This window comes from Dreissena polymorpha, chromosome 3 (genome assembly GCF_020536995.1).
Source record: "Dreissena polymorpha isolate Duluth1 chromosome 3, UMN_Dpol_1.0, whole genome shotgun sequence".
NCBI classification, from domain to species: domain Eukaryota; kingdom Metazoa; phylum Mollusca; class Bivalvia; order Myida; family Dreissenidae; genus Dreissena; species Dreissena polymorpha.
In genome coordinates this window covers 6,254,355-6,326,443 of record NC_068357.1, presented here as the reverse complement: position 1 = coordinate 6,326,443, position 72,089 = coordinate 6,254,355, and the positions used below count along the sequence as shown (strand labels likewise).

The window sequence follows — 72,089 nt, the reverse complement described above, 5'->3', positions numbered from 1 at the left end:
ATAACCGGGACCAACACTAGGACCATCCAAAGACGGCTGTCGGAATACAGTATTTTTCTTCACCAACGATAAGTAACATCTCTGCAGGGCTCGAATTTAACTTTTCTTTCTACTAGCAAAACATTGCGAGCAGCTTAAATACCAGCTTGCAAAATTAAAAACATTCTCGCAAATTTTGCTGGAAACATAAATAAAAGCAAGTTTGGACATTAGATTAGTACTATTAAAACTAAATAAAATATGACATCAACCGCAAGTTTTGGTGTTATATATGAAGTTCTTTTTCCCACTTTTTCACTGTTTTCGTGGAAGAATTTGATTTCCGTTTTTTTTCTCTCAACTCAACGGTTAACTTTGCTTTATATTTCGTATTGTTATTTCAATCTGTGGGCAAAGAAACTAGTTATTTTTCGCATCGACGACATGACTGTTCAGGTTTTTTTGTCTTTTATAGTGAACACGTTTGGATAATCGACTGTTTCATGTTCTTTGTACCAATACCATCCGCATATATGTAATATAAGTATACCAGTCTACATACAAGGTGCGAGCTTCCGCATATGGGTATTCAGACATTCTATTAATTGACCTGCGGTTTAGCGTTCACAACGTCGAGCGCATTTAGCAATATAACTTTTTTTTACTATTTCTTCACTCGCAAAAAAATTCTAGTGGCCTAAAACTTAACTCGCAATCGGTCTTTTTCACTCGCATTTTGCGAGTGTGCGAGTGTTAATTTCGAACCCTGTCTCTGATGAGGAACTTGATGGCCATGTGATGAATATTGTAAACAATATTCCAAACATTGGGAATCGTAGTGTTAGATCCCAACATTCAAGTTCTGGCCTTGTAGTATCAAGCCAATCGGTCAATCTAATTGATTCATCTGTTCACACGTAATTGATCTGTAACAATTTTCACTCTTAGTGTGACAGTGACCTTGACCTTTGACCTAGTGACCCCCATTTAATAGGGTTCATCTACTGGCAAAGGCCAATGCACATGGGAAGTATCAAGCAAATTGGTCCATCCATTCACAAGTTATTGATCAGAAACAATCTGGTCTACAGACAGACATCCAGCAAAACAATATACCTCGTCTTCTTTGAAGGTGGGCATATAAACGGGTGCTTGTTATGCTCTAGTAAAAATGACTTGGTGCTTTTTTGTTGTGAAGATGTGAATATAGGAAAAAAACACAGACAAGTGTGGTGTGATTGGTCACAGTGTTGATGTATCTAGTCTAGATAGTGTCAGACTTAAAGAAGAGGGAGTTTATTGAAGGATTCAGAAATTGTCAAAAAGGGCTTTTTTATGACTGGGAATGAAGAGGAAGTGTATGTTGCAAACACCCAGGACTGCATGGCCACTGTGCTTAGAATGTGTCTTAATACAAAAGAATGAATCTTCTTGTAAATGAATCTGTCAATATTTTGTTTATTCAGAATTTGAGTGAATCAAACATTTGGCCTTGATCATTTTGTAAAAATGTTATGACTGAATGTGCTGTTTTAAAGTTTTTGAGTTGTCAGGGCTTTTTTTTCCTTATTTTGTGAAGCGGCCCTTGCCCCCTCACCTTGTGAAACAAGGAACCATCGGAGACGGGTGATGCTCCCCAAAGTGTTTTTTTGTCACAATATTGCACTATATATTCAGATAAAAGGAAACGTCTTGAGGGGCATAACTTTGGACAAAAATAATACGATGGATGGTTTAGCAACTTAAAAATTTCAAAGGGCCATAACTCTCTAAATAAATCATCTAACCAGAACCCACAAATAACATGCGCATCTCCTCAAGGTAGTTAAGCTTCCCATAAAGCTTCATTGAATTCCAGTCAGTAGTTGGGGGGACAAGAATTGCACTATATGTACAGTTTATAGAAAATTTCAAAGGGCCATAACTCTGTGAAAAATCATCCGACCATAACCAGCTGATAATATGCACATCTACAGGCTTGTGGTTATCTATTAATTCACAACAAAATGCATTGGTTAATATGTACAAGGTTTAAAGGCCTCCATCAGTTGATAATTTCATGAAAATTATTCCTAAATTCTGCAAAAGATATCACTTACTAGAAGAAACCATATGGGAGTCCAGTTAGTGTGCATTTGATGGTAATGGTTATTTATCAAGGCAACACATAACGGTCTCTCCTGTTTATATTTTGGCTCTATTCCTATAAAAACGAAAACTTAGCTAGGCCATAAAAGATTATATAAAAAATACAACTGCCAAATTTCAAGAACTAGTGTTTCATTGCTATGTTATGGACATGATTTACCCAAACCTTTGGATTACAACATGGCCCACACACTTTCTGTAATAAGATAAACTATATAATTGAACAAAAGTGACTTTCAACATATTTATTTAAATAGCATAGTTTGCAACCTCCACATTTTTTAAAAATACCGTTACACAAAAATGTTATGCACATATTATTATTTTTTGTGTGTGGTTTGCGCTATCAGCTGTGTCCTTGAGAAGAAAAACAAGGCATAAATGCTTTACCCAATTCTGATTGGTCAAAACACACTGCCAATCACAGGTTTGATTTGTAGACAGGCCACACCCAATCTCTCTTGGTCATAGACTGGCCACCTTGGCAACAAAGATCGGGTTACATTATGAGGCGATAAAAAGAGAACATGCTGAAGAGTTTATAAAAGTTGGCAAGAAGCCTGGTTAACTAACTTATGAATCCCCATTAGGGATACACATAAAATCATAAGTTGTACTTCCGGAGATACATAAATTGATAGGAAAACTGTCAAAATGGAGCCTAAAGAGCTGAGTTTTTTTATTTTTCACATATATGCTCTTTTGGAGGCCTTTTCTCCCAAAAAGCTGATGTACACAAGTGCAACAAGCTAGTTTCTGACTTAATTTTACAATACCGTAATCTATGATTTCGAAGCAATGTATCATATTTTGATGTTTTGTTTGGCAATTTTCATGCATTCTTTTATTGATACATTGTGAGCTTGCAGTCACATGATCACAAGTTAAATTTCAAAAAATCAAAACTCTAAAGTGATGTATTTTTTTTTTCATGCGTCTGTATGTATCAATATTGGGCCACAATTAAAATATTGTTGGTTTGCCCTTTACGGACCCTAAATTTTACAGGTGGGTAGGTAGGTAGGAAAGTTATTTTATTTTATTTGAAAAATTATATTTTTAATACACTTATAGTCTATGAATATTTAAAACACTGTTATTAAAGCACTGTTGCAGTGTTCAAAGCCCTATGTAGCTTAACATTATCTTGTTTGCTGTTTCTTGCATATATTAATATCAGATGCATGCTTGTGTGTTATGACATCAAATATTATATGATGTTAATTGCTCAAATGCATTTGTCATTATTTAACTGCCAGACAGCTTTTATTTTTAACTTAAACCTTTCCCTTAAATTGGGCTTAATTAGCATGCGACAAGCATTGAAGGAGTGTAGAAAGACAGCCCAAAGCCTTTAATGGAAAAATTCAGACATGGCGAAAGACCGTCACATTTTACAGGCCAGACTTGTCTACCAGGAGAAACAATTCACAGGCCAGTTGAAATTTTTACAGGCCTCAATTTCAAGTGTTTGACCGGTTAGTGCATAGTCTCTACATGGCAAAGTAAATTCACAAAAGGGCAAACTGAACATAAGCATTAGTTCTTCTTGAATGCTCTGAGCTTTTATGAGTACATACGTACAGCTCAGAGGGTCAATAGCTGGGAGTTGTATTATTGCAACTAACATAAGCATGAAAACTTGATTTGGGGAAATAAATTAAGCGTGTTAGTTTCAGTTTGTGGATATATTAACGCTTTAAACATATAAACTTGAGTGTTGTCGATGTATTTAGCTAAGAGACATTAAAATATTAAATAAGTTTACCTTTAAATATCCATTTCACTAACATGTCATAACAGTAAACTGTTTAGAGTGGCAAATATAATAAAGCAGAATATGCACATGAATCAGATTAAACACAGATCCACTTGCATATAAATCAAATCATGCTTGTCTTTTATTTTACATTTTCGAACAATAATCCTGTTACTGTTAGATGTATTTTTCTTTGCGAGTAGACTGCATTTCAATTTCAACACTTGTTCTGTGACATTCAGTTTATACATTTCTAAAAAGAGTTTTATTTGTATCTAAAACATATGCTCCATCGTAGAATGACACGCTCTTTTCATTAATCCATACTAATTATATGATGTCCGTTGTAAATTCGATAGTTATTTGTCCTCGCTGAGCATCGTTATTTCTTTTTATTGTCAGCCATCTTGGATCACGTTAACAACATGTGTGCAACGAACGTAAACTCGTATATGTCCGACTACTTTCGCGAACCAATAGTTATCCCCACGCTTTTTGAAAAAAAGGTGGGGATATTGTGGTTATCTCCGCCGTCCGTCCGTCCGTCTGTCCGTCCGTCTGTCTGTCCGTCCGTCCTGGCCACTATCTCCTCCTACACTAAAAGCACTAGAACCTTGAAACTTACACACATGGTAGCTATGAGCATATGTGCGACCCTGCACTATTTGGAATTTTGATCTGACCCCTGGGTCAAAAGTTATAGCGGTTGGGGTGGGGCCGCGTCAGAAATTATCACTCATTTTTTTAGGTTATTTTACATTTACTTCTTTATTTCTACACCGATTTACTTCAAATTGATACTGGACCTCTCTTATGACAATACGGTTAATCTCAACCATGCATGGCCCCATTCCCAACCCTGGGGCGCCCCGCCCACATAGGCCACACCCACCAAAAATTTCCATTTACTATAATTTTTTCATTTCTACACGGATTCACTTCAAATTGATACTGAACTTTTGTTATGACATTAGGGTCAATCTCAACTATGCATGGCCCCAATCCCAACCCTGGGGCGCCCGCCCACATAGGCCACACCCACCAAAAAATTCCATTTACTATAAAAAATTTTTAGGTTATTTTACATTTACTTCTTCATTTCTACACTGATTCACTTCAAATTGATACTGAACCTCTCTTATGACAAAACGGTCAAACTCAACTATGCATGGCCCCGTTGCCAACCCTGGGGCGCCACGCCCACATAGACCACACCCGCCCAAAATTGCCTTTTACTATAATTTCTTCATTAATACACTGATTCACTTCAAATTGATACTGAACCTCTCTTATGACAATACGGTCAATCTCAACTATGCATGGCCCTATTACCAACCCTGGGGCACCCCGCCCACATAGGCCACACCCTCCCAAAATTGCCTTTTACTATAACTTCTTTATTTTTACACCCATTCACTTCTAATTGATACTGAACTTCTCTTATGACAATACAGTCAATCTCAACTATGCATGGCCCCATGATCAACCCTGGGGCACCCTTGGGTCAAACATGCGGCGTGGGGATACGCGTCGGCCTCTGCCGCGCCATTTCTAGTTAAGTATGATGTCGTTCGGCCATTTTCATGGAGCACCGCCGATCGCGATGCTGGTTATAGACGCTTGCATTACTGTCTATTCTGGGGCATATGAAATTCCAACCATTGGAGCGACCTAGATCGGTCAGGGGCGATAAGAATGGACAGGGATATAAATATGCGCATGAATAAATATTGCAGTCGGCTCTTTTATGATCGGCGGAAAAACGAAAAAAAAAAAAATACGTTTTCAGAAATCGCAATAAAAATTTTTGGGTCGGGGGGTAAAAAGTGAGTCGGTCGGTAAAGGGCAAACAAACTTAATTTTAAATTAGGCCTTGTAAATGTAATGAGGGTGTAAAGTAAATGATCTTGTGAACATTATGTTTATGGTAATTTAATCTGTCACATTGTAAGTATATTCAGCTTTGATTTTCATTGATATTGTGTTTGTTTGTAATAAATCGTTGACAAAATGGTAAGGTTAGAAAAATATGATATACATATTCTTGCTTGATTAAGAAAAAATTGGGTTTCTTGTTGATCCTATGTTCATTGAGAGTGTTGTGCCAGGCACCAGTCATCTGTGTGCAGGGAACCAACTTCTATTGAACTTCTCTTCGATGTCAGTGGATGTTCGCTGAGCTCCTCGAGATTCGGGTCCGTGATTCTCGTGTATGTGAACATGCAGACAGACAGCCCTTTCTTGACGAGACGTTGATGCGAGCAGACATGAGGAACTGTTGGATTACTAAAGAAGCTGAGAAACGTATTATTGTAAGTCACCCTTTATTATATATTTCGGTGTAGAATACCAGTACCGTCCCAGAAACGAAAGCTAACCGGATTAAAAACCCAACAAGACAATTAACCGGGGACAGAGTGCATGAAAACAGCAGAATGCGGAGGGTAAAGGAAGGAATGAATTTCAAGCGAGCAAGGATGAAAAAAAGTGAGCAAAACTGCAGATCACATTGATGTGAGTACATTGGACCAAGGACTAGATGATCGCAAAGATGAAGAAATATACCCTAGCGATATAGAGGAGAAAACTGTCAATAAGGAGAATGGAAGATAAATTAAACAATCTGAGATTAAGATTTGGATTATGTGAAAGACAATGGAAGTGATGGCAAGGAAATGGAAGAGCAGAGAGAAAAGGACTCTGAAAAAACAATTGTTTAAACCGACGTTTGGTGTTCCCCTGGGGCAAATCAAATTCAACGGGTACCAAGGAGGAGCAAAGGTTACCGGATGTTCGACGTGTAAAACAATTGCTTATGTCACGTAATTATGTATCGTTCGTGGAAAAGACACAGTAACCAACAAAGTTCATTTCTGATTTCTTTGCGTTTTATTTCTGCTTATTAACACAACACAACGTTTCCAAAATGTTTGTCAAATACAAGATACATGCGAAGCCCGCAACGGGCCCATCCCGCGAAAGCCAGCAATAATGCGACTTGTATGTTCGGCCGTTTAAGTAAGACTGTCCTTCATACAACGCAGATGCCAATTTATACAATAATGGACAAATAAATTGGGTGACGGCTGTCTGGATGATTGACTTTAACATGAGTTGAATTACCTGATACGGGATGGCTTTATGTGTGACTTACATATCTTGTGCATATATATGCCAATAATTAAGCGAGACCACGTTTGTTTAACTGTCACCTGTCATTTAACATGAAAATATACACAAATTAACAGTGTTGCATGTGCTTACAAAAGACATAACAAATTAGTGAACCCAGCCATGGGCCATAACTTGGTGCATTTTTTTCGTCTAATTTGACGACGACATATGATGCCCATTTATGCATTTCTTCATGAAGACAGATATTATGTATTCAGTTACACCGAACAAGGAATATACATGAAATACACCAATTATGCCACATGAAATACATCAATTATGCGACACACCTCATTTTCATTAAAGAAAGATTTTATATTTTATGATTTAAAATCTTTAGAAAGATCAAATCCTGAATGACAAGTGTCTTACAATATCATGTATCAATATTAAATGACGTTGATCGATTGTCCACGTAACACTACAGGTGTTGTTTGACTAGTGACCTCCTGTGCTGTCCATTCGAAGAAGGTATTGCCCGGGTTGAATATGTACCTGTTGCTGTCAAGTAGATGTCTTGGTTTGTTGTTTTCTGTCTATGTTGATTCATGGGTGATGTTATCTACCATTGCTGTCGTGAAGAAGCTCTATCTATCGCCAAGCTGTGTAGGCAAATCGCACGTGGTCGGTTGCACTCATCTGCGTATCAAGGTTCACATCGAGGCTGGATATGTCATCGTGGTTTCTGTTGTTTTTGTCGCTGAACCAGCCGTCATCACGTCGTTGTTTCTGTTGTTAAATCCATCGTGATGTTGTCTCTGGATATGGTGTTGATGCGTACCACGTTGCTAATCAATTGTGACGTCTGTTAAAACCTTTGTGATCGCATTGTTGTTTCTGTTGTTGTTAATTGTACTTTTGTTCTTACTTCCAGCGTCTTCATTTCTCTTGGGACATTAAGATCTTCTATTGGCCATAATGCTCACGAGGTATTAACTATAGCAGTGTTCTCCTTGATGTCTTAGGCCTAGGAAGTATCATTCCAAATGCGTTATCTACGCACGTCAAACAGTTGAACGGCTGCATCTACTCTATAGTGTTTAACGTCACAAGTATTGTGTCCAGTGTTGCGTCACTTGTTGTCCTTCGAAATCTTCTGGCGTTGGTCTTCTTTTAGCGATAGAACCAGGTATTCACTTTGAGAGTAAACGCCGTGATGTTCCATTCTAATTATGTTGTTTGTTTCTTCTATTCGTTGTGGAAGGCGTTGTCTCGCGAAGTCGCTCTTCTTCGGCGTTGTCTTCAAATCTCGATATTTTTATCTGCGTCGTGGTGATACAAGTATCAGTTGTTCAAAAACATGGCAAACATTTATAAATATCCCCTTAGTTATTGTTAAATATCGTCATGACAACTTACTGTGATATCTTATTCAAAAAAATAAATTCTTTACAACGAAAAAATATTAGTCAATTCCTCAAAACAAACTTCGGATAAGTACATGACAGTTTGACATCTGAAAAGCCATTTACTTAATATGACTTGTGTACCGCCTTAGGCATAATCATTTTACACACGTGCAGCCAGTAAATTTTTGACAGGCGCGCGCCACTTTATTGACCTAGAGTAATGGGTTATGATAGACGTACCTGTTCATATCATGGTTTCATAAACCTCATCTTTATCACTAGTTTTGCCGTTGGGCATAGATTTATTGACATGTTTGACCTGTGCACTTGTAAAAATGCGCAAATATGACAAGGCAGACTTTTATATATATGCATTCATAATATAAGAACACGTATCGGTATACTTCAAAATTCAGGTCTTTGCTCCTAATCGAACTACTCAAATAATTCTTATGCGACATCGCATCTTCTGTCCATAGCGTAATTTGCTTCGATGGCACAGGGATAAATTCTCTTACTCATGAGGACGCTAAGGTTATCAGAACCTCGGGCTCGGTATGTCCGAACGCTGATCAGTCAGCCGTGCTCATAAAATATAATTGTAACCCTTAAACAATTATATTAGAAATTTAATGCGTACATATCGTTATATTTTCACTGCGCTATACGCGTCAGATCGCATTAAATTCTTACTTAAAATTTCTCAAGACCTTCAATATTTACCGATATCCTACATATATTTGCATCAACACAATGACGTATATACATATTTACATAATATTTTTTGTGTGTCTGCCATATTCATATTCGCAATCAACATTATTTTTCTTATTTCATATTTTCTTTCTTTTACAATTCGGAAAACTATTTTTAAATTTTCCAATAATTTTATTTATTCGTTCTCTTTAATTTTCTTTATCATTCTAATAAACAAAACCTGCCTTATTTTCTTTATTAAAATAATAAACGAAACTGTCTTAAATAATCTAAGTTCCTGAATTCTTAATTCCGTAAATGTAAAATTCTAGGTAAATTCTTTGAATATGTGTATCATCTCCGAGTTTTTTCTATTATATTAACAAATAAAACCACCGCCAAAGTTTCTTTATTAAAATAATAAACAAAACTATATAAGATATTATTATTTCATTGTACGTTTTAATTAAATGGAACTTTACACAAAATACCAACAATTTAAAATGGATTTGTGCGCAAAAAACGCACGTTCGTATACAATCTTTATTATAATCATACACAATTTATATAAAATTCTTTAAATATTCTCAATGATTTGTTCGCCTCTAATTTCATTATCTCTATAACTCATAAAAATAATGTAAAACTCAAATATCTCTTTTTATTCTCAATTCACCGTTATTTATAAAAATGTACCGATAAATGCAAAATTGGCATGATTTTGATATTTGTAAAATTTGTTCGTACATAATTTATTATCAACACTATTATTTTTAACATCTAACTACATTAAATTCTTTAAAACAATTCTTAAAAATTTCGTTGTCATGACGCCTTTTACTTTAATTTTCTACTTTATAAATTTTGAAATTCCCTCTCCAAGTTTGCCATAATTTTTTAAACAACTGACCTGAATTCATGTCGCGTTGTGGTTGTGATGTTTTCATTTTTTCGGCACGTGATCGCACTTGTGATCGTACTTCGGTCGTATCCATGGTACACGGCTCCATAAAATGTACTGTGTCACGTAATTATGTATCGTTCGTGGAAAAGACACAGTAACCAACAAAGTTCATTTCTGATTTCTTTGCGTTTTATTTCTGCTTATTAACACAACACAACGTTTCCAAAATGTTTGTCAAATACAAGATACATGCGAAGCCCGCAACGGGCCCATCCCGCGAAAGCCAGCAATAATGCGACTTGTATGTTCGGCCGTTTAAGTAAGACTGTCCTTCATACAACGCAGATGCCAATTTATACAATAATGGACAAATAAATTGGGTGACGGCTGTCTGGATGATTGACTTTAACATGAGTTGAATTACCTGATACGGGATGGCTTTATGTGTGACTTACATATCTTGTGCATATATATGCCAATAATTAAGCGAGACCACGTTTGTTTAACTGTCACCTGTCATTTAACATGAAAATATACACAAATTAACAGTGTTGCATGTGCTTACAAAAGACATAACAAATTAGTGAACCCAGCCATGGGCCATAACTTGGTGCATTTTTTTAATTTGACGACGACATATGATGCCCATTTATGCATTTCTTCATGAAGACAGATATTATGTATTCAGTTACACCGAACAAGGAATATACATGAAATACACCAATTATGCCACATGAAATACATCAATTATGCGACACTTACAAAAGAGGTCATGTTGATGTTCATATTTTGAAGGTGATATTGAGATTTTTATAAAAAACAAGAAACCATCGGAGACACGTGATGCTCCCAAAAGGTATTTTTTGTCACAATATTGCACTATATATTCAGATAAAAGGAAATGTCTTGAGGGCACAGTAGTTGGAGGGACAAGAATTTTTTTATAGAAAATTTCAAAGGTCCATAACTCTGTGAAAAATCATTAGACCAGAACCCGCTGATAATATGCACATCTCCTCTTGGTAGTGAAGCTTCCCATAAAGTTTCATTGAATTCCGGTCATTAGTTGCTGAGAAATAGCCAGGACAAAAATTGTGCACGGATGGACGGACAAACAGACACACACAAGCACGGACAGACGAAGTGGCGACTATATGCTCAAATTAAATGCTCAACTCTTTGAGCATTCATCGAGTCACTTAGCTGTGGAATCTGTTGACAAGGAACGCTATGTCGAAATAAAAAATTGGATAAGCAGCCTAAATAAAGAGATAAATGGCTTATGTGTGCTTTTGGTTAACGAGGCAACAGATACAACATACATTGCACCAGAATATAGGGCGTCTTTCAAAGCATGACAACAATATCAGACACATTTGTAAATGTAGATGATCTTCTAGAAAGAGCCATATTTGCAGTTTTAAAGGGGCCTTTTCACAGATTTTGGCATTTTTTAACTTATTCATTAAATGCTTTATATTGATAAATGTAAACATTGGATCGTAAAAGCTTCAGTAAAAAATCAAGAATAAAATTTAAAAAAGGAAAAGAACATTGCCCGGAGCAGGTTTCGAACCAGTGACCCCTGGAGTCCTGCCAGAGTCCTGAAGTAAAAACGCTTTAGCCTACTGAGCTATTCCGCCGAGTACACATACTTGACGTATTTTATACCTTATATAAACAATCTTCGAAGTTTCACACAAATTAACGACAAAAACAGAACTCTCCAAATTATTCAATCGTTTCGCGTTGCAACGCTTTATAATTTTTAGGTTTTCAAATCGTCAAAAGATGCATATAATGGCTATATTAGACCATGGTAAATGTTCAGTATTACTGTTTCCTCACAAATATCATAACTAAAACGAAAATTTGCGAATCTGAAACAACTTTTTTCAATTTTGTCAATTTACCAAAGCGTGAAAAGATCCCTTTAAAGAACCTGGTGGAAAAATGTATTAAAAAATATGGTTCATCAACTGATTTGTCAGGTGAGCTTGCCGACAAACCTTTGCTTTTAAAATATATGTGAATACATTTCACAGTCATAATCACGTACAGCGATCTTAATCATCGAATAATATAATTGCACTTAAATCCAAATATGTTTATTTCTAATGTCAGTACACTTTTAATCTTGAATAGAACTTATTTTGCTCACTGAAAATTTAGTTTAATGTGGCAAATATGTTCCAGTTTTTACACAGTTTATCGAATAACCATTGAAGGTCCTTAGGTTCAAGGTAAAATGTAAGGATGAGTTATCATGGAAGATAAATTAAACAATTTGTGAGATTAAGATTTGGATTACGTGAAAGACAATGGAAGTGATGGCAAGGAAATGGAAGAGCAGAGAGAAAAGGACTCTGAAAGAACAATTGTTTAAACCGACGTTTGGTGTTCCCCTGGGGCAAATCAAATTTAACGGGTACCAAGGAGAAGCAAAGGTTACCGGATGTTCGACGCATAAAACGAATATCAGGATAGGGAACAACAATATTTATATGATCTAAAATATACGTGATCACAGAATGCAATACGGTAGTAATATCAAAATATGAGATCACAGCCTTTAAGTACAAAAGCTATGGCGCTGACAATCTTCTAAATGTAAAGGGTCACACACACACTGTATTGATGTCGTGAATTGAGTGTGAAACTGTTCTATCCCTCAAGCCTTTTTATAAGAGATAAAGTAGATTCATGCTGAACAAGGCTATTGGCAAGCAATATATGTCCCCTTACGGCTCCACCATTGTCAGAAAATCCACCATTGTCAGATTTTGTTATATATTTGTTGCCATAGCAACCAAAATTTTTGACGTAGGAACAAAATGAAATGACGTGCATTATGTCCATATTACCATCTATCCATGTTTCAAGTTTCATGAAAAAATATGAAGAACTTTTAAAGTTATCACAGGATCCAGAAAACCACCATTTTCAGCAGTATTTCTAGTATATTTGTTGCCATAGCAACCAGAATTTTTTATGTAAGAACAATATAAAATGACGAGCATAATGTCCATATTGCCATCTATCCATGTTTGAAGTTTCATGAAAAAATATTAAGAACTTTTAAAGTTATCGCAGGATCCAAAAAAGAGTGACAGACAGACATACAGACAGACAGACGCACAGAGCGAAAACCACAACAAGCATTTAACATCGTTACAAAGACGCGGTCGTGTTGCTGATGTTCTGGGGAATTATGCACAAATCAGCCAATGGAACTAGAAATGGCGCGGCAGAGGCCGACGCGTATCCCCACGCCGCATGTTTGACCCAGAGGCGCCCCAGGGTTGGTAATGGGACCATGCATAATTGAGATTGACCGTATTGTCATAAGAGAAGTTCAGTATCAATTAAAAGTGAATCGGTGTAGAAATGAAGAAATTATAGTACAAAAGACAATTTTGGGTGGGTGTGGCCTATTATGGGCGGGGCGCCCCAGGGTTGGTAATGGGGCCATACATAGTTGAGATTGACCGTATTCTCATAAGAGATGTTCAGTATCAATTGGAAGTAAAGCGGTGTAGAAATGAAGAAATTATAGTAAAAGGCAATTTTTGGTGGGCGTGGCCTATGTGGGCGGGGAGCCCCAGGGTTGGTAATGGCGCCATGCATAGTTGAGATTGACTGTATTGTCATAAAAGAGGTTCAGTATCAATCTGAAGTGAATCATTTCTAGTAAAAGGCAATTTTGGGTGGGCGCCCCGTGGCCTATGTGGGCGGGGAGCCCTAGGGTTGGTAATGAGGGCATGCACAGTTGAGATTAACTGTATTGTCATAAGAGAGGTTCAGTATCAATTTGAAGTGAATCTGTGTAGAAATTAAGAAATAATAGTAAAAGGCAATTTTGGAAGGGCGTGGCCTATGTTGGCGTGGCCTATGTGGGCAGGGCGCCCCGGGGTTGGTAATCGGGCCATGCATAGCTGAAATTGACCGTATTGTCATAAGAGAGGTTCAGTATCAATTTGAAGTGAATCTGTGTAGAAATGAAGAAATTATAGTAAAAGGCAATTTTGGGTGGGCCAAGGTGCCCCAGGGTTGGTTATGGGGCCATGCATAGTTGAGATTGACCGTTTTTTCATAAAAGAGGCTCAGTATCAATTTGAAGTAAATCGGTGCAGAAATTAAGAAGTTAATGTAAAATAACATAAAAAAATGAGTGAAAATCTCTGACCTGGCCCCGCCCCAACCCCCATTACTTTTGACCCAGGGGTCAGATCAAAATTCCGTCACTGTCACCGTCGCACATATGCTCATAGCTACCATGTATGTAAGTTTCAAGGTTCTAGTGCTAATAGTGTAGGAGGAGCAGGTGGCCAGGACGGACGGACAGATGCACATCACCACAATATCCCCACTTTTTCTCCGAAAAACATGGGGATAATAAATGAAGTGTACTCATACTGATCTAGCCGCGGGAAATTTTATTTGAATTTTATTGGACACTTATAAAGGTCAGTTAAGGTGAAAAGCTGGCTTAGACATGAATGATACTCCTCCAAGATAATCCAATGTTGTCACCAGCTTTCTAAAACATAATCCATTTCCGTAGTCTTTTCTCCAATGTCAATTAATAATAATGATTCATTGTAATTTTTCTATTCTATTTATATTCATGCAATAAAATACATCTTTTGTTGTGTTTAATATGTAATGATTTTTCAGGCACTTTGAACAAAAACAACAACTGGAATTGGATTGCTTAATCTTAAAATAAATGAACGATTTATAATGTCATGCTAAATTTGTATTATATAATTTAAAATAAAAATAGTTTTCTATTAAATTTGGTGACTGAAATTTGATATTCTTGTTCAGGAAAATAAACAGCTATAAATGAACAAGAGATGTGTTTGTCAGAAACACAATGCCCCCTAATGTGCCGCTTTGAAGCCATATATTTGACCTTTGACCTTGAAGGATGACCTTGACTTTTCACCACTCAAAATGTGCAGCTCCATGAGATACATATGCATGCCAAATATCAAGTTGCTATCTTCAATAATGAAAAAGGTATGACCAAGGTTAAAGTTTTGGGACAGACTCACAGACAGACAGACAGGCCAAAAACAATTTACCCCCGATCATTCGATCGGGGGGCATAAAAAAACACGAGATAAATTCCTGTAAAAATGGTTTGTACTATGGTGATGGCGGTTCAGTTGACTGGGTCGACTGGGGAAACTGAGTCGATAAAGAAAATTGGGCTTGTGCACGAAGTGGTTAAGGTGACTGAGTGGACTCAGGAAACCGAGTTGGCGCAGAGACCTGGACCAGATTGCAGTGGCGGTAGTGGCCCGGCTGACTGGTTCGAATTAGGAAGATGAATTGGTAGATGAACCCGGGCCAGTCGATAAGTGTTGGTTGAAGCTAGGGCAACTGAGTCGAGTAAAGATGTTGAATCGACTCTGGGCCCGGGCTAGGGAGCTGTGTTATGGAGGGGCCCGAGCTGTGGTGGTGTCTCAAGTGGCAGGGTCATTGCTGGAGCCTGGATTCCTGGTACAAGATGGTGAGGTTAGCGATGAGATGTAGGACGCACCTGTGGTCAGTGAGTTGGTGTTGGCCAAGAATGCGTAACTTACCGCATTCGACAGCCACTTTCACCTTGACCGCAGTAGCAGGATGATCCGGTCTGGTTCCCTTGAGGCGCTGGTGGGGCATTCCATGGGGCCTATAACTTTCTGGTGCAGGTTAATGGGGGTTGTATGTAGTTTTCTGTAATCCACCCAATCATCCTACAGAATATCCCTGTGTCACTGGTTTTGGGTCAGCTGTTGGGATGCATCCAAAAGCATCTCTTGGGGACGTTGAAGGGGTGGTTAAGCTTGTTGGGAGCAAGTTAAGAAAGGGGTGATCGCGTTAGAAGAGATTGGTTTAGACCAGAAGCGACCGGAGCGAGAGTGGAGCAAGCAGGGGGTGATCAATCCGGGCCGGAAATGGCTGCATGATTATAGGACCTATAGGATTATAGCAGGAGCTGATGCTTGTGGGGCTGTTGAAGCTGGCTTGCCCTAGGCAACCAGTTATCCTGCATATTCGAGGGCAGGACACTTACTCTTGCAGGGTGAGTGCTCTTGCTCTCTGTCTTATGAGGGAAAATGTTAGCCCCAAACAGAAAATACATCTGCACTGCTTCGCGGGAACTCTTGACCAGGTTCTAGGTTGTCCCGCCGCATTCCCTTGGTGCTACTTTAGCATTTCTGGTCTTGATGCATGCTTCGATGAAGTGCAGAAGTCTGCTGTCCGAGGGATTCCGGCGGATAGGCTGCTGGTGGAGACTGACTCCCTACTTGCAGGTCCGTGTTCAGGATACTAACACTCCGGCATACGTGGGATGAGGTGGCAATAGTTGTGTCTTGGATATGGCGTTGATAATTATGGAAGTAATTTAACTAAGAGAAGATATTTGTCGTCTGTTGACATCATTGTTGTAGTATATCAAAACCAGGGATCATATTTTTTTCGGTTTTGTCGGTCCTAGACCGATTGAGGTCTTGAATGACCGATTGAAAATCCCAAACAGTCGGTCTGATTCTGTTTGCTAAAATTCCCATGTCATGAAATCGATTACACAGTGCACACCCTTATTACGTTCTTATTTCGGTTAGGTGTGATAAACCATACCCTGCAGTCTCTAAACCGGCCAGGACCAGATTATCGCACGTCAGCCGACTAGTATCAGAGTATGGCCCCAAGCAGCGAAGATTCGCGGGGCTGTGTATTAGTCACGCGTGAATAACCCCGTGTCAATATCAATTTAGATAATTTCACTGGCTTATACCTAGCACAATCGGTTCGTAATGTGTACTCGTCAATCGTTGACAGTTACTTCGGAGATACAAACCTCGATGTTATCCTCGTGGAAAATGTGCATTTCATGCATGATACAGTAAACTGTCATATAAACAAAGAAGAAAATCGGATATTCTGCAATAATTGTGGGCGGACCTTATACACTGAAAGCACGCGCTGTAATTAAACAAAATATGCCGATACATTTTCCACCAGCGTAATAATTCGGCCATAAATAAATAAAAGTCGCGGATCTGATCGACAGAACAGCCGAAAGTTATTTTTATGGGCGGAACTTCACATAAAATAGTACACAAGAAAAATAATATACATTGCATAAATCATTAGTAAAAATTGTGTTAGAATCGAAATAATTCGTGTTTTTTATTATTTTGTTGAATAACCCACGACCGAAAGTTTAGATGCGTGGTTTCAAATCATTTAATCCCTACGCATCTTAACTATCGGCCGTGGGTTATTCGACTACAAACTATAACGTACATGAATTATTTCTTAACTATTTGGTTTTGTTATTGTCAGTAACAAACCTACGCACAGGTTGTTGGGTTCAATGCATGTTTGTAAGCTATTATCGAGTTGATAACGATTTAAAACATCGGTATAGATTTACACAGACTAATAACAGTCAGATAAAACAACACACGAAACAACAAATGTCAATGAAATAGCAAATGATAAAACAAATTGAGAAAACTCGTATGTTCCGTTTAAAAATAATGCCTAAGGGAACTTTTACATTTATTATACTATCTTCATGAATAGCATGAATAGCAAAATCAATGGTATATATTTTAACATAATTTGTCATGATTTCCGATATAAATTTTCGGACACTTTTTCTCCATTAAAATACGGACCGATTGATGTTGCGGGAAAATATGATCCCTGATCAAAACCATATATTGTCATGTCCATTGACATTTTCTAAAAGTAAATATAGAAATATTATAATAAAAAAAGGGACAAAATTGTCACAAAACCAGGTTTTCATTGTGAAAAAAAATCTGATAAAGGGAGACAACTCAAACTGAACTTTTGAAATGAACAAACAAAAGTAACCCCCTTTGTAAGTTTGTTTTAAAATAAATCTATTTTTAGTCGTGGCGACCTTGACATTGGATATATTGACGTGATTCTTTCGTGCGACTTACCGTCCCATGATGGTGAACAAATGTGCCAAATGATTTTAAAATCTCATAATGAATGACATAGTTATAGCCCAGACAAGCTCATTTTTGGCTATTTTTTACCTTTGAACTCAAAGTGTGACCTTGACCTTGGAGATATTGACGTAATTTTTTCGCGCGACACACCGTCTAATGATGGTTAACAAATGTGCCAAATGATTTTAAAATCTCACAATGAACGACAAAGTTATGGCCCGGACAAGCTTGTTCCGCCCGCCCGCCAGCCAGCCCGCCAGCATTCGCCAATCTAATAACCATTTTTTTCCTTCGGAAAACCTGGTTAATAAAGACATTAAACCCCAAACATTTTTGGAAACTGAAATGTTAAACAAGGACTGATTATTTAGACTTTTTCCAAGAACATTTTGGCGACAAAGACTCGGAGTTTAATTTCAGACTCAGATGTTGAAGGGTTTCAGGAAGAGGATATTGTGGAAATGGTGAGTTGTCATGTTATAAACAGTACTCATATGGGTCATGAACAATAATTTGTACATAAGCACTTAATTTTTTAGTTAAGTTATCTATATTTTTGTTTTTGTCATGCATAACATTTCAAACATGAAAATATTAAATGCATGCCTTTTTCTTCTTATTTTACATCACAATATTTAACACCTGTTTTTTAAATCTGTGCAAAAAAAATGTTACTAATGGTATGTTTTTTTTATGAATATTTAGGAGAAGAAGTAGGACGAAAATCCATTTGAAAAATGGGTTGATGGCGACAGCCAAAAAGAAGTCCTGATTTTTTCCAGAGGAAAAGGCTTGTTGTTGGACATGGACTTTGATTCAACACCTATGTTTAGTAAATATTGACCGAGAATAAAATGCCTTGGGCCATATTTATGTATTAATAGTTTATTTTTTAGTTTTATCCCATTTATTTTAGCTGGATTGCTGGGCCTAGAACCAGTACTTAGTGTCTCTGGTGGAGATCTAAAGAACGCTCCCTCAGTGGGGATCGAACCTGTGACCTCTTGGTCGCTCTTTATGTTGTGTTTTTTAGTTTTATCCCATTTATTTTAGCTGGATTGCTGGGCCTTGAACCAGTAATGGGGTGTCTTTGGTGGAGATCTAAAGAAGAATGTGAGGAGATTGCTGTGGAGACAAACCGCTACACCAATCAGCAAACTGCAGAAAAACAGCCATTGCCACCTAATTCAAGGTAAGCTTACCAAATGTTGATGTCTATACTCATTACGATTGTGGATTGAAAATATGATTTTAATCAAAAAGGACAATTGAAATAGCTGATCATCATATATATTTTTAGTATATTATCATTCATATTATTTTGACTTTTACAAGAACAATAAATAATGCACAAGTTGAATTATGTTCTAAATAAAAATTGAAATTTTTATTTAGGTTTAAAAAATGGAAACCTACCACAGGTTGTGAGATAATGTGATTGATAGCCATAGTCATAGCCATGGGCATTGTCAACCAAACCAACGTCACAGATTATTGGTCAAGGTATCCAGTGTGCGAAACACCCTTCTTCCCATCAGTCATGAATAGGGAAAGATTTTTACATTGAACCGGCTGCAAACATTTGGAAAAAAATGAATTGTATGTGTCTCGGGGGCAGCCTGGATATAATCCAATGTTTAAATTAGGTACTGTCTATTCAACTGTCTTTGCCAGGTATCCTTTGCTATTTGGTGTCATGAAGAACACGAGCATTATGACTGTATTGTGGTTTTGTTTATTTTTTTAACGTTTCTTTGTGTCATTATTATCATGTTATTGGAGTTGTACGGAAGAAGGCTGTTTGTCAAAATTTATTAGGAGGAGTTACCTTTCTAAACATCTTCATAAAATATCCAAATTCCAAGCAACCAAAAAGGCAATACAAACTTCAAGCAAATCACAATACAACGAGAACAAAAAGAGAGACGATGGATAATAGTGATGTATCTAGTGATGATAGCGTGTTTGACTTACTGGATCAATTAAACGAATTGGATTCTATTGAGCTTGATGTAAGTGCAAATAATGAATAATGTGTTACAGAAGATTTGCAGTCATCAAACCAAGTCCTGTCGTTTGATAGTAATTGTATGGACATTATACTGCAGTATGTGTCCAGTGATTATGATACAGAGCCTTGGGATAGTCTCTCACAAATTGATAACGTCATCATCAACCATGACGTCGACTGGTTGTCTCCGGTAACAGTCTTCAGATAATCTCTAACATATTGATGACATCATCATCAACCATGACATCAACAAGCTGTCTCAAATTACGCTCTCTGACGCCAGCAGTGCAACAATGAATGATGTCATCACAGATGAGGAGGTTATGCCAGAATCACCATGTATTTTAGATGCCAGTATAACGACGCGAGCCATCGCCGTTGCTACGGACAACGTAACAAAAGTAAAACATTTTTATCCGGTCATTTTCAAACAGACAGAGTACCATGTGAGAGATACAACTCATGAATATTTTGAAGTTTAATATGATTGTTGGCAAAAATGTTGTATAATATTGACATTTTGGCTGGGAGTGTCGTGAAGAACAAGAGCATTGGGACTGTAGTGCCGTTTTGTTTATTTTGTTAACGTTTATTTGTGTCATTTATTTGTAAGAACAAACTTTTTCACGATTTTTGTTATCCATATATGCTTTCAACGTGCATTTGTCTTTTGTTATGGCAGAGTATATAATTTTTCGCAAATAGTAATTATTTAGTCCTGGAAGAGTATGTTATTTCCCGCCTATTTTATTCTTTAATTTAGCGGAGTATATTCCATGTCACTGTTTTGTTACACCCATTGTGGCGGAGACAGTGATGGTATATAAATGCTAGGAATGGGTCATTTTTTCTATCAAATTCAAATCAGCACAATTGGATAAATGTTTCCGTAAATATGTGAAACATTTGGAAACAAAAAATAAATTTAATCAAACAAAAAGTGTTATTGTGATTGAAACAAGAAAACAACAACGATGTGTCAGGTTCAAATATAAATCCAGTAATTCAGTCTTGGATAAAAAAAGGAAATAATCTGCCACATCCTGGACAGTTAGTTGGCAGCATTCAATGAGGAGACCAAGAAAAAACAACTGTTTCCACTAAGATTGACAGAGCGGCAGATTTCTCCAAGAACATAATGGAAAAGGTCAAGGACATTAGAGAGGATATTCCAACAGGACTGAACACATTAAGGAGAAATTACAGTCTGACCCAGGACCATGAGAATGGGGACAAAGCATTTGATTGGAGTGAGCCAATGACTGCAAAGGAGCAAGGCGACACTCGGAGCAGACCAGTCGCCAGTGGAGACATCATAGAATCTTTCAGGAAGCCCACTACAAATAGCATCCAGCATATCTTAAGTGTTCGGGACGTGCCTAACAGTATGGCCTCCAGAATTCCCAGGCCAACGAAAATGAGGGTCTTAGGTGCTAACTTAACTAGGAAGGGAACAGTTCCATTGTCCACACCCCCAGCGTTTGTCTTCATGGGAAACCGAGGCCATCCCAAAACATCAACACCTATAGAACAAGGGCTGTTTGTAAAACATGCATGCCCCCCATATGGGCTGTCTGTTGTATTGGCAGCCATTGTGTGAATACGATTTTTGTCACTGTGACCTTGACCTTTGACCTAGTGACCTGAAAATCAATAGGGGTCATCTGCGGGTCACGATCAATGTACCTATGAAGTGTCATGATCCTAGGCAAAAGCGTTCTTGAGTTATCATCCGAAAATCATTTTACTATTTCGGGTCACCGTGACCTTGACCTTTGACCTTGTGACCTCAAAATCAATAGGGGTAATCTGCAAGTCATGATCAATCTACCTGTGAAGTTTCATGATCCTAGGCGTATGCGTTCTTGAGTTATCATCCGAAAACCATTTTACTATTTCGGATCACCGTGACCTTGACCTTTGGCCTAGTGACCTCAAAATCAATAGGGGTCATCTGCGAGTCATGATCAATCTACCCATGAAGTTTCATGATCCTAGGCGTATGCGTTCTTGACTTATCATTCAAAAACCATTTTACTATTTCTGGTCACCGTGACCTTGACCTTTGACCTAGTGACCTCAAAATCAATAGGGGTCATCTGCAAGTCATGATCAATGTACCTATAAAGTTTCATGATCCTAGGCCCAAGCGTTCTTGAGTTATCGTCTGACAACCACCTGGTGGACGGACGGACCGACAGACCGACATGAGCAAAGCAATATACCCCCTCTTCTTCAAAGGGGGGCATAAAAAGGTGCTTGTGTTAATATGATTATAAATAACAGTTAATTAATTGTTTATATGTGCATGTTTAACAGCATTCTTAAATTGTATATTATAAAATGCTTGATAATTTATTTGCTGTATAATAAACTCAATTCACCAATATTGAGTTTATTGGAAAAGTTTGGCATACTTTTTGGGAAATTTTGTTAAGATTTGGGGAAAAAAATGTTACTTTTTGGGGAAACAGCCTGCAGGAGTACTTATGCTGTACTTTTGAGCCCCAAAAATCACTGCCTAATTAATTTCTTGGAAATGAAATACATACAAAAAGTTTGTTTAATCTTAATTTAAATATACCACCAATTGGTCCCTCTATCTGTGTGTTTTATTTTTTGTTGTGTTGTTTCCAGTTATTATAGTTCAAGCCTTGCACTGTGATAGAAAAAAATATGTGGGCGTTCCTGATAGTGAAAAAAAACCCATCTCAGATTAAATAAGAGTTCCGCATTCAGAGACATATGCCCCCCAAAACAGGTCTTTAAACTTGTGACCCAAATTTCAATAGGATTCATCTACTGTCTTCTGATGAGTTATTGATCAGAAACGATTTTCACACTTATCATGATAGTGACCTTGACCTTTGACCTAGTCGCCCCATTTCCAATCACCTATTCATCTACTGTTCAAGGCCAATGCACATGTGAAGTATCAAGCCAATAGGTAAATTCCTTGACGAATTATTGATCAGAAACTAACTGGTCTACTGACAGACTGACAGACAGACAGACAGACGGACCAACATCCAGCAAAACAATATACCCCCTCTTCGTCAAACAACACAACCTTAATGATTATTATTTAATTATTAACCTATACCAAAAAGTCTATTGTTTTCATTCCAAGTTTAACTACCATCAAAGAAGGCAAAGGCTACAGATGAAGATGAGTGGCTTGAAGATGTCTTGTGTGTTGGAGAATTAAAGCCAATGTGAGAAGAAAATATACTTAGTTGGACAAAGCGGGGCCCAGTTGTTACAGGAGATATCCCTACCCCTTTCGATAGCCTGACATCACGCCTCCCCATCCCGCCCCAGTCATTAGCTTTTCCCCGGATGAGGGCGGATAGGGCAAGCGAGCGACCTGGGCGAAGTAGCCCTTGTCGTTCGGTTGTTTCAGAGGCCCCTTCCATGGCCCTTCCAGTGCATAATCCCTGGCGCACGGCAGATCACGACATGCCAACATTACTCAGAGAGATGTCCGCAGAATATTTGGGACACTTTCGGGCCCCAAGAAGCCCCCCTGCTCCTACATCGCATCTCTGTCCAACCCATTACACCATGCCTAGCAACCAACCTGTTAGTGGCGTCCCATTGTATAACAGCCAACCTGTTGCAAGTGGCGTCTCACTGCCTAGCAACCAACCTGTTAGTGGTGTCCCATTGTATAACAGCCAACCTGTTGCTAGTGGCGTCTCACCGCCTAGCAACCAACCTGTTGTTAGTGGCGTCCCATTGTATAACAACCAACCTGTTGCAAGTGGCGTCTCACTGCCTAGCAACCAACCTGTTGTAAGTGGCGTCCCATTGTATGGCAACCAACCTGTTGTGAGTGGCTTCTCAATGCCTAATAACCCAACCGTTGTGAGTAGTGTTCCCATGCAAATCACCCTACCAGTGGTAGGTAATCTTACAGCAGCCAGCAATTCACCCATATTAGGTAATACAATTGCACCAAACGACCCAACCGTGGCCCTACTCAGCAGTATGCCCATTCCGATAGGCCATCCAGTCGCAAGTAACCCCCCAACCCAGAGGGATCGGGACGTCTTGACTAGGCTGCCCAAGAGCTTGCAGTACGACGGGCGAAGCAACTGGTCCGTATTTCGCACCAAATTTGAGCGATACGTGAAGATGAACAACTGGACGGAAGCGGAGAGTGCTGACTGTCTTGTTTGGTGCCTGACAGGGAAGGCTGTAGATTTCTATGCTGTTCTGGCTGAAGGGGGTGGTACAGTGCCCTATACTGACCTAATGCAGCGGCTGCAGGAGCGCTTTGGCGCTGAGGAGCTCCCTGCTACGGCTCAGGGCCGTTTCCAAGTAGCCCATCAGGAAATGGGCGAGTCCCTCGATGATTGGTCGGACCGGGTGCTAACACTGGCAACCAAGGCCATAAAGAGATCTGCCCTAAACTTATGCCAATCAGCAGGCAGTGGCACGGTTTTGTCAGGGTTTGAGCGACAAGGAGACCAGTAAGCATGTGAGCCTGCAAGTGCTTACATTGATGGGGGATGCTATGAACCGCATCAAAATGCACAGTCATATCCTGGCTGCGTGCGCCTCTGTTCCTTTGGGTGGTCCAAAGGGTAAATCAGAGGACCCCCGGCGGGTTCACGCCGTGAATATCGAGTCTTCTCAGGGGACGCTAAGCGGGTCAGCTGTCGACAGACTGGTCCAGATGATGGAGAGGCTTGAGGGCACCGTGGGGAATTTTGTCCCAATCCGGAGGGAACTCTGCAGGGAACGTCCAGACGCATGGGTACGATAACCAGCGCCAGGGAAGGTATCCTGAGGGTGCAATTGGCGGATACCGGACCCAGAACACCGACGGGAGGGGTCCTGGCCCCAATGCAAATAACCCTTATAACCAGGGTTATAACAATCGTAATGGCAACCCAGCGGGCGCACCTCGAGGGAATTATGCCAATAGAGGAGGGTTTTCAAACCGGCCTTCAGCGATTCAGGGCGGTCGCCCTGATAACGCGCCTCCCCCAGATCCGGGAAGGCGTGGAGGTAAGCAGGATATGGTCTGTTTCAAGTGTGGGGGGTTAGGGCACTTCCAGACGGAATTTCCTGAACCCGCGCAACCCCCCGCGCGCCCTTTAAAAAACTAGCCGGGGTCGGGTGCAGCGGCCCATGCCCGACCTTGACGTCAGTGGCCACAAAAAGGGAGACACCCGTGAAGGCTTCCGTGGCGGCGGAGCCGCAGAAGAAACCGGAAGTAGTTCATGTTAACCAGCTGGGGTCAGCGTCGCAGTTCTGCATGAAGGTGCAGGTTGGCGATGTGGTGGTCAATGCGGTGGTTGATTCAGCAGCAGAGGTGAGCATTATCTCCGATCGGGTATACCAGGCTATAAAGCGCCCCCCTCCCAAGCTACGCGATGTCAAGCTGTTGACGGCCGGCCGGAAGTTGTCCATGCAGGGGTCTGTCGTAGGTCCGGTTAAGTTATAGATTGTCAATTATTGGTATAAAGAACAGTTGTATGTAGCCCCAATTAATACAGATATGCTATAAGGATTTGATATCTTGGTGAACAGAGGTAGATCTATCCTTAATATGGCGGACGCTACTCTTATTTTTGATGGACAGACTATTAATCTTGACATTGGGTCAACAGACGGGCAAACACGGGTCGCTGAAGTGAGGGTTGGCAAGAGGCGAGTTATTCCACCAAACTCAGTGGTACAGCTGAAGTGTACCATGCCTAGGTACGATGTGGACTACATTGTGGAGTCGTTTAGTAACTCTAAGCTGTTGATCCCTAGGGTGGTGCGGTCGGCGGGTTCTGATCCCGTACTGTGCCTGGTCAACCCTACGGATCGCTTTAGGTTGCTGAAGAAGAATACGCTCATTGCAAGGGCGTTTCCTGTTGCTGAGTACCCCCCTGGGGAGTCTTTAGCCCCAGACTTGAGAGGTGTCCGGGTGCAATCATTTTCCCTTGGTGACGCAGCGCCGTCGGAGGCGGTTCCGGCGCACGTTCGAGACCTGTACGAGCGGTCAGGAGAACACCTGCAAGACTCTGGGTAGACAATATGCTGCTCTGCTAAATGAGTATCATGATGTGTTTGCACAGGACGAGTTTGACTTGGGTTCATTCACCGCTATCACACACACCATTGATACCAGCGACGCATTTCCGGTCAAAGAGCGTATGCGACGGACACCTGCTTGTTTTGTTGGAGAAGAAGAGTCTCATCTCGAGAAAATGTTGAGGGCCGGTGTGATCCAGGAATCCACGTCGAAGTGGTCTTCAGCCCCGGTTTTGATCCGGAAGCGGGACAGGATTGTCAGGTGGTGCATAGATTACCGGAAGTTGAACGATGTCACGGTCAAGGACGTGTTTCCGTTACCCCTGATTGATGACTGTCTTGATACTCTAGCTGGCAGTGTCTGGTTCTCCAAGCTGGATGCGAACTCAGCTTACTGGCAAGTGAACATCGCGGAGCAGGACCGGAAGAAGACGGCGTTTGTCACCAAGTACGGTCTTTTCGAACATGTCAAGATGGGTTTTGGGTTATGCAATGCACACGCCACCTATTCCCGGGTTATGAACCTGGTACTTCGAGGTCTCAATTGGGAGACCATGCTGGCTTTTCTCGATGATGTTGTCGTCCTAGGTAGCTCCTTTGCCAACCATCTGGCCAATATATGGGAAGCCCTGGAAAGGTTCTGGCGGCACGGGTTGAAGCTAAAGGCCAAGAAGTGCGTCCTTTTCCAGCAGCAGGTGGAGTTCTTGAGCCGCCTGGTGAGCAGCAACGAGATCGCCATGACTGATACCGATATCAAAGTAGTTGTAGACTGGCCTGTGCCCAGGAGCTCCAAAGATGTTGAGCGGTTCACTGGCCTGGCAAATTATCATAGTGTTCATTAAGAACTACTCGGACATAGCGGCACCATTGTATCGAGTCACGGGCAAGAACAACTTCAGATGGGAAGGTGAACAGCAGGAAGCGTTTGACGCATTAAAGGCGGCGTTAACGTCTCCCCCGGTGCTGGGCCTTCAGGGCCCTCACACTACTTTGGGGGAAGGGGTCCGCAGCCCTTAGGAGGGGGAATTTTTGCGGCGTATCCCTTTTTGGGGGATTTTTTTTACTTACTCTCTCATTATTTCATTTGTACATGTTTGCACTATATTCATTGCATTTTTCATAATTTAATATGTTTGAAAAGATTAAATTGTAATAGAATTGAGATATAATAATCATGAGACACATCTTTCTATTAAAAAAAAAAAAAAAAAAAAAAAAAAAAATTTTTTTTTTAGGGGGATTTTTTCTCCCCAAAAGGGGAAAAAAGTATACTTTTCAGTAGAGCTGCAACGATTCACCAACAGTTCGATTCGATTCGATTTCGATTTAAGACACTCCGATACCGATTTTTTCGATTCGATTCATCTTCAAACCTAGTTTTATCATATATTCACTCGTATGCCTCAAAATTAACATTTCTGTTCAAATGTGATTTCAATAAAACACATATAAAAGAATAGCAAATTAGGACTCAATTTTAATTTTAAAACTTCTGACTAGATTACACAATAATATAAAAAATAAATAAATAATCATAAAAACGTATCTGGAATCAGTTGAATGGTAGTACTATCACTATTACACCTTTACCCAAAACCGCTATAAGCATGTCTACCACTGTGCCATGACAGCATAACCTGTTGCCTGTATGACAAATCATATTTTCTAATAAACTTAACAAAACTCCAACAGAAAAAGAACTACTTTTCTGGCTGGCGACTTGAGTAGTTGCACTTGTGCGACCTCTTTGTCTTGCTAAATTAACGCTATGTTTGCGTTTGACATATTGCATTAAATTAGATTAGTGGTTGAGCCGGACTTAGCGTACGCCACATCCGTGAAGCACAGTTTACAATTAGCTTTATTGGTAGGGCTACCATCCCGAAACCCAAAATACTGCCACACTTTTGATTTTAGCTTCCTAGCCTCATCTGATAATTTCAATTTGTCGGCAACAACTTGTTCAGCCATTTTGACGCTTTTTACGAAAGTAGACCGTAACGGGCTTATTGATTGGATGACTAAAGTAATAAGCAACCAATCGCGCGCGTCGTAATTACAGGTAAATATAAAACCTACACCTCCCTGTATCAATAGTCAGAATACAGCGCGCTTTACGTATCTATGTATATATATGTATATATTTTAAAGAATCGAATCGAATTTGGTAGGTTTGGTATCGTAATCGAATCGAAGCATTTCGAATCGATTTTCGATGAATCGGATCAAATCGTTGCAGCTCTACTTTTCAGGTGGGGGACTGCTGCCGAAATTCGGCGGCAGATTTTATAGATTGAGGGCCCTGGGCCTTCCAAACCAGATTGATGACTTTATCCTAGATACAGACGCGTTGGACGTCGCAATAGGCGCAGAGTTGATACAGCTTCAGCACGGTGAAGAACGGGTGATAGCCTACGGTAGCTACGCCCTTACCAAAGAGCAGAGGCGGTATTGTACCACCAGAAAAGAGCTTCTGGCAGTAGTACGGTTCACGCGTCAATTCCGACATTACTTGTTAGGCAGACCTTTCGTTATCAGGACTGACCACTCAAGTTTAACATGGCTGTTGCGTTTTAAGGAGCCTCAGGGGCAGCTGGCGAGATGGATGGAAGAACTGTCTCAGTTTAACATGGTGCTGCAACACAGGGCAGGCCGGAAGCATGCGAATGCGGATGCTCTCTCTCGTATACCGGAAGGGGAATGGTTCGATGCGGGATCATGCGAGATCCTGTCCAGAGATTTGCCATGTGGGGAATGCAAGCACTGCCAGCGAGCAGATCAGTGGAGCGCGTTCACTGAAGACGTCGACGATGCGGTTCTGTTGGGCTACCTACAGTTTGCGAAGTTGTCTGTCACATTGGGGTGTGTACCGACATGAGCACTGTAAGGGGCAACGGTGAGACTGGCCGTGTCGGCGATGATGAAGACGTGTTAACCAAAGGCGTTGAATATGCGGTTCCGTTAGCGCTACCTACAGTTCGCGAAGATGTCCATCACATTGGGGTGTGCACCGACATGAGCACTGCAAGGGGCAACGGTGAGACCGGCGGCTTCGATAATGCCGTTCCGTTGGCGCTACCTACAGAAGATGTCCGTCACATTGGGGTGTGCACCGACATGAGCACTGTAAAGGGCAACGGTGAGACTGGCGGCGTCGGTAATGCAGTTCCGTTGGCACCGCCAACAGTGCGCGAAGTCGTCCGTGACATTGGGGTGTGCACCGATGTAAGCACTGGAGGGGGCAATGGTGAGACTGAGGACGTCAGTGACGAAGCAGCAGCAGCCAAGGGAGACAACAGTGGCAAGCCGGATCCTGAGTCACAGGGGTATTGTCCGACTTTAGAAAACTTGTTTCTAAATTGGTGTCAGGTTGATGTGTTAACGGTTGATGGTGTTTTCCGGATATGTGCATGTGGTCCAGAACCAGAAGTGGAGGTGCCGGCTGGGCCAAAGGAGTTTGAACCCAGCAGTTGGGGTTTCACGTGTGCCGACATAATAGAGGCACAACTGCAGGATCCAGATCTTGGTTTCATTCTGCAGTGGTTCAACAAGGGGGTGGAACCCAGAGAAGCAGAACTGTTTGCGGCAAGCCCTGCAGCCAAGTTTTAGTGGTTAAACAAGGAGCAATTAGCAGTGATAGACGGGGTGTTGTATCAAGGTACCCTCGCATCAGAGGGAAAGCTGTTGGTAATGCCAAGGTCGCTGAGAGGAGGCCATCCGGTTGCATCATGACATACCTTCAGCGGGTCACCAGGGTGTCAAGAGAACGAAGAAGAAGGTGAAGGATAAATTTGCCTGGTATGGTTTGAGCAAGGATGGTGCTGGGTATGTGGCTACCTGTGAGACCTGCAACCGGAACAAGAAGTCGGAGCGGAAGGGGAAAGGTCCTATGACTGAGTACCAGGCTGGAGCCCCAATGGAGAGGGTCCATTTAGATTTTTTAGGTCCATTGCCAAAGACGCGCCGAGGCAATGAGTATATACTCATGATGGTGGACCAGTTCACCAAGTGGGTCGAGTGTGTCCCGTTACCAACGCAGACGGCGGAGGAGACGGCTCATGCCGCGGTTGACCATTTCTTCTTGAGATTCGGTTTCCACCTTCAGGTCTTTTCTGATCAGGGGCGTAATTTTGAGTCCAAGTTGTTTACAGAGTTGTGCAGGGTTCTTGAAATTCATAAGGCCCGTACCACACCGTACCGTCCGTCCGCCAACGGTCAGGTAGAGCGTTACAATCGAACGCTGATGGACGCTGTCCGGTGTTATATAGGTAAACACCAGAACCAGTGGGACCAGAACCTGCAGCAGATAGCGGGTGCATTGCGCGCATCCGTCAACCGTAGTACGGGTTTCACGGCAAACAGGCTGATGTTGGGTAGAGAGGTCAACACCCCTGCAAGTCTGATGTTTCCCCAAAAGGGGGAGCATTTCGAAGAGGACAATTATGCGCATCAGTTGGCACAAGACCTACAATTGGCCCATGAGTGTGCTAGGGGCAAACTCAAGGTAGCTACAAAACGCATGAAGCGAAATTATGATCTCCGATTGCTCGAGCGCAACTACGAGGTGGGCGATGCCGTGTATGTTTTGGATACCGCCACCTTAAAAGGTAAATGCAAGAAGCTGTGCCTACCCTGGAAGGGCCCAGGACTAGTGGTAAAAAAACTATCTAGTCTCATCTTCCAGGTAAAGCTCCGAAACGCGATATTTGTGAAGAACCGCGATCGTTTGAAACCATGTTGCGACCGATTGCTACCCGCGTGGCTGCTAAAGGAAAGGGATTCGCCAGATGCGGATTCTGGCGAGGAAGCCCCCGATGGGCAATTGTATTGCCTGTGCCAGAAACCCTGGCAAGGACGATTCATGGTCCAATGTGATCACTGTGACGAGTGGTACCATGGATCATGCGTAAATGTGACTGCAACAGAGGCTTTGGACATTCAAAAATACCGCTGTCCGAGGTGCTTATTTTTCAATCATAAACTGTTTTTATTTGTTTATTTTTATTTAATAATAATTTTTTAATGAATGAAGACAACAAATGTGTCTGCTCCACTTACAGTGAATGTATAAACCAGCTTTTAAGAGGATATTGGCCAGTCTAGTGTTTATCATTGAGATCTGTATATATTGGCACTTAAAATGGAAAGTATATATTAAGAAATTAACGGCTATTTCTGACAAAGTCAACTTGTGTTGGCAATATCACTAAGTCGCCGAATGATCAAAAGCAGAAGGACATTGCAATGCACTATTAGAAATCTATACACATTAAGCCTCATTCTGGAATTCTGTGAGTCATTTGACTACGCGCTATTGGTTTATTGTGAAAAGGGTCTTTTCATTTATAAATACTTTAAAGAAGTAGATTTTCCATCACTCTGCGGCAGCTGCGCTTTCTTAAAGGAAGTTTGGGAGTAAAATAGATCTACTCCAAGTTTTTGTCACCAAAATCTTCCAACATACAACACTTTCAAGTGGAGAATTAGCCGCATGGAGTGAATAATTTAGAAACATGATTAATTTAAATCACATATAAATCACATGTAATAGCTTTGAAGTCGAAGTTGAGACCTGAAATCTGACTGCATAGAGTGGACAACCACAGTAAACAACTTCCGTGCTTTCAGCATTTGGATTGCAGCTTTCTGGGAAAACGGGGTTTAATGCATGGCAAATAGGATTAGCCTGTGTGCACTGATTAGCCTGTGTTATGCGCGGCTGATCAGTGGACGACCACAGTAAACAACTTCAGGGCCTTCAGCTGTGAACAGTTATACTAGAATTTCATTTAAAAAACTTATCTAAATAATAATTACCACCACGTTGGGTGACATGCAATTTGGATTGTCTATTATTTCTAGGTTATTTTCTTTTCTTCTTTTTTATATATATAAGAACTTAAAACATGCGTGTGGTGTCTCATTTTATTCCTACGTCAAGAATTCGAGCCGCTATGGCCACACAAAGACTAAGAAGTGTTCATTTTTTTAAATATTTTGATTGACTTCGTCATTGGTGTTTCAGAGTATTCACTTTCCAATGGACCGTCATATGCCCATTTCCTTTCAGCATGGACACTAGCTTTGAGATGGATGAGATTCTGCTTTTAAATGATGTGGATGGGTTGGGCCCTCAATCTAACCCAAGTTGGGCGGCACAGATGGACGACGAAGACAGGGCGGAACAGGAGGTTGTCGAGATGGACACTAGCGAGATCGTCCTGATCGCAGCCCTAGATGAGTCGTCTAGCTACGGGGACTCTGTCGGCATAGTCCTTACAGAGTTGCCCAAGAGACCTGCCGGCATAGTCCCGCAGGAGGTGTCCAGTGTGGGTGACGCAGCCCTAGAAGAGTCGTCTAGCTACGGGAACTCTGTTGGCATAGTCCTTACAGAGTTGCCCAAGAGACCTGCTTGCATAGTCCCGCAGTTGTCCAGTTTTCAGAGTACGTCAGAAGAATCGTCTAGCTACGGGAACTCTGTCGGCATAGTCCTTACAGAATTGCCCAAGAGACCTGCCGGCATAGTCCCGCAGGAGTTGTCCAGTTTTTGTAATACGTCAGAAGAGTCGTCTAGCTACGGGAACTCTGTCGGCATAGTCCTTACAGAGTTGCCCAAGAGACCTGCCGGCATAGTCCCGCAGGAGTTGTCCAGTTTTCAGAGTACGTCAGAGAAATCGTCTAGCTACGGGAACTCTGTCAGCATAGTCCTTACAGAGTTGCCCAAGAGACCTGCCGGCATAGTCCCGCAGGAGTTGTCCAGTTTTCGGAACACGTCAGAAGAATCGTCTAGCTATGGGAACTCTGTCGGCATAGTCCTTACAGAGTTGCCAAAGAGACCTGCCGGCATAGTCCCGCAGGGTTTGTCCAGTTTTGTGGACAGAAGTTTTCTTTTTTTTTTGTACTTGTTGTTCATTCTTTATTAAGTTCCCATGTTCTTGTGTTAAGGCTGCCTTGCAAGTGTGTTTGGTTAGTCTTTAGTGTTGCGTTGGGAGCAGTTTAGTTACCTCCTTCACTAAAGTTCAGGGTGTATAATGTTGCATAGGTCAGGCCTCGACACTAACGGTGGTCCGGGGACCCGAGGCCCCCAGATTTCGGCGAGGACCACCAGTTCTTTCAAGATGGGTGGTCCTCCGGGAACCCTAAATTTATAGAAACACTTTGTCTTGATTGACCATTTGAATTTTTAAAAGTGCCTCCAATTTTTAAAGAGCGGCGTATAAAAAAAAATTGGTAAAATCTTATCCGAAAATGTACTGCAAATCGAAAGCACGCGACTGAGCATGAGCGGCCATCGTCAGTTGTAAATATTGATTTTTGACGATGTAAGCGACCTACAGTGCAGAGAGTATATTGAAAACACTGAAGCGTGTAAGTGTTACAAACGGTGTTTTTACTGCTATTGTCAAGTTTAATGGGGGTTATTATCGGATTATCTGATTATTAATGGCTCCATAATGATATTGAGCCCCCAAAAAAGTAACACTGGGACAAACTGTCACGACGATCAGTATTATCATAATTATAGAGCCGCTATTTCTTTAATCAAAACCATAGGCGATCGGGCTGGCAAAAGCATTTAATTTCTCCACAAAAACACATGCCGGTATACACTTTTTTGTACAGGTATTTGTGAGCATTTTTGTTTAAAAGTTCCATTATTATAATGACCTTGGAAGGATATAATTTGATTAAGATACCAACAATTTCTGAAATAAAAAGTATATCGTTCACTTGGTGTACTATATTTCGGATATGTTAAAATTCGGACATTTAAAGATAGTGACATACATGTGTTTGTTTCTTGTTGATAGTTAAAAAAAAAAAGCTTTATGTTATTTCAGGCAACTAGAATAGATGGTGGTAATTATCTGGGCCTTTCTGTCAGGAAATAGGCGTGAACAATTATAATTTAATTGATCCTGGAAATCATCCACCACTAACAGAAAACGTTTTAACAACAGAAGCTGATGTATGACATGTCCAAATGACCATATATAACTGTTTAACAAATTAAGTGAGATGATTTACTTTCTGATGTTTTCTTTTTCTTTTTCCCTTTCAAATGATGTAAATTGGTGTGATTCTATGTTTAAATAATTAATTTTGAAACATTTAGGCAGCATATTGTTTAATACATTGAAGTTAACATTGTTATATTATTTTGGTTATCTGTGTTGTTTATCAAGTTGAAAAAAATGGTATTTATATACAAATAAAGCTTATCAAGATTTATGAAGGTATGACTAATGAAGGTACTTATTGTTTTTTATGTAATAATATACTTTTTAAAGTGATAATATAGGCAATGACATTAATGTAGTAAGGTTTCTTTAAATGGTTGTTCCTATTAATAAGGTTGGAATAATCGACAGTTTTCACGGCGCGAAAAAGTTGCAACAAGTTTTGTTGAGCCAGTGAAACCACTGAATGCGCGTAATTACCTTTTATTTCTTAAAATTTTATATTAAGAACTTCCGAAACGCTAAGTTCTGGCGGCGAAGGGCAATGCTGAAGATGATTATGACAAGGATGACGATGCTGATGATAATGATGAAATGCATGATATCAAAAGTTTACAAGACAAGGTTATTAGCTTTTAATGGGTCTGCTTTAAATGGCAACAGATTTGAATATAGGAAATAAAAATGTTTTAAGTATGCTTCTTGTACTTATTTGCCCTTACGCCGAGAGTAGCTGTGTGTTGAAACAAGAGGACTCCCTAGTTTGGGTGAGGGCCACCAAAAGTTGAAAGTAGGGTTCCCTCTGGGTACCCTGTCAAAAAAGTTAGTGTCAAGGCCTGTAGGTAAATACCTCATCAATAGAGCAGATAGAAATAATGATACATTACAGTGTAAATTACTACTAATAATACGAATAGAGTAGATGAAAATAGGGATACAATTAGTAATAATCAGAATAGAGTAGATGAATAACACATACAAGAAGAATAGAATAACAAGAGTTCCGCGGTCGGAGATGACCGCATTAAAGCCGGATTTTTTATTTAAATGACAGGAAAGTACCTTTCGTGTTTTTGTCAATGCAATACTTAAATTACTGAAATATTGTTCAAAGGTCAAAATGAAATGTAGTGACCTTGACCTTCAAATGAATGACATTGAAATGAGCAGTGGTGATCTTCTAGTACTGGCCAACCTTTATGTCAAGTTTGAAGACTCTAGGTACAAGCATACCAAAGTTATAACATGGAATAAGAACTTTAACATTTTTACCTACCAAAGTTATAAGAACTTTAACATTTTTACATTCAAGGTCACAGTGACCTTGACCTTAGAATGAATGACCTTGAAATGACCAGTGGTCATCTAAGTGTGCTTGCAAACCTTCATGTCAAGTTTGAAGACTCTATGTCCAAGCATACCAAAGTTATAACAATTTTAACATTTTAACATTTAAGGTCACAGTGACCTTGACCTTCAAATGAATGACATTGAAATGACCAGTGGTCATCTTCTAGTACTGGCCAATCTTTATTTCAAGTTTGAAGACTCTAGGTACAAGCATACCAAAGTTATAACATGAAATAAGAACTTTAACATTTTTACATTCAAGGTCACAGTGACCTTGACCTTCAAATGAATGACCTTGAAATGTCCAGTGGTTACTTACTAGTTCTGGCCAACCTTCATGTCAAGTTTCAAGACTCTAGGTCCAAGCATACCAAAGTTTTAACAACTTTAACATTTTTACATTCAAGGTCACAGTGACCTTGACCTTCAAATGAATGACCTTGAACTGTCCAGTGGTTACTTACTAGTTCTGGCCAACCTTCATGTCAAGTTTCAAGACTCTAGGTCCAAGCATACCAAAGTTATAACAACTTTAACATTTTTATATTGAAGGTCACAGTGACCTTCACCTTCAAATGAATGACCTTGAAATGACCAGTGGTCATCTGTTAATCCTGGCCAACCTTCATGTCAAGTTTGAAGACTCTAGGTCCAAGCATACCAAAGTTATACCATGAAATAAGAACTTTAACATTTTTACATTCAAGGTCACAGTGACCTTGACCTTCAAATGAATGACCTTGAAATGACCAGTGGTTACTAACTAGTTATGGCCAACCTTCATGTCAAGTTTCAAGACTCTAGGTCCAAGCATACCAAAGTTATAACAACTTTAACATTTTTTATATTGAAGGTCACAGTGACCTTGACCTTCAAATGAATGACCTTGAAATGACCAGTGGTCATCTGTTAATCCTGGCCAACCTTCATGTCAAGTTTGAAGACTCTAGGTCCAAGCATACCAAAGTTATACCATGAAATAAGAACTTTAACATTTTCGAGCACGCCGCCCGCCCCCCCCGCCCGCCCCCCCGCCCCCCCGCCCGCCCGACAACATCAATCTATAAGCCGAGATTTTTTCGAAAAAAATCCGGCTAAAAAATAGATAAAGAATAACACATACAAGTAGAATAGGATAAAAGATAAATAAATAAGTAAATAAGTACATATACCAATATACTCACGCCGGTGTTGGACATGGCCGACTGTTATTTTAAAGGGTTGATCCGTGACCACCTGTCTAGGGTTGGGGCCCCAAATCTGCATGTTGCGGCGTGCCCGTAGTATTGATACACTTAGATTGTCCCGACTTTGGGGAGTCTGGGCACTGTCGTCGTTCTGCTAAGTCGCTGCGTCTAGGCGTACATCGCATGGCAAAGGCGCCCTCCTTGCTTACGAAAGGGGCATTGGGGTCCGAGAGATAGTCAATATACTTCCTTGGAGTTCATGGGACGGCTTGGGCGCAGTGGCTTTAGAGTACATTGCATGGCAAAGGTGCCCTCCTTGCTTACGAAAGGGGCATTGGGGTCCGAGAGATAGTCAATATACTTCCTCGGGTGCGACGGGACGTCTGTGGCGGACTGACTATGACATTCGGTGGGACGATTCCTTGGTGAGTAGGGGGTCGTCCCAAAAAGAGAAAAGTGAGGGGAGTGTTGTGCCAGTGACATCCGGTGCCACGCCCCCCTGCAGAGAGGTACCCGGCTTGTGAGACGTTAGGATGACGGGACCATGCTGCCAGGGATGGAGGTCGCGACCAATCAGATGAAAGCTGATGCCTGCTGGGACCACCACTCCCTGACCACGCTCTTTTTCCGATGCAGACAGCGCAGTGACCAGACGTACAACCAGAGAATTCATTTGTGCACGAGGTAGTATAAGTGTATTGCATTGAATTTGCCCCAGGCCCAATTTATTGCTATTTACCCATTGCTATATGATTATTGGCCATACGTTAAGAACCCACAAGAGCTAACCGTTTGAATCACTTCATAGTTGAAAGGAAATGACATGTTACTATACTGTTACCATTCAGAGGATGGAGACCATTTATACATAAATTATTTCAAATTATCTTTTATTCCTGTTAGAGCCGGACCATCATGAAGGATGGCAAGAGGCGGCATTTTATGGAGAGTTCTGGGGAGGCAGCTCTTCCCAAAAAACAGAATTTGTCAGTTTTGGAGGAGAAGGTAGTCATATTGTAAACATTACCAATTGCAAATAAATTAATGATGCAGATCTAGCATTTGTCCGAGGTTCATATTATTATTTTAATTTTGCCCAAAAAAAAACAGCCTTTCTCAGAATGATGTATAGTTGTTCACTTTTTCCTGCTTTTGTCCTTAGTGCCCAAATCAAGATTGATAGGTGTTCCAGGTGGAGGGGTTGACACTGGTCCACTGAAGAGACCAATGCACGAAAATGGTGGGAACAAACATGCTTACATTTCCACATTTGTTCTGTAAATCTTATATAAATTTAAATTTATTTCTTTTTTTGTATTTTACAGTGCACTTTAAATTCAATAATAAAAGTCATTTATAATATAAGGTTTAAATTGGCATAGAATATGGCATACTAAAAGGGGGACAGCCTTATTATATATATCATGAATGAAGAAAAGTCAACAGTGAAACACATGCTCATTAATTTTCATACCGAATAGAAACACAATTATAAACATTTGACCTAATATCTTTTGATTTTTTAAATCAGATACCCAGGACCAAGGAGAGACAAACAAACGCCCCAAACCGAACGGTATGTCATTGTCATTTATTAAAGTTATAAGATTTGTAACAACAAATATCACTCAAATTAACTGTTGACTGAGTCTTTATAATGACAGGGCCAAAACACCAACTTTGGAAAAAGTGCCACAGCCTTTTTTGGGGGGAAAAAGACACAATTTCCTGGCTTTGTGGAATGCAATATACTGAGGTAGATTGGAAATTAAGAGAAAAATGCATGATTTTAAAGAAATTTCTGTATGGAAAAGGGCCTTTTTGGTAAAGGGAAAGAAAAAGATGCTCCTTGCAAAGAAGGGTTTTTTGGCCCTGAAGGAAATAATTACAATTGCCCTTGGTTTCACTATTTAATATTATTCTGATTGCCTAGAGTTTATTATGTGTATGGGCTTTATTTTTTGAGGAAGCGATTTGCTACGAGGCGCACAAGGAAATCGAGAGTTGGACTACTTCGATATTGTTATGCCATGTGCGACATGTACATGGTCAATACTGTGTATTGGAAAAGGAGGCGCTTACTAAATTTATGAGCGAATAAATCCCAAATTATATTGTCGTTTTAGCAAAACCATTGAAAAACATATACACAATCAAAATAATAATTGTGAAATGTAAATAAATATCAATTTAAGGGAATATAGTTGATTTTGGCATTCTTGATAATTTTTATGGAAGGCTAAAAGAAGAGAATAATTTATTGCAATGCACAGAAAATCCAATACCTCTTAGTTTCTTATGTTTGTGTTGTGTTACAACCAAAAATAGAAGTTTTTAGAAAATATGTTTTTGCTATATATAATTTTAGACCAGAAAGGATATTTTATACACATTTTTGGTGATATTTTAAAATTTAACCCCCCCCCCCCCTCACACACACACAAACACACACACTGGTAACATCATCTCTTGTTACATTACCCTTAATGTCTGAATTCATGTTTTAGTTCCGAGTGAACCTGTTCCAAATTCAACTCCAAGCACATCAAAAAGCACTGCCAGTATCCATGCCAGCAACCAAAGGAAGACAGCTATGAAGGGTAGATCAAATTTTCATCAGTCCCATTATGTAACAAAGCTTAAGTTCTTTTTGCTCTGGACACGCCATTGCACTTATACCTTTATGTTTAGGTCCATATCTCAGAAACAATTGAAGATATTTGCTCTATACTTCCTTTGCTTGTTCACTCATGCGAGGACAACAAAACACAAGGGCATGTTACCCTAAAATTATATTTTCTACAGTTTTGCCTTCTTTTTCAAATTAGCCTTTCATATTAAGTTAACATTTTTGTATAGATCAATATCTCAGAATCTGTCAATGATATATACTTCCTTTGCTTGTTCATCATCATATGGGGACCACAACTCACAAGGGCAGATAACCTCCATTACACTTGTAGAAATTGCTTTCATAACATTTTCCAGCCCCTAATAAGTGGAGTGACTGTTCATGGACAGCTATTGTTATAAAGATTAATGTTATGTCTAGCTATGTGTACCATCATTAATTGATTGATATCATACATTTTTGTTATGAAAGGTGACATGAAGCATACTTGGAGATAAGCATATTGTTCACTCCTTTAATGAACACTGATAGTCACTTAGAATAACAACTTTGTAAAAGACAAAGAAATTAATTAAAGATTCATCACATAGCTTATAATATCACTTTTATTTGATCCCACTTGCAGATTGTAATTGTCATCAGGAGATGCTGAACATTTCTCAGCGCATGCTTGAGGAGAGCATAAAGAGAATGAAGTCTTGCATGAAATCAGCTCATCACTGAAATTTACTGCTGGAAAGACATACTTGGACAGCTTGCTGGACCAGACAAATATTTAAAAGCGGTGGCATAGACAAAACAAGTCTATACAAGAGCACCCCCTTGCGGGTGCAGACCGCTCATCTATTTTCTTTCTAAAGGTGAACGGACTCTCAATTTCAATCACAAAGGAGGGAGGGGTGGAGTGAAGAGGGGTGTATAGTGTGGGAGTGTGGACATTTATTACATAATCTTCCAAAAATGCGAACAAAAAATGCAAAAAAAATTGGGGGGGTTGGGGGGTTGGGTGGGGGGGGGGGAGGGGATTCTTGGGTGCGATGGTTGGATGGTATTTCAAAAATGAAATAATAAAAATAAATATTTGTGTTTTTTAACCATTTCAAAAAACAACAAGGGCTTTTTGTAAAACATGCATGCCCCCCATATTGGCTGTCCATTGTAGTGGCAGCCATTGTGTGAATACTATTTTTGTCACTGTGACCTTGACCTTTGACCTAGTGACCTGAAAATCAATAGGGGTCATCTGCGAGTCACGATCAATGTACCTATGAAGTGTCATGATCCTAGGCAAAAGCGCTCTTGAGTTATCATTCAAAAATCATTTTACTATTTCGGGTCACCGTGACCTTGACCTTTGACCTTAAAATCAATAGGGGTCATCTGCGAGTCATGATCAATCTACCTATGAAATTTCATGATCCTAGACGTATGCGTTCTTGAGTTATCATCCAAAAACCATTTTACTATTTCGGGTCACTGTGACCTTGACCTTTGACCTAGTGACCTCAAAATCAATAGGGGTCATCTGCGAGTCATTATATCAATCTACCCATGAAGTTTCATGATCCTAGGCGTATGCGTTCTTGAGTTATCATCCGGAAACCATTTTACTATTTCGGGTCAACATGACCTTGACCTTTGACCTAGTGACCTCAAAATCAATAGGGGTCATCTGCGAGTCATGATCAATCTACCCATGAAGTTTCATGATCCTAGCCGTATGCATTCTTGAGTTATCATCCGGAAACCATTTTACTATTTCGGGTCACCTTGACCTTTGACCTAGTGACCTCAAAATCAATAGGGGTCATCTGCAAGTCATGATCAATGTACCTATGAAGTTTCATGATCCTAGCCCCAAGTGTTCTTGAGTTATCATCTGGAAACCACCTGGTGGACGGACCGACCGACCGACAGACCGACCGACCGACATGTGCAAAGCAATATACCCCCTCTTCTTCGAAGGGGGGCATAAAAAATTGGGGGGGGGGGGGTGAGGTGGGGGGGGGGGTATAGTGAAAGGGTGTGGTGGTAGTGTGAGGGTGTGGTGGTCATTTGTGAGATGATCTTAAAAAAAAAAAAAAAAACGGGGGATGGTTTGGGTGGAGTCTATTGTGGTATGTCAGGTAAGAGTAGTTTTGTCAAAGTATCAATCAAATCTAATCATAAATAAAGAAGTTATGGAAATTTTTGCAAAATTTAATAATTTGACCTTGAGAGTCAAGGTCATTCAAAGGTCAAGGTAAAATTCAACTTGCCAGGTACAGTAACCTCATGATAGCATGAAAGTATTTGAAGTTTGAAAGCAAAAGCCTTGATACTTTAGAAGTAAAGTGGATCGAAACACAAAATTTAACCATATATTCAAAGTTATTCAAAGTCAAAAAAGGGCCATAATTCCATAAAAATGACAACCAGAGTTATGCAACTTGTCCTTTTACTGTACCCTTATGATAGTTTGCGAGTGTTCCATGTATGAAAGCAATATCTATGATACTTAAGGGGTAAAGTGGACCAAAACACAAAACTTAACCAAATTTTTATTTTTTAAGTATAAAGGGCCCATAATTCTATCCAAATGCCAGTCAGAGTTACATAACTTTGCCTGCACAGTCCCCTTATGATAGTTAATAAGTGTTGCAAGTATGAAAGCAATAGCTTTGATACTGTAGGAATAAAGTGGACCTAAACACAAAACTTTACCAAATTTTCAATTTTCTAAGTATAAAAAGGGCACATAATTTTGTCAAAATACCAGTCAGAGTAACATAACTTTGCCTGCACAGTCCCCTTATGATAGTTAGTAAGTGTTGCAAGTATGAAAGCAATAGCTTTGATACTTAAGGAATAAAATGGACCTAAACACAAAACTTTACCAAATTTTCAATTTTCTAAGTATAAAAAGGGCACATAATTCTGTCAAAATACCAGTCAGAGTTACATAACTTTGCCTGCACAGTCCCCTTATGATAGTTAGTAAGTGTTGCAAGTATGAAAGCAATAGCTTTGATACTTAAGGAATAAAATGGACCTAAACACAAAACTTTACCAAATTTTCAATTTTCTAAGTATAAAAAGGGCACATAATTCTGTCAAAATACCAGTCAGAGTTATCTAACTTTGCCTGCCCAGTCCCCTCATGATAGTCAGTATGTGTACCAAGTTTGAATGCAATAGCATTGATACTTTCTGAGAAAAGTGGACCTAAACGCAAAACTTAACCGGACGCCGACGCCAAGGTGATGACAATAGCTTCTTTTTTTTTTCAAAAAATAGATGAGCTAAAAATGTGTGTTAATTTACATCTGTAATTTAATTGCATGTAATTATATGTTTCTAATGATAAATTATTAGAGTTTTTTTCCCTTTGTAGGTTCAAAATAGAAATTATTATATGTTATATTGCTAAATTGTTTTTTAGAATATTCTATAATTACAAATTCTAACATTTATTGCAGAAAATACTGAGGTTGACTGTTTCAACATTGTCCAGGAGTTGAAGGAAAAAAAGGTGTGCCACCAACAAACAAGAGGAGAGGCTACCATTGAAATTCCAACTGATGACAAACCGATTCCACAGGTATATTGATTAGAACAATTAAACAAAATAATTGTTAAGCTCAGTACAATAAGTGTGAAAAATTCCCATAACAATAAATAATTAAAAAAAACATTAAATAACATTATTTAAGCTGTTCTTGTTTTGGATGGAAAATGCATTTTCTGTTAATTTCATTTTTTTGCATAAAAACACAAAAACAATTATATTGCCATATAAGATTTTTAAAAATACATTTCATTCAAATAATTATCTTAAAATTAAATGAAACTCAACTAAAAATAAATGTGAATGCCAATCTATTAGCTCATTAAATATAGATATCATTACATTAACATGTTGCATTTGTAAGTTACAGAAAGCAATGCCACTATTACTGCAGTACACTTGTTGAGAAATTGAACATTAATAAATGTATATAAAATACATGTACAGGTTAGTTTTTTATATAAGATTTCATCATAAACAAAATTTTGGTATTATTTCTCATGCGTATTTAGGTCATAATTGGATCGGTAAAGGCGGTCGCGACCCAATCAATCATTCAAGAAGGAGACATGGTACTCTGCGATGTGGAGCGTTACCATGATGAATGGCCACAAGTTGCACAAGTCTTAAACATTGATAGAGACAAATACAAGATCCTGTGGTACAAGGGGTCCATGACAGGGGCATGGACACCAGCAACCAGGCGTGTAAAAGGAGCCAAAGGAAAAACAGAGACATATGAGGACATTGTGAGTCAATCTGAATTATGGTTTTCAGGTTTCAGATTGACTCCGGCTGGCAACCTTACAAAAGTCACAAAAGACAAACAAGAGCACCGCCTTGCGGGTGCAGACCGCTCATCTATTTTCTTTTTAAAGGTGAAGGGACTCTCATTTTCAATCACAAAGGAGGGAGGAGTGGAGTGAAGAGGGGTGTATAGTGTGGGGTTGTGGACATTTATTACATTATCTTCCAAAAAAGCGAAAAAAAACAAAAAAAAAAAAAATCGGGGGGGGGGGGGGGTATAGTGTGAGGGTGTGGTGATAATTTGTGAGATGATCTTAAAAAAAAAAAAATCAAAAAAATCAAAAAAAAAATTTGGGGGGTGGGGTGGGGTGGGGGGGGTGGGGTGGGGGTATAGTGTGAGGGTGTGGTGGTCATTTGTGAGATGATCTTAAAAAAAAAAAAAAAAAAAAAATAAAAAAAAATGGGGGGGGGGGAGGGGGGGAGGGGGGGGGAGGGCACGGGGGATGGTTTGGGTGAAGTCTATAGTGGTATGTCAGGTAAGAGTAGTTTCATCAAAGTATCAATCAAATCTAATCATAAATAAAGAAGTTATGGCAATTTTAGCAAAATTTAATAATTTGACCTTGAGAGTCAAGGTCATTCAAAGGTCAAAGTAAAATTCAAGTTGCCAGGTACAGTAACCTCATGATAGCATGTAAGTATTTGAAGTTTGAAAGCAATAGCCTTGATACTTCGAGTGGATCAAAACACAAAATTTAACCATATATTAAAAGTTACTAAGTCAAAAAAGGGCCATAATTCCGTAACAATGACAACCAGAGTTATGCAACTTGTCCTTTTACTGTACCCTTATGATAGTTTGTGAGTGTTCCAAGTATGAAAGCAGTATCTATGATACTTTAGGGGTAAAGTGACCAAAACATAAATCTTAACCAAATTTTCAATTTTCTAAGTATAAAGGGCCCATAATTCCGTCCAAATGCCAGTCAGAGTTACATAACTTTGCCTGCACCGTCCCCTTATGATAGTTCATAAATCTTGCAAGTATGAAAGCAATAGCTTTGATACTGTAGGAATAAAGTGGACCTAAACACAAAACTTAATCATATTTTCGATTTTCTAAGTATAAAAAGGGCACATAATTCTGTCAAAATGCCAGTCAGAGTTACATTACTTTGCCTGCACAGTCCCCTTATGATAGTTAGTAAGTGTTGCAAGTATGAAAGCAATAGCTTTGATGCTTAAGGAATAAAATGGACCTAAACACAAAACTTAACCAAAATTGTCAATTTTCTAAGTATAAAAAGGGCACATAATTCTGTCAAAATGCATGCCAGAGTTATCTAACTTTGCCTGCCCAGTCCCCTCATGATAGTAAGTAAGTGTACCAAGTTTGAATGCAATAGCATTGATACTTACTGAGAAAAGTGGAACTAAACGCAAAACTTAACCAAAATTTTCCATTTTTTAAGTATAAAAAGGGCACATAATTCTGTCAAAATGCACGCCAGAGTTATCTAACTTTGCCTGCCTAGTCCCCTCATGATAGTAAGTAAGTGTACCAAGTTTGAATGCAATAGCATTGATACTTTCTGAGAAAAGTGGACCTAAACGCAAAACTTAACCGGACGCCGACGCCAACGCCGACGCCGACGCCGACGCCAAGGTGATGACAAAAGCTCATAATTTTTTTTCAAAAAATAGATGAGCTAAAAATTAGAATCATACTTTGATTAGATACTTCATAACACAATTCAATGCATGGAAATCTGTAACTGTATGGTAACAATTACGAATCATTTTCTAAATTAAAGGAATTATTACCAGTACTTTCCTTGTAAAAAATGATTTGTACTTGCCAAATGATAAATATAAATTATCTCCCTTTAAAGCTTGTTACTTCCCTTGGATTTGTTTTTTATATCTTAGACCTTGAAGGATGACCTTGACCTTTCACCACTGAAAATGTGCAGCTCGCGTAGATACAAATGCATGCCAAATATCAAGTTGATATCTTCAATATAGCAAAAGTTATTGCCAATGTTAAAGTTTTCGGACCGATGGAGGGACAGACGGACGGACAGTTTAAATGCTATATGCCACCCTACCATGGGCATAAAAATTACAATTTTGTAATAATGCCATAAATGACCCATTGACAATTTTTTCTACAAATTATGTAAAGTTAAGACTATGAAATCAAAATCTTACACAGCATGTATCTGAAATTGTTCACCTTAACCCTTTGCATGCTGGGAAATTTGTCTTCTGCTAAAATGTCGTCTGCTTAATTTCTAAAATTAGCATTTTCTTCTATTTTTTTCAAAGAATACTATCAGAATAGCACACAGTTTGGATCCAGATGAGACGCCACGTTCTGTGGCGTCTCATCTGGATCCAAACTGTTTGCAAAGGCCTTCAAAATTTGGTTCCCGCACTGAAAGTGTTTTGGTTATACATGTTTATTATATTACTGTGATTGGTCATTTTCACTGCCTGTTAGAGGTGTTGTAATTATTAAATGAACATACATGATATGCATAAAAAATTATGTGTAACTTATTTGTTCAATTCATACGTATTCTGAATAATTTACTGTTATCATTGTTTGAATACTTGAGTTGAAAATTGATTGTCTATGGTGCTTATTAAATATTACATGTTTTGTAAACATTGAATGGTGTATTTAATTTGCACTTATATAATTTTTTTCAGATTGAATAGAGGTATATACAGATTTTTTTGTTCATGTATATTACACGCATATCAAGAACCAATAAGGTCAAGGTTACTGAAACTGGAAATACATAAATGGTTATCCGGTAAAAATATTCAATTTGGATTGACCAGAAATGAGTGTATATGATTTACAAGCATGTGAGTGAATTTGTTACAGGTTTGTTATAGGTCAAGTTCATGGTTACTAACAATAAAAAAGAATGTTTCTGCTTAAAAGCTTGAATTTAAATGGAGATATTGTGTATGGATAGTATTAATGCAAAGCATGGACACAGTTTCTCATCCTATTGAATGCATGGACTCAGTTACATGTACTTATCTTATTAAAAACTGTGTCGATGCCAAGTATTTGAATCATTTTGTGTTGTAAATCAGATTATTTCACTGAAAAAAGCCATTCTCAGATTGATGTCTTATTCCCACTTCACATAATACACTGCCCTCATTAATCCTTCATTGGAGATAGGGGCTAAGGAGATGTTTGGGAACATACCTACACCACCAGAGGCTGTGATTATTGAGGCATCAGACAGTAGAGGTATTTTAACTATTAGATTACAAATATTAATACCTTTTCCGACAGATATTGGTGTCAATAAGTACTATGTGTAACAACCAACAACCCAGGATCTCTGGGGTAAAGTCCTTAAAACTATACCTACATAACTGACAAACATGTCCAACAAATGTCTTTCTCAAAATAACTTAAAGACTTTTCAGATTTCGGGAAAATTTAAATGAAAACATATGAAGTAAACACACAGAAAGCAAGTCTTCCATCAATTTGTTTTCAATTGTGGTTTTCACATATAGCTTGACAGATTTAATCTTCTCATTCAGGCATGTTTGTTTTGCTTCCATACAATTATAAACAAGAGGGCCATGATGGCCCTGTATCGCTCCACTGCTAAAAAAAGGCTGAAACAATATATTCTCTGCATTTGCAAATACTTAAATAAAGGCCCTATTTAAGCACATGCACACTTTTGTGACCCCCTGGGCTGGGTCAAATTTAACCCCAGGGGCATAATTTGCAGGGGTTTTTTTTGGCCCTATTTTATAGCCGAAATTCGGCTATGTTCCCAATCCCAAAAAGTATACTTTTTTCCCAAATTGTGGCAAAAAATTCCCAATTTCCAAAAAAATAATTTTTTTTTTTTTAGAAAGAAGTGTCTAATGCGTATTTTATCTCAATTTTAATTCAATTACATTTAACAAAGTATTATATGATTTTATTCTTTTAATTTGAATGATTATAAAGAGTTATATCGAATTTAGTATTTCCATAATCAGTGGACTTTTCGTTTGGAATAAAAAGGCAAATGAATTTATTTTCCCAATTTCATGAAAATGCAGATAAAAAACCCAATTCCAAAACCATGGGCTATCTTCCCAAAAAGTGGGGAAAAAAACCTGATTTGAGCAAACTTTGTACAGGACTGCTATATCTCACTACATACAAAATGTGGTAGCCCTAGGTCCTAGAGTTAAGGACAAGAATATTTTCAAAGTTTTCACAAAATAAGCAAGATATAAGCTTGTATAATGTTCAATTTTGTGACGCGCGGGTCAGGGTCAAATTTGACCCAAAGGGCATAATTTGAACAAACTTAGAGGACTATAAGATGTTACTGCATACCAAATTTGGTAGCCATAGTCCAAATTTTCGACAAGAAGATTTTTTTTTTAAGATTTCATAAAATAGGTGCTTTATAAGCGTTTATTCAAATTTGTGACCCCCGGGGCAGGGACAAAGTTGACCCCAGAGGCATTATTTGAACAAATTTGGTAGAGGTTTATTAGATATCACTACATACCAAATTGGTAGCCCTAGGCCCAATGGTTATGGACAACAAGATTTTTAAAGTGTTCACAAAATAGGCCCCATATAAGCGTATGTTCAGTTTTGTGACCCCCTGGGCAGGGTCAAATTTGACCCAAGGGGCATTATTTGAACAAACTTGGTAGAGAACTATTAGATGTCACTACATACCAAATTTGGTAGCCCTATGCCTTATGGTTAAGGACAAGCAGATTTTTAAAGTTTTCACAAAATAGGCACTATTTAAGCATATAATCGATTTTGTGGCCCCCAGGGCAGGGTCAAATTTGACCCCTGGGGCATAAATTGAACAAACTAAGTAGAGGACTATACAATGTCACTACATACCAAATTGTGTAGCCCTAGGCCTAATGGTTATGGGCAAGAATTTTTTAAAGTTTTCACAATATAGTCATTGTATAAGCATATGTTCAATTTTGTGACCCCCGGGCAGGGTCAAATTTGACCCAAGGGATAAAATTTGAACAAATTTGGTAGAGTCTATTAGGTGTCACTACATACCAAATTTGATAGCCCTAGGTCACATTGTTATGGAAAAGATTTTTTTTAAGTTTTTACAAAATAGGCCTTATATAAGCATATGTTCAATTTTGTGAACCCCCAGGGCTGGGTCAAATTTGACCCCAGGGATAAATTTTGAACAAATTTGGTAGAGGACTATTAGATGTCACTACATACCAAATTTGATAGCCCTAGGCCCGATGGTTATGGACAACAAGATTTTCAAAGTTTTCACAAAATAGGCATTATATAAGCATACGTTCAATTTTGTGACCCCCCGGGGCAGGGTCAAATTTGACCCCAGGGGCATAATTTGAACAAACTTGGAAGAGAACTATAAGATGTCACTAGATACCAAATTTGGTATCCTTTGGCCTAATGTTTATGGACAAGAAGATTTTTAAAGATTTCACAAAATAGGTTCCATATAAGCGTATGTTCAATTTTGTGACCCCTAGGGCAGGATCAAATTTTACCCCAGGGGCATAATTTGAACAAATTTGGTAGAGGACTATTAGATGTCTCTACATACCAAATTTGGTAGCCCTAGGCCTAATGGTTAAGAAAGAGGGTTATGGAAGAAAAGATTTGTAAAGTTTTCACAAAATAGACCCTATATAAGCATATGTTTAATTTTGTGACCCCCGAGGCAGGGTCAAATTTGACCCCAGGGGCATAATTTGAACAAATTTGGTAGAGGACTATTAGATGTCTCTACGTACCAAATTTGATAGCCCTAGGCCCAATGGTTATGGACGTGAAGATTTTGAACGTTTTCACAAAATAGGCCTTATATAAGCAAATTCTCAATGTTGTGACCCCCGGGGCAGGGTCAAATTTGACCCCAGGGGCATAATTTGAACAAATTTGAAAGAGGTTCACCCCAGGAACATTCCTGATAAATTTCATCAGAATTGGACCAGTAGTTTAGGAGAAGATGTTTAAAGGAAAAGTTAACGCACTGACCCATGCACGCACGAAGGACACAGGACCATGACATCAGCCCCGCTGGCCTTTGGCCAGTGGAGCTAAAAATACAAACTGAAAGCTGCCATATTAAAAATTGTGTGCATCTTTGAAAAGATTCAGCTAAACAAACACATTTTTAGTAAACTACTAATATGATCTATATTTCAATTAAAAACACTATTGTAAACACTGGCTGGATGATAATATTGAGTGGTACTAGACATGCATGTTACACTTCAAAAATTGTAAATACAAGCAGAATAAATCAGCATGTCTCACAGTCACTAAATTGAAGACATAAAATAATACAATATCATTTGGCTAGTCTAAAACTGAAGATCTGATTATATAAATATATAGTACTCAATAAATGGGGCACATAATGTTATATATATTTACCAGGCCCAGTAATTTAACACAATGAGCAGAGCACATATGAAGTACACCTTAACCAGTGAGAGGGAGGCAGATAAGTGCCAGCTTTCCAGCAGTTAAAGTGCAACATGGTCTACAGGCTGGCCAGCCTTTGGAAGCACCCATAACCCAACAAACAGTTCCTCAAGGCACACCCAAAAAGACACCTTCAAAACTGGCAAAGAAAATAGCAAACATGCCAAGAAAGAAGGATTAAGAAACTGCTTTCACAAAAGAGAGCAGTAAACAAGTACGCTGTGTGTGGAATTATCTTCAATTGTGGTACAGCGCTCCACAAAACGGTAGTCTGACTGTCCGTGACAACCACATTGTTAGTCCGGATAGGTAAATAAAGAATTTGCTAGTCCAACGGGACATGTGGTCGTTATAATTTAACTACTTAGAAAAAATGCCTTTAAATTAGGGATGGCAACGAATACCGATTTTGGTATTCGAATATTCGGTCACCCTTCCGAACGAATATTCGGATATTCGGTCAACATCTGTTGGAAAAAAAATCAAATTTGTTTACCGTACCATTACTCCATGAATTTTACTTTCGTTTTTACCGGAAGTTCACCGGAAGTGACTAAATATTGACACAGCGTTGCCGTCGCTAATTCGGAGCTGATTTTGTTGATTACTTTTTATTGTTAAAATTGAATGAAAAAAACTTTTTTTAAACTTTTAATATTGTACATAAACAATAGAACGAGAAACATAATATTTACATGACGACAAAATAATTACATGACAAAACAGTTAGATCTAAATATAATTTAAGCTGAACTCGAACGAATAATTTACATAGCCACAACACAAATTGAACCTGTTTAACAGACTAAAAAGTCAGTCTTTTAAAGTTTCCACGTTTAAAAGTCACTCGTATCGGCGACTTCTTATCGGATGATCTCGTGAAATACTTCAAAGCAGCGGAAGGCGTAGGTGGCATTTTGCGTGGACAGAGATTTACTTTATGCGTGTAGCAATTAATATATTTTCAATTAAAAGAGGGCGAAATACCAAAAACGTTTATTTAAGTATAATACCTGAATGAATATTGAGTAATTAATTAAAGTTTGGACCATATGATACGCAAATACTTATTCGAGGTTGAGTAAATATTTTCTAAAAGCTTTTTTATTCGACAGCGTGATTATAACCATACGATCTTTTTTGTTTTTCACACCAAGTCGGCTCTTCTTTTACTCATTTAATCTGTGATCATTTTAAATGTAATTCGAGTTATTAGACCAAGACGGGTCGGTGTTTTAATTGCCATACTTGTTTTTACACCAAGTTGGCTTTTCCTTTACTCGTTTAATCTTTGATAATTTTAAACGTAATTCGAGTCATTGGATCAAGTACAGGTCGGTGTTTTGATTGCCGACGCGATTTGCACATATCATAATTTTGACACAAAGTGACTGTCTTTGTTAGGCAATTAGCGGAATTTATGACCGGTATACTGTCATCACCATAGCGACGCATTATCGCGCCTATCGGAATAAACATTATGACACGCGGAACAACTTTTTTTACAATGTTTGAAGCAAATTTCACGAATACAAAGTCTTTGAAATTACTCGATTTTTTTTTGGATTTTTTTTTCTTCCGAATATTCGATTCGAAAGACAGTATCCGAATATTCGGTCCGTGACCGAATATTCGGATATTCGGATATTCGTTGCCATCCCTACTTTAAATCCTTTATTTCTGTTGAGTTACCACAAAATGTGATTATACACCGTACTGTTTACAAGAGAAGTAACCCTTTACATTTTTCTTTGCCAAGATAACAAGAATATTGTCCCTTGTAAAGAATATGCATTTTACGACACCAGTGAACAACGATCTTACAGACAATTAACGAAGGGGTGTAATCTCTATGTATAGAATGATTTTACGACATCATTCCTATTTGTGGTTTATTTTAGTTAGTACATTGCTTTCTGCTTTAAAATGCCTTATCTGCTTTCCTTTGGTTTTTCGTCTTCAAAATCACAAGAAACTTTTTAAACAAGATAAATTGTATGTGTTTGTCAGAAACACTATGTCCCCTTTTGCCCCGCTTTGAAGCTATATATTTGACCTTTGACCTTTCACCACTCAAAATGTGCAGCTCCATGAGATACACATGCATACCAAAAATGGAGTTGCTATCTTCAATATTGCAAAAGTTATGGCAAAATGTTAAAGTTGGAGCAAACAAACAAACCAACCAACCAACCAACTGACAGGGCAAAAACAATATGTCCCCCACTATAGTGGTGGGGGACATAAAAATACCTAAAGGTCGCCAAGAAACAAAATGTAATTACGAAAAGAAGCGAAAATGCGAATTTTTCCAAAATAGCTGGAAGAATTTGAATGGCTTCAGTACGATTAAATCACTGCAAAAATGTAATGCAAGGCATGCGAATCATATGCCAAAAGTCTTCTTCATTGCCTTGTGGATCAGATGTCTTCCGACTTGACTAGTATTATTTCATTATTTTGCAAAGTAATGAGCAGAATAAGATATAATGGTCAGAACAAGTGAAATTTTGGTCTACTTTCCCAACCGGACAAGTGGCTTCAAAAGTTTATGTCGAGCCCTGTGGTAAAGACAAAACATTTTTTTTAAAGCATAGGCTACAGGGTGAGTGGTTGAAGCGTGAGCACAAAGGGTGTGATTTCTGGGACATGCTGTATGTGCAAATGTACAGCTTGTCTCCAGATAGAGCATCCCTTCAATCCGCCTCCACGACAGCCATCCTTAATTTCAATTTGTTCATTTTAGCATTTACTTTTAATACTTTTTAATTTTAAACTACAAATATATGAACCATTTTTCTATTTTGGCAATTACATTGGATAAAAATATTTAATAGCAAAAAACAAATTTTAAACATAATGTTCTATAAAAATTGGTGTACAATGAGTTGCATTTTTCTTCTGGAAACAAATTTTGTTTAATTTAAAGAGTTTCATAAGGTACACTATATCAAAGTTATAAATTATTATATGAATTGTCTTCCAGTGATTTACTTATAGGTAGTTTTATTATATTTTTATCAAATGTTATAAAGTTGAATATCAATTTGATTACTTATATCTCATTAAGATCTATGTGAATGAATTATCATTTATATTTGGTTGTCAAAGTAACTGTTATAGTTATGTATGTATTAATAGTTGTTTATCTTTAATAAAGAACTTTATTTCACACTTATTGTTGCCTTTTTTTCTACAATAACAACAAATTACTACATGAAACTTATTCACACTCATTTATAGCTAAAGTGTAATAAAATGCTGTGTACCGGTAGTCAAGTTTGTTTTTGGCCTTAACAGTTTTTAAAACACTTCTTTCATTAGACCCCAATCTTTTTTCGGGAAGGCTATCCAGTAATACATATATTTTCTTCTGAAATTCAGTTTTGACACAATGTCGCAGCGATTTTCCTCCTTCTTTATAAAGTACCGGTAAACGGTACTTTCCCAATCGAGCGAAAATTCCCAAATTCCCAATCGGCATCTGAAAAAATCCCAATCGGTGTCCGAATTTTTTCTCAAAACGATCGAAAGTTTCTTAACAAAACCCAACTTTCGGCAAGCGAACAAAGAAAAGTGTATAGTTGTGTATAACCACGCGCTCGATTAATTTCGGGTTTTATTATTCAGCGCGTTCAATCAATAGATTGGTTACTGTTTCCGGTTCTTTTGTCAGGCAGCCAGCGTACTGTTTTACGTCGGTTTGTAACCTTATCGTAGTTTGAAATGAGTCATAATAGCAAATATTATGCAAAAAAACTAAAAAAGAGTCATCAGGCAAGTGGATCCCGTTTACTGACGCAGTTTGGTTTCAAGATTTCAAACAATCTTTGCATGACCAATCAGAACCGTCTATCACAGGACACATTGACAGCACTATATAATGATGCTGTGCAGAGAGAGATGCCAGCAACTGAGTGATGATCAAACATCAAAGATTGTTGAAATTTTCAAAAAAATGAAAGAGAGACACATTGCTTTATAAGAGATTAAAACAACTAGTAATTGATTTTGTGTGTTCTTAATAATATTTTGTTATTTATAATATATAATAAGACCCAAACTTCACGACGCGATTTTCCCAATTTAAGGATTTCACGATTGTTTTTTTTCCCAATTTTGAGGTTTTCACGACTCAATTTTTCCCAATTGGACCGGTACGGGTACTTTTCCTAATTTGACAAGGAAAATCACTGTGTCGGAAAAGTTCCAGTTGGGCTCAACAGACTTATATATTAATGTAACAGTTAAGTTCGTTCCTCATTGTTTTGCACTTGGGAATTTCAACATGATGGACCAGTAAGGGGAGGGGGGTCCAAAACTCTAAGTGTGTTTTATTTGTTGGAGCTTAATACAAAAAACTTGGACTTACCACACACTGCCCAGCAGCTACATGCAGTTCTTCACACAGACAACCTGTTCTTGTAAAAAAAAAACTACCATACATGTTATGTGATACATAAATAAACTACATTGACTGCCAAATAGAGTACATTATTTAGTTGTTTTTCCCTAAAGCGTTAAATCAAACAAGAGCTGTGTTTGTGAAACACAATGCCCCCTCTTGCACCCCTTTGAAGCCATATATTTGACATTTGACCTTGAAGTATGACCTTGACCTTTCACCACTCAAAATGTGCATCTCCAGGAGATACACATGCATGCCAAATATCAAGTTGCTATCTTCAATTGCAAAAGTTATGACCAAGGTTAAAGTTTTGTGACAAACACACAGACAGACACATACAATGACAGACAGACAGACAGGCCAAAAACAATATACCCCCGATCAATTGATCCCGGGGCATAAAAACAATTTCCTGCTTTCTAGTATGTCACTGAATTGGGAAACCATCTTGATAATTCAGGCACCTGTCTCCAAATCCAGAGCACACATACAAATAAGGTGACAGTCCATTGATCAGGGGACAACTACAAGCAACCTTTTTTTTTCTCTGAATGAAGTGAATATCACCTTAATGGTAAAATGTCTCCTGATCAGGGTAATGATGGATGCTTGTTTAGTCAGCTGTTTGAGTGAAAAGTCACCTGATATCAAGACGGTCTTCTTTTCAGACTGTTATGCAAAAAAATTAATTGTTCCAAAACTGACACCTGTATCAGTGTGTCTGTTTCGCCTTTTTTAATCAACAGTTCTACTGAAAATGTACACATCTTGTTGTTTTCTGATTCTCTGATAAATATCCTGCAAATCAATACCACTATTACTTACCTTTAATAATGGGTTAGGAAAATAATTGTTTCTTTCTCACTGATCACCATACCCACAAGCAAAATGTTGGCGCCATTCTAAACAAAGGCTGTTTGTAAAACATGCATGCCCCCCATATGGGCTGTCAGTTGTAGTGGCAGCCATTGTGAGAATACGTTTTTTTTTTTCACTGTAAACTTGACCTATGACCTAGTGACTAGAAAATCAATAGGGGTCATCTGCCAGTCATGATCAATGTACCTATGAAGTTTCATGATCATAGGCCTAAGTATTCTTGAGTTATCATCAGGTAACCATTTTACTGTTTCGAGTCACTGTGACCTTGACCTTTGACCTAGTGACCTGATAATTAATAGGGATCACCTGCCAGTCATGATCAATGTACCTATGAAGTTTGATGATCCTAGGCGTAAGCTTTCTTGGATTATCATTCGGAAACCATTTTACTCGTCCAGTCACCGTGACCTTGACCAAGTGACCTGAACATCAATAGGGGTCATTTGCCAGTCATGACCAATGAACCTACCGTATATGTCCTTATTGACGCTCATGCCCTTATAGACGCGCAGTCAGTCTTATCTGGGGTTGATAGGAATTTATCGGAACCATAAGATTTATCTAGCCCATAATCCATTAAAGAGTGACACAATATCTGAAAACGTCGTTTCTGCGGCCATTTTGTTTGAACACAGTGACACTGTAATTTGCTGAGATCGGGATAAAGGTGCGCAGTGCGCTCTTTTCTAATTAAAACGAAAAAGTGTACATCATTTTGTGTAATTCGATGCGCATCATTTCGCAATGCGATGCCCGTTGTTTAAATCTTATATAAGATAAACTACTCTTACACAAATTATTTGTTTGCTCTTCGACTTATGAGATCGTTCATGAACAAAATCGAGGTATATCAATCCCCCCGTCGTTGCAGTATTGTTTGTTTAAGTTTTGGTTCTCATGAAAACTCGTTGATTTACAACGCAAAACGTCTTATTTGAACTGACGCGAATTAATTTAATCATATTTCTCAGCTTCGCATTTGCTTTACTTTGATAATTTAATCCAAAGTTTAATGTTAGCAAGTGTTTTTTTTACTGGAATTGTAAACAAAGAGTCAGGTAAAGTCTTCCGAAAATTTGCACTCTGTGTAAATTGATAGTTTGACGTCATCAAAGGAAAGCCGCTTCCTGTCTGAAACAATAAACAACAAATTTCTCGCCGAGAGAATTGGCTTCCTTTGTCTAGCAATCAACATGCCGAACCAATCGCTTGTTTGTTCCTCAATGGCATTCTTCCAATTTAATAATAGCACGTGCATAGCTCCGCCTCCGAATCTTTTGCAGAGAACGGAGGTGGAGTTTAACGGTTAATTGAGCAAGTGATTTACGCAAGTTGAGTTCCAATTCGCCGAAATCACTCGGCCCCAAGCATTGAAACAACGAACACATTTATCGATGATTTTCCAATCTCTGCATAAATATGCTACCGTGCGAGTATACTACAAACCAACAAAAATAATTATTATGGTCCTCAGCACAGGTGATGATTTGAGTAAAATTGGACATTGCGATGCAATGGGTCTACAGCAGACTATGTCATACATACGATTGGATTAAACAATGTTTTTAGCGGCAGGTAATGATATTGTTATAGATATAGACAGGCATTTTATTTTTTCTTTCTAAGAGACAAACAAATGATATTTGTCTGATGGCCTGAGCGTTATCGTAGTCTGTTTCCACATCCATATATATGTTGTCGATGTATATTCCTCGAGGACTGCATTAACTCGGGTGCAAGGCAGCAGAGAGGGACGATGTAATGGGTGGCACGTGTGCTTTACGCCGATGACGCCAACTGTATGGTATTGAGCGTTCGAGTGTATTGTTTGTCATGCTATAAATACTTATCAACTAGACACAGTGAAGTCGCTAAATACTTGCTCAAACTGGATTTAATGGTGAGCGTCTCTAAATGGGGAAATATTTAAGTCAATAAAAAATAAATGGGATCCGCGGACGATTTGCGTAAAATTGGACATTGCGATGTAGCGGGTCTGCAATGTTGTGAGTGGCAGGTAATGAAAATGTTACACTGTTCAAATATGAGGAATAGGTAATAATGGTTCCAATTTAACGCGCAGGGGTCTTGAAAAAACACATGCAGTGTGCGTCAATAAGGACATATATGGTATGAAGTTTCATGATCCTAGGCGTAAGCGTCCTTGAATTATCATCCGAAAACCATTTTTCTGTTTCGAGTCATAGTGACCTTGATCTTTGACCTAGTGACTTGAAAATCAATAGGGGTCATCTGCGAGTCATGATCAATGTACCTATGAATTTTCATGATCCTAGGCGTAAGCGTTCTTGAGTTATCATCTGGAAACCATTTTTCTGTTTCGAGTCAATGTGACCTTGACCTTTGACCTAGTGACCTGAAAATCAATAGGGGTCATCTGCGAGTCTGATGATCAATGTACCTGTGAAGTTTCATGATCCTAGGCGCAGGCGTTCTTGAGTTATCATCCGGAAGCCGTTTTACTATTTCGAGTCACTGTGACCTTGACCTTTGACCTAGTGACCTCAAAATCAAAAGGGGTCATCTGCCAGTCATGAGCAATGTACCTATGAAGTTTCATGATCCTAGGCCTAAGCGTTCTTGAGTTATCATCCGGAAACCATCTGGTGGACGGACGGACCGACCGACCTACCGACATGTGCAAAACAATATACCCCCTCTTCTTCAAAGGGGGGCATAAAAATGTCAAGGAGCGTTTGAATGGTATACAGACCATATGGACCACAGGCTTGGCGAAATTGGAAAAACTATGCCGGTCATCCGGACAGGCATTTCAGAAAATGTGCCAGTCCGGAGAAAATTTAGCCGGACCGAAAAAAAACAACAACACAACTATGTACATTAACATAAACCCTTTATTTTAGCTCAACAAACCACTGCCAGTGCTTTATCCTAATAAGATAACAGTTTTTCGGTGTTCATCAATTCGTCTTGATAGTCTGGACAATCTTCTTCAATTTCCGTATCTACTTCAGTGTCCCACAATTCAGCAATCTCCTTTTCGAATAAAATTGCAGTTAACGGACACTAACTTGTACAATGTAAAATGATGACACTTTTGGAGACCTATGACGAGTGCATGTTATAAAGATATCACTAGAACATTGTTTATATTTTTATAAACAACCTTTTAAAGCTATGCTTTATAAAGAAATTCATATTTTAATGTCCTTATCTACTCAAAAAATATGTCAAAGCTATCAAGATCTTTTTTGTTAGAATGCAGCTGCCGATTTTGCGACTGAGTTTGAAGTAGGTGTTGTGTAACCAGTTGGATTTGCTAATTGTACGTAACAAACTTATTGCTAACATTAAAACAATGAGTGATTTCATTTTCATGATGTAGTAAGGGGTTTGCTCTTCGAATTTTCAACTTTGAAAAAAATATGATTTGTTTGCATTCATTTCACATTTTGCCGGTCACCAGGACCGACTCTCTTGTTAAACCTGCCGGACCAAATGGAAATCTGCTGGTCAGGACCGGCAATTTCGCCAAGCCTGGACCATGGACCATACAGCCCAGACCATACGGCCCAGGTTGGCGGACCAAACGGCCAAGATTTGCTGACCATACGGACCACATGTTTTTAAATCATGAAGATTTTTCTAATACACACAATACTACAATACTGTGCGTACTATGCATCTTTTAAAATATAAACAAAATGGGTTATGCAACGTTTGTGTTCATGATTTTTCAATTAATTTATTCTTATTCTCAGATTTGAAACTCCTTTTAATTTGGTCCCTCTTCTTCCACCTGCTGACATCCGTCCCGCTTTATAGAAATCAGGGAAAAATGCCTAAGTTACCAAATAGCCCCTTTCTTCGCTTTCTTAGAAAAAAAGTGGATGAGCAACAGCTTTTTGCGGTCGAAAACTGATTGGTATACCGCCGATCAGTTTGAAGAAACAATGATGTTGAGGGATGGCACAACCGCCTTAACTGCAGGGCGAAAAGGGGTAATCTGTAGTTCTCCTTACTTATCAGCTTGCTCTGTGAAGAAGAGAACGAGGTGCCAATGCAATGCCAGCTCATGAAAGAAAACGATGGATGCTCCCCTTATGAAGACGCTATGAGAAACTGTAACTAAAGTGTAACCTTGAGAAAATCTATTATTAGCCTTGGTGACCTTGACCTTGACTCCAGTGACCTCAAACCTCATCAAAAGGTAGAGGTCTATGCAAGGTACCTACATGCCAAATATGTAAGAGATCGGTAAAATATTGAAGGCGCTATGAGAAACTGTAACAAAAGTGTGACTGAAGGAAGGAAGGACATACTGGCAACTATATGTTCTGTGAAATTTTTCGGGGAGCATAAAAAGTTAAAGCATCATCAGAGTAAGCAAACTTATGCCATCCAAGGGCATTCGTTGGCGACTTGGGACAGCTACGGGAAGAGGGAGATATTTACGAGTGAGTTGTTATCCGAGTGTTGCATGTTGTATGGACCTTTGTGAACGATTAAGTGGAAAGGTATATCAAGGACCGAAACTTAACTCCATACTCGCAAAATGCGAGCGAGATTTATGGATAAGCGAGTTAAAAAATATAAAGCTTGCAATTTTCTGTGAGTAGAAATTTCAGATTTATCAAACTTGTTTTTCCATAAATCCTTTAAGTATTGAGAGATAATTACTTTCTATAATCAAGACTCCCATTTTCAAGATCAAAATTTTGCTTAAATTAAACAATTAAAGTGTTAAAGAATTGCATAAACCCATTGTTGTTGTTGTAAGATTCAAGGAAAGCTACTCTGGTACGAGCTATGGTTCGCTAGGCACTTGCTGCTAATAAGCGTCTCGGTGATCGCGACTTTCTAAAAATCTTTCCTTCTGCATGATCAAAAACGTTCATCAATCATGGACAAATTTCTGAAGAGGCCGGCGTCAGAGGACGCTGAAACAGCAAAGAATTAAACTTAAAGCTCGAAAAACTACGGAGAAAGCCACGCCAACAGCAGATCTCAAAACAGTTAAACTAGAAATGGCGCAGCAGAGGCCGACGCGTATCCCCACGCCGAATGTTTGACCTAGGTGTGCCCCAGGGTTGGTAATGGGGCCATGCATAGCTGAGATTGACCGTATTGTCATAAGAGAAGTTCATCATCAATTAGAAGTGAATTGGTGTAGAAATGAAGAAGTTATAGTAAAAGGCAATTTTGGGCGGGTGTGGTCTATGTGGGCGGGGCCCCAGGGTTGGTAATGGGGCCATGAATAGTTGAGATTGACCGTATTGTCATAAGAGAGGTTCAGTATCAATTTGAAGTGAATCGGTGTAGAAATAAAGAAATTATAGTAAAAGGCAATTTTGGGTGGGTGTGGTCTATGTGGGCGGGGCGCCCCAGGGTTGGTTATGGGGCCATGCATAGTTGAGATTGACCCTAATGTCATAAGAGAAGTTCAGTATCAATTTGAAGTGAATCGGTGTAGAAAAGAAGAAATTATAGTAAAGGCAATTTTGGGTGGGTGTGGTCTATGTGGGCGGGGCCCCAGGGTTGGTTATGGGGCCATGCATAGTTGAGATTGACCCTAATGTCATAAGAGAAGTTCAGTATCAATTTGAAGTGAATCCGTGTAGAAATGAAAAAATTATAGTAAATGGAATTTTTTGGTGGGTGTGGCCTATGTGGGCGGGCGCCCCAGGGTTGGGATTGGGGCCATGCATAGTTGAGATTGACCCTAATGTCATAACAAAAGTTCAGTATCAATTTGAAGTGAATCCGTGTAGAAATGAAAAAAATTATAGTAAATGGAAATTTTTGGTGGGTGTGGCCTATGTGGGCGGGGCGCCCCAGGGTTGGGAATGGGGCCATGCATAGTTGAGATTGACCGTATTGTCATAAGAGAGGTCCAGTATCAATTTGAAGTGAATCGGTGTAGAAATAAAGAAGTAAATGTAAAATAACCTAAAAAAATGAGTGATAATTTCTGACGCGGCCCCACCCCAACCGCTATAACTTTTGACCCAGGGGTCAGATCAAAATTCCAAATAGTGCAGGGTCGCACATATGCTCATAGCTACCATGTGTGTAAGTTTCAAGGTTCTAGTGCTTTTAGTGTAGGAGGAGATAGTGGCCAGGACGGACGGACAGACAGACAGACAGACGGCGGAGATAACCACAATATCCCCACCTTTTTTTCAAAAAGCGTGGGGATAAAAATTGATGACTAAATTTAACATCAATCTAGACTAGAAATGGCGCGGCAGAGGCCGACGCGTATCCCCACGCCGAATGTTTGACCTAGGTGTGCCCCAGGGTTGGTAATGGGGCCATGCATAGCTGAGATTGACCGTATTGTCATAAGAGAAGTTCATCATCAATTAGAAGTGAATTGGTGTAGAAATGAAGAAGTTATAGTAAAAGGCAATTTTGGGTGGGTGTGACATATGTGGGCAGGGCGCCCCAGGGTTGGTAATTGTGCCATGCATAGTTGAGATTGACCGTATTGTCATAAGAGAGGTTCAGTATCAATTTGAAGTGAATCGGTGTAGAAATGAAGAAATTATAGTAAAAGGCAATTTTGGGTGGGTGTGGTCTATGTGGGCGGGGCGCCCCAGGGTTGGTAATGGGGCCATGCATAGTTGAGATTGACTGTATTGTCTTAAGAGAAGTTCAATATCAATTTGAAGTGAATCGGTGTAGAAATGAAGAAATTATAGTAAAGGCAATTTTGGGTGGGTGTGGTCTATGTGGGCGGGGCCCCAGGGTTGGTTATGGGGCCATGCATAGTTGAGATTGACCCTAATGTCATAAGAGAAGTTCAGTATCAATTTGAAGTGAATCCGTGTAGAAATGAAAAAATTATAGTAAATGGAATTTTTTTGGTGGGTGTGGCCTATGTGGGCGGGCGCCCCAGGGTTGGGATTGGGGCCATGCATAGTTGAGATTGACCCTAATGTCATAACAAAAGTTCAGTATCAATTTGAAGTGAATCCGTGTAGAAATGAAAAAATTATAGTAAATGGAAATTTTTGGTGGGTGTGGCCTATGTGGGCGGGGCGCCCCAGGGTTGGGAATGGGGCCATGCATGGTTGAGATTGACCGTATTGTCATAGGTGAGGTCCAGTATCAATTTGAAGTGAATCGGTGTAGAAATAAAGAAGTAAATGTAAAATAACCTAAAACAAGAGCACCGCCTTGCGGGTGCAGACCGCTCATCTATTTTCTTTTTAAAGGTGAAGGGACTCTCATTTTCAATCACAAAGGAGGGAGGGGTGGAGTGAACAGCGGTGCATTGTGTGGGGGTGTGGACATTTATTACATTTTCTTCCAAAAATGCGAAAAAAAGGAAAAAAAAAATCGAGGGGGGGGGGGGGGTGAGGTGGGGGGGGTATAGTGTGAGGGTGTGGTGGTAATTTGTGAGATGATCTTAAAAAAAAAAAAAAAAAAAAAATAGGGGGGGGGGGATTCGGGTGGGGGGAGGGGGGGTGGGGGGGGGGATTATTGGGTGCGATGGTTGGACGGTATTTCAAACATAAAATAATCAAAATAAATAGTTTTGTTTTTTAACCGTTTAAAAAAAAAATTGGGGAGGGGGTGGGGTGGGGGGGGGGTATAGTGTGAGGGTGTGGTGGTCATTTGTGAGATGATCTTAAAAAAAAAAAAAAAAAAAAAAAAAAAAAAAAAAAATGGGGGGGGGGTTGGGGGGGGGGGCACGGGCGATGGTTTGGGTGGAGTCTATTGTGGTATGTCAGGTAAGAGTAGTTTTGTCAAAGTATCAATCAAATCTAATCATAAATAAAGAAGTTATGGCAATTTTAGAGAAATTTAATAATTTGACCTTGAGAGTCAAGGTCATTCAAAGGTCAAGGTAAAATTCAACTTGCCAGGTACAGTAACCTCATGATAGCATGAAAGTATTTGAAGTTTGAAAGCAATAGCCTTGATACTTAAGAAGTAAAGTGGATCGAAACACAAAATTTAACCATATATTCAAAGTTACTAAGTCAAAAAAGGGCCATAATTCCGTAAAAATGACATCCAGAGTTATTCAACTTGTCCTTTTACTGTACCCTTATGATAGTTTGCGAGTGTTCCAAGTATGAAAGCAATATCTATGATACTTTAGGGGTAAAGTGGACCAAAACACAAAACTTAACCAAACTTTCAATTTTCTAAGTATAAAGGGCCCATAATTCCGTCCAAATGCCAGTCAGAGTTACATAACTTTGCCTGCACAGTCCCCTTACGGTAGTTAGTAAGTGTTGCAAGTATGAAAGCAATAGCTTTGATACTTAAGGAATAAAATGGACCTTAACACAAAACTTAACCAAAATTTTCAATTTTCTAAGTATAAAAAGGGCACATAATTCTGTCAAAATGCACGCCAGAGTTATCTAACTTTGCCTGCCCAGTCCCCTCATGATAGTAAGTAAGTGTACCAAGTTTGAATGCAATAGCATTGATACTTTCTGAAAAAAGTGGACCTAAACGCAAAACTTAACCAAACTTTTCAATTTTCTAAGTATAAAAAGGGCACATAATTCAGTCAAAATGCACGCCAGAGTTATCTAACTTTGCCTGCCCAGTCCCCTCATGATAGTAAGTAAGTGTACCAAGTTTGAATGCAATAGCATTGATACTTTCTGAGAAAAGTGGACCTAAACGCAAAACTTAACCGGACGCCGACGCCGACGCCAAGGTGATGACAATAGCTCATAATTTTTTTTCAAAAAATAGATGAGCTAAAAATGAGTGATAATTTCTGACGCGGCCCCACCCCAACCCCTATAACTTTTGACCCAGGGGTCAGATCAAAATTCCAAATAGTGCAGGGTCGCACATATGCTCATAGCTACCATGTGTGTAAATTTCAAGGTTCTAGTGCTTTTAGTGTAGGAGGAGATAGTGGCCAGGACGGACGGACAGACGGACGGACAGACGGACGGACGGACGGCGGAGATCACCACAATATCCCCACCTTTTTTTCAAAAAGCGTGGGGATAATAATCATGTTGACAGCAAAATAAAATGAAAAGAAACACGGTGTTAAGAATTGATAATGAGGTTACATGACTGAAAATTTTAAAAAGTTGCATTTAGCCTCGTAAATGTTAACTGGAGTTTAAAACCTCAAAACAAGTTCTACTTGGCAGATGTTTTGATATTGCAGACAGTAGTTTCCAGCAGAGGTTTCCTATTTATAATAAAAATAACTCGCACAACTCAAAGAAACAAACAAAAACAAATGAAAAAGAAAGGAAGAGAAACAAGGGACAAAATTGTCACAAAACCAGGTTTTCAATGTGAAAAAAAAGTCTGATAAAGGGAGACAACTCAAACTGAACTGATTGTTTATAATTAACCCCCTTTGTTTCAAAATAAATATATTTTTAGTCATGGTAACCTTGACCTTGGAGATATTGATGTAATTCTTTCGTGCGACACACCTTCCCATGATGGTGAACAAATAGGCCAATTAATTTTAAAATCTCACAATGAATGACATAGTTATGGCCAGAACAAACTCATTTATGGCCATTTTTTACCTTTGAACTCAAAGTTTGACCTTTGAAGATATTGACATAATTTGCGCGACACACCGTCTAATGATGGTCAACAAATGTTCCAAATGATTTTAAAATCTCACCATGAACGACAAAGTTATGGCCCGGACAAGCTTGTTCCGCCCACCAGCCCGCCCTCCGACATTTGCCAATCTTATAACAAGTTTTTTTCCTTCTGAAAACCTGGTTAAAAATTAAAATGAATCGCAAAAGCGTAACTTTCAAACATTGTGGCTTGATGAATTTCCATGGCTTAAATTTGATAAGTTGCCATGAAATGCAAGATTTGTCTAAAATTTGAAAACAATGGTACTTAAGTAACTGGTTAATAAAAAAAAATCGAAAAGATTCTGTAAAAGCACATGAAGATTCACAGTCACACCACATGAATGTAAACAAGAGGGCCATGATGGCCCTGAATCGCTCGCCTGACTAACCAAATACAATCCCAACCCAATTTCATCAAGATAAACATTCTGACCGAATTTCATAAAGTTTAGATGAAAACTGTGACCTCTATTGTCAACACAAGGTTTTCTATTATTTGACCTAGTGACCTAGTTTTTGACCCCAGGTGACCCAAATACAGTCCCAACCCAGATTTCATCAAGATAAACATTCTGATCAAATGTTATAAATATTGGATGAAAACTGTGACCTCTATTGTCTACACAAGGTTTTTCTATTATTTGACCTAGTGACCTAGTTTTTGACCCAAGATGACCCAAATACAATCCAAAACCAGATTTCATCAAGATAAACATTTTGACCAAATTTCATAAAGATTGGATGAAAACTGCGACCTCTATTGTCTACATAAGGTTTTTCTATTATTTGATCTATTATGTGACCTAGTTTTTGACCTAGTGACCTAGTTTTTAACCCTAGATGACCAAAATACAATCCCAACCCAGATTTCATCAAGATAAACATTCTGACCAAATTTCATAAAGATTGGATGAAAACTGTGCCCTCTACTGTCTACACAAACAAATTGTTGACGGACGCACACACGCACACACAACGGACGCCGGACAACACATGGTCACATAAGCTCACTATGTCACTATGTGACAGGTGATCTAAAAAGGAAGAGGCTCAAAATAATACTGACAAAACAAATGAAGAAGAAGCATATACAAGTGATTTCTATGAACATATAAGTAATTGCTGTGGAAAGGACTGTTCAGAGTTTGAAAATCATGTTGAATATGCAGACCGTTTGAAACTTGCTAAAAATGCATATGAAGAGTTTCTCACTAGGGTATTTTAATCTGTGAATAACTTGTTAATACATGTATAGGTATAGTGACAAGTATACAGTTTTAAATAGTAATAAACTCGTCATATATATTCTATTCAATAGTCACTATTCAATAAAATTAAAAGGTCATGATTTTGTTTTGTTGACAACATTATAATATAAAAAACAATTATTATTTTATTTTAGATATATCCAATATAGCTGAAATTATATATAGTATAATAATGCATGTGAACCAATGCTTTAAAGATCAATAAAAAATTGACCTCTAAATAGGGCAACCAGTTTTTAATGAGGGCAAGAAGATGTTCCAAGTAACTTGCACTCTGGTAGCTAAAGAAACTTCAGCTAACAGTTTATGTAGTATTGACAGAACTGTAAGCTAAAGCAAACCCCATATCGAAAGTCAACCAGAGTTTAACATATTTATGTCACGCTATAAATCAGTTAATTTGCAATTTATAGAGAAAATACCAAAGCAAACAGGTTCAGGGAAACACATTCTTAACTAACGAGTAACATTTAATGTGTTTCTTGTCATATAAGTTGAAAGATACCTGAAAATGTCTGTAGTTAATAAACAGCATGTGATTGGTCGCCATTGTTGCTTCGTCACGTGACTACAAGAGTTGGCAATCGGATACATTCCGACGACCTTGACCTTCTCTCATAATATTTTCGTAAACATTACAATCGCTTTTTACAATACACTATATTATTCTAATTATTCTGTTGTAAATTGCATACTGATGTCGTTAAAACTTTCGAAAATGATATTAATTAAACATTCCGTTTGTAACGTATTGTTAGATAGAAGGTCTTCATTCAAAAACAAGAGATGTGTTTGTCAGAAACACAATACCCCCTATTGCGCCGCTTTGAAGCCATATATTTGACCTTTGACCTTGAAGGATGACCTTGACCTTTCAACACTCAAAATGTGCAGCTCCATGAGAAACACATGCATGCCAAATATCAAGTTGCTATCTTCAATAATGCAAAAGTTATTGCAAACTTAAATTAAGTTTTGGGACACACAATGAATGACAGACAGAAAGACAGGCCAAAAACAATATGCCGCCGATCTTTCGATCCGGGGGCATAATGAAAATGAATCTACCTGGTGTAGGTAGGTTCTCAATGAAGTTCCTGATTGCATGTACAGGCAATATGCATGTTACATAAAATCCATTGCCATTTTGGGTAGCACGTTTTAAGCATGGTTTCTTCAGTTATAATAGCCAGAGAATTCAAGTGTTGGAAGGGTGAATTTAAGTTCACTTTCAATAATTTGAAAGAACAAGATGTGTTTGTGAAACACTATGTCTCCCCCCCCCATATATTTGACCTTTAACCTTGAAGGATGACCTTGACCTTTCACCACTTAAAATGTGCAGTTCCATGCATATGAGAAGTTATTACGAAGTTATAGTGTATATTAAATGAGCGATTTTGACCCATATATTTGAACTTTGACATTGAAGGATGACCTTGACCTTTCACCACTCAAAATGTGCAGCTCCATGAGATACACATGCATGCAAAATATGAAGTTTCTATCTTCAATATTGCAAAATTTATGGCAAATGTTACAGTTTGACTCAAACCAACAAACTAACAAACAAACCAACAGACATGGCAAAAACAATATGTCAGTATAGACTGGGGGACATTAAAACAGACAAATGTTATAGCCAGCATTGTCAAAAAAGTTGACTGTATGGCTATTTTTCCGACAGGGTTCGGCAAAAGTGCTTGCTACATACTGCTGCCCCTTATAATGAAAAACATGCATAAGAGACATTTCTATGCCATTATTGTGTCTCCACTAAGGTCTCTCATGAATGACCAGGTTCGCCAGTTGGCTAACATAGGCATTAATGCTGTTATCTGTGGTCCTGATAACAGTGCAGAAGAACAGAAAGGTGGGTCAAATACAGTCTGCTCTCGATATCTCCACTTTCTCGATATGTTGAGGTAAGATCAATGTCCCAACGTCTTTCCTTCTTTATCTATATGAATAAACATTGCATATCTCGATTTTTATTATCTCTAATAATTCAATATCTCGATATAAAAATTTGTCCAGAGTCCCGATTTTACACGTATTTACTGTGGTTTATCTCAAAGTGCGAATAACTGTCCCACTGTCAGCAAAGGTGAGACATTTTTTTCTTTGATACCTCACCATCCCGCTTCGCTCGGCTGCTCCCAATACTGTGCGGTAGATAATTGATCACATATTTGCATCAATTACCACTAATGTCTAATGTTGTTAGCCATTAACACTTGAATAAGGCCTGTTACTTTAAAGGGATCTTTTCACGCTTTGGTAAATTGACAAAATTGAAAAAAGTTGTTTCAGATTCGTAAGTGTTCGTTTTAGTTATGATATTTGTGAGGAAACAGTAATACTGAACATTAACCATGCTCTTATATAGCCATTATATGCATCTTTTGACGATTTTAAAACCTAACAAGAGCACCGCCTTGCGGGTGCAGACCGCTCATCTATTTTCTTTTTAAAGGTGAAGGGACTCTCATTTTCAATCACAAAGGAGGGAGGAGTGGAGTGAAGAGGGGTGTATAGTGTGGGGTTGTGGACATTTATTACATTATCTTCCAAAAAAGCGAAAAAAAAAAAAAAAAAAAAAAAAAATCGGGGGGGGGGGGGGGTATAGTGTGAGGGTGTGGTGATAATTTGTGAGATGATCTTAAAAAAAAAAAAAAAAAAAAAAAAAATCAAAAAAAAAAATTTGGGGGGGGGGGGGTGGGGGGAAGGGGTGGGGGTATAGTGTGAGGGTGTGGTGGTCATTTGTGAGATGATCTTATAAAAAAAAAAAAAAAAAAAAAAAAAAATTAGGGGGGGGGGGGGGAGGGGGGGGAGGGGGGGGGAGGGCACGGGGGATGGTTTGGGTGAAGTCTATTGTGGTATGTCAGGTAAGAGTAGTTTCATCAAAGTATCAATCAAATCTAATCATAAATAAAGAAGTTATGGCAATTTTAGCAAAATTTAATAATTTGACCTTGAGAGTCAAGGTCATTCAAAGGTCAAAGTAAAATTCAAGTTGCCAGGTACAGTAACCTCATGATAGCATGTAAGTATTTGAAGTTTGAAAGCAATAGCCTTGATACTTCGAGTGGATCGAAACACAAAATTTAACCATATATTAAAAGTTACTAAGTCAAAAAAGGGCCATAATTCCGTAACAATGACAACCAGAGTTATGCAACTTGTCCTTTTACTGTACCCTTATGATAGTTTGTGAGTGTTCCAAGTATGAAAGCAATATCTATGATACTTTAGGGGTAAAGTGACCAAAACATAAATCTTAACCAAATTTTCAATTTTCTAAGTATAAAGGGCCCATAATTCCGTCCAAATGCCAGTCAGAGTTACATAACTTTGCCTGCACCGTCCCCTTATGATAGTTCATAAATCTTGCAAGTATGAAAGCAATAGCTTTGATACTGTAGGAATAAAGTGGACCTAAACACAAAACTTAATCAAATTTTCAATTTTCTAAGTATAAAAAGGGCACATAATTCTGTCAAAATGCCAGTCAGAGTTACATTACTTTGCCTGCACAGTCCCCTTATGATAGTTAGTAAGTGTTGCAAGTATGAAAGCAATAGCTTTGATGCTTAAGGAATAAAATGGACCTAAACACAAAACTTAACCAAAATTGTCAATTTTCTAAGTATAAAAAGGGCACATAATTCTGTCAAAATGCATGCCAGAGTTATCTAACTTTGCCTGCCCAGTCCCCTCATGATAGTAAGTAAGTGTACCAAGTTTGAATGCAATAGCATTGATACTTACTGAGAAAAGTGGAACTAAACGCAAAACTTAACCAAAATTTGCAATTTTTTAAGTATAAAAAGGGCACATAATTCTGTCAAAATGCACGCCAGAGTTATCTAACTTTGCCTGCCTAGTCCCCTCATGATAGTAAGTAAGTGTACCAAGTTTGAATGCAATAGCATTGATACTTTCTGAGAAAAGTGGACCTAAACGCAAAACTTAACCGGACGCCGACGCCAACGCCAACGCCGACGCCGACGCCAAGGTGATGACAATAGCTCATAATTTTTTTTCAAAAAATAGATGAGCTAAAAATTATAAAGCGTTGCAACGCGAAACGATTGAATAATTTGGAGAGTTCTGTTTTTGTCGTTAAATTTTGTGAAACTACGAAGATTGCTTATATAAGGTATAAATACGTCATGAATGTGTACTCGGCGGAATAGCTCAGTAGGCTAAAGCGTTTTTACTTCAGGACTCTGGCAGGACTCCAGGGGTCGCTGGTTCGAAACTTGCTCCGGGCAATGTTCTTTTCCTTTTTTTATTTTTTTTCATGATGTTTTACTGGAGCTTTTATGATCCAATGTTTACATTTATCAATATAAAGCATTTAATGAATAAGTTAAAAAAAATGCCAAAATCTGTGAAAAGGCCCCTTTAACTGCAATAAACTGCAATTAAAACACAGCCTGCCAAAAGGCCAAAAGACTAATTGTTTTTACAATCAACATTCCAAAATGCATTGAATTATATTTTTGTGTACGTAAACCGTTGCAAATTTGCAGAATGTTGTTTTATCCTTGAACTCCAACAGTCATTATCATGGCTAACTTGAAAGACAATTATGAGTTGTCGGACAAGCAATCCAGAGAAGGACCCGGTATCCGCTTAGGGGACTAAGCTGAAGCTTGAAGTTAAGTCGTTCAAGGAAAAGTACGCAGCCTCAAGAAGGTTTGGCATCCTGCAAAAAACGCTCTCAACGTGGCTCAAGAAAAAGTAAGAGATTAAAGAGAAATTCCAGACCGGCGATCTTGAGCCAGCAAAAAAAAGGCGCGGGCGGCAAAATTTCCTGATAGAGAAGCAGCCTTACTGGCCTGGTTCAATAACGCCAGACAGCAGAATACAGTGTCCCATCGACCGGTACAATGAGGGCAAAGGCAAGATCATATGCTGAGCAAATCGGCATCTCCAAAACCGAGTTTGACTGCTCCGGCGGCTGGTTGGAGCGATTCAAGAATCTGCACAGCCTGTCTATGAAGAAAATCAACGGAGAAGCCAACTCTGTAGACTTACACTGCCTACGACATTTTCAACGCCGATGAGACGGCCATTTTCTACAGGGCACTGCCAGAGAAGACTTTAGAGCTTAAGTCCATAGCGTGTCAAGGCGGGAAGGCAAGCAAGGAGCGACTGCCTGTCATGGTCTGCACCAATGTGAGCGGCACAGAAATTATTACGCTGTTGTGAGTATTATGCCACACAGTCACAGCTTTAGTAAGACCACTTAGCGGGTATTAAGATGTTAAAAACTAGGTTAATTTTCGCCTAATCGGTTATCTCGAGCTCTCGTTATCTCGATATTTGTTCTTGTTCCCGCCGACTTCGAGATATCGACAGTAGACTGTAGTTGAAATTGAAATATATATGTACATATGAACTGTTTTAATAACACCAATATTTATTTACAAATATATAGGAAAGTTAGTTAAAGAATAAAGTAGCAGTACATTTAAGTAACATATAATAGTGTTTGGATTAAAAAAACAAACTTATTCATCTTTGCAATCTCATTTAACATATCCCTTAGTTTTCTTCTGATATAATTACAATTAATTTATATATTTCATTTGAAATGGTTATTATGCTTCTTAACAGGGTTGGAGAATGGGATGTACACCATTATTTTGAGTCTTTTTCACCCCGTAGATTCTGGACAACAGCGATAGGTGTTTTTTCTGGAAAGTAATGTGTATACGGATAATATGTCACTTTTAGCTATAGATGAAGCTCATCTACATGTACTTTATTCTTGGTAATTGCATTAGTGATAGTTACTTAAAATACAATTACTTCTACTAGCATCAGTTTCAGTCGGTCATCAACTTTGAATAAATTATTTTATATGCATCAAACACTTATTGGAAAATGACAAGGTTATAATGGATATGTTAAACACTAAGTAATTGGGAGGTACAATCTCCACTATGGAGCAAGAGATAGGTTTTAAGTA

At 38.8% G+C, this 72,089-nt stretch overlaps 1 long non-coding RNA gene across 1 annotated transcript; it reads left to right on the top strand.

Annotated features, from left to right (window-relative positions):
- Positions 1-39,098: 39,098 nt before the first annotated feature.
- Positions 39,099-43,542, top strand: LOC127872844 (uncharacterized). The gene is made up of 4 exons (XR_008045807.1): positions 39,099-39,139; positions 39,797-40,031; positions 42,630-42,751; positions 43,231-43,542. It is a non-coding gene; the product is annotated as an uncharacterized LOC127872844 (long non-coding RNA).
- The last annotated feature ends 28,547 nt before the right edge of the window (positions 43,543-72,089 follow it).